The sequence below is a fragment of the Haemaphysalis longicornis genome, unplaced genomic scaffold (genome assembly GCF_048455015.1).
Source record: "Haemaphysalis longicornis isolate Haplotype H1 unplaced genomic scaffold, Haemaphysalis longicornis Haplotype H1 scaffold_1, whole genome shotgun sequence".
Lineage (NCBI taxonomy): Eukaryota > Metazoa > Arthropoda > Arachnida > Ixodida > Ixodidae > Haemaphysalis > Haemaphysalis longicornis.
In genome coordinates, this window is record NW_027526203.1 from 241,753,835 (window position 1) to 241,816,250 (window position 62,416).

The 62,416-nt window shown below is 45.9% G+C and overlaps 1 protein-coding gene across 2 annotated transcripts; it reads right to left on the reverse strand.

The window, feature by feature from the left end:
* Positions 1-9,345: 9,345 nt before the first annotated feature.
* Positions 9,346-52,971, reverse strand: LOC144168918 (ragulator complex protein LAMTOR3-like). 2 transcript variants are annotated; one of them, XM_077697919.1, is made up of 6 exons: positions 52,693-52,960; positions 46,227-46,285; positions 33,883-34,016; positions 30,846-30,909; positions 29,191-29,276; positions 9,346-9,696 (listed from the first exon to the last, which is right to left on the reverse strand). In XM_077697919.1, the coding sequence occupies exons 1-5, from the start codon at positions 52,779-52,781 to the stop codon at positions 29,203-29,205; spliced, it is 420 nt and encodes a 139-aa protein (XP_077554045.1). In that variant the 5' UTR covers positions 52,782-52,960; the 3' UTR covers positions 9,346-9,696; positions 29,191-29,202. The 2 variants fall into 2 exon arrangements, with proteins under 2 accessions (XP_077554045.1, XP_077554043.1); XM_077697917.1 differs by lacking the exon at positions 29,191-29,276 and having other exon boundaries at positions 52,693-52,971.
* Positions 52,972-62,416: the final 9,445 nt, after the last annotated feature.

Consider the following 62,416-nt stretch of genomic DNA (forward strand, 5'->3'; position numbering starts at 1 on the left):
GCGCGTCTCTGCCGTACGGCAGCGCCAGGGCATCCAGGCACCCTTGGAGCAGTGGAACGCGGTAAATTTAAATACTTGAGCAAATTTCTAGCATGTTATCTTGGGAGGAACGAGACGGGAGAGAAACAGCATGAAAGGTAAGCGGGAAAGAGAAGGGAGGCATTTACTTGCCAGGGGCGCCAATATCGCCTTTTGTCGACATTTGCAACGAAAGGAGCAGATACGCGGCCTTTTTTTCTTTTTTTTTTTTTTTTGCTGTGTGAGTCTGCCGCTCCGACCACTGATTGAGCTGAAATGGAACCCTGCTTGACTCAGAATATAAAGTCCGTGTATGCTCTCTTACCTCCCCCCCCCCCCCCCAAGCAGGGTGTAGTAATTGATTGTCATTGATATTGTCTACCATCAGGCTTCCCCCAAAAATTATCTAGTTTCAGGATGTTGCGAATGTGCACATGCTATACGCGTACACGATGACATGCCTAGCAGCGTATACGGCAGTAATACTAGAAGCATCGACGAGTTCAGGCTTGTATGCAACCTTCCTCTGCTCAATTCCTCTAAGATAATCGTGCGGTTCAGCTTCACCGCCATACACTCGAGCGACCAATCCTTGCCGCCAACAAGAAGTTTTCCGCTGAATGACGGTTCCCAGCGCACGATTTGACTCGTGCGCTGTCGCATATTGCAAGCATGATCGACGTTTGGCGTTGCGCGGTACCGCAACTCCGCATATCAGTCTTTGAATCAACTGCCATGCACGCTGCTGCCGTTTGCCGAATTGGCTTTGCTGGTGTCATGAAATGGTCCATCCAGTGCACGTGGTGAAGCTGAACCACGGGTTCGCTGACTGCAATAGCTGAATGAGATTACATCCACATTATGAGCACGCATAGGGATTCAACTGCATCCACCCACAGGTTTGAGTTCTTCTCCCCTTCCACCAAACAATTCGACCTCTACCTTCTAAATTCATTAATTGCACAGAGCGACACGAAAGCAAGAGGCACTAGGTGAGCAGAATGAAAGCATGCTAACTTGCCCACCTAGCCGCTACTTCTGCCCTTACACGCGTCATTGGAGAAAGCAGGCGCAGACAGCTGCGCACATAAACGGTGCAGAGCCGGCATTCCATGCAACGATATGTTGCGGCCTTGACCTAAAACAACCTCGGAAGGCAAAAACCTCCTTCACACTTTATTTACAAAATACAGTGAAACCTCGTTAAACCGTGCCCGACGGGGACGCGAATAAAGTACGCACTAATCGGCACTACGATATCTGAATGCATAATTAGGTTAAAGGGAAACCGAGTCGGGGATTCAGCGCAACTACGTATAAAAAAGAAACTACTGCTTATGCGTGTAAGGTTTAACGAGAATACATTGTAGTTTACCGAACCAAAATATTGTAGCAAATACTAATCCCAGTTCCAAAATTGCAAACGTTCATACACTACATAATTCTAAAAACTCTGAATGCAGCTGCATGTGTTTTTACTTTTTATCCTGACCGGATCACGGGAGATTTCAAAAGCACTAGTGGAAGTAAGGTTTGAACAAATGCATGTTTGACGAAGCCAAAGTTTGGATGTTGAACAAAACTTCATTGACACGAAGTGAAGATACCGTATTTTCACGCGTATAACATGCCCCTGCATATATTCCGCATTCCCACTCTCAGCCCGCCGTAAAAAAAAAAAAAAAAAAAAACCTCGCGTACGTATTGTCCGCACATTTGATACAGGAAAGGCTGCACCAAAGCTACCGCCAGAGTCCTTCTACTTTTCAATAGGGGTGTGCGAATATCAATTTTTTAATTTCGAAGCGAATTCGAATAATAAAAACAAAGTTCGAATCGAATCGAATATTTTTCGAATATTTTTCGAATACGAATACTTATTGTTTTTTGTAAAATTAATGTTTTCACCATCTAGAGACAAAAACTGCAACTTTATTGCACAACAAATCACACAAAGTAAAATTATGAATTACACAATACCATTGCTCTCAACAGGTTAAGGTCTGCACTCACTTAAATGTTAACATGGAGAAAGGTTAACTGCTCGACATGTTCGGGGAGCAGTGACAACCTCCTGCTCGTCACCACTTTACCAGATACCGAAAACAGCCGCTCACTTGAGACACTAGTAGCTGGCATGCCCGCGCCCGTGCACATTGCCGCGCGCTGATACAGTAAAATCTTGATGATACTAATCTCGCGGGGCTGCGAAAATATTCGTATCATCCGAAATTCGTACAAACCAACACATACCAAAAACTTTAGCGCTGAAAAAAGTTTTCGTTTATTTCTTTTCCTACTTTCGCGTAAAGAAATTCGTGATTTTTTCTGCTTTTTTTAACCCCCGTGTCGCAAAGCAGTCCTTTTTGGAGCACGTAAAGCTTCGCGCTCGTCTCCTCACTCGCTGTGCCCAAGCTCGCTACACGCCGCAACAGCCAAGCGTGAACCGCATGGTGCGTTTTTGCACGCGATTCGCTCGCCTCAGCTCTGCGAGCGCTGTATTTTCACGCCCACATCGACGATTTCGCGCCCGCGGTAGCGCCTACCTCGGTCAGAAAATGACGCACGGCGCGCGCGGCAGAATGGAGGAGCCTGACTACTTGCGATGAGATCGAGACAGCCGGCTTGGCTCCGCCGGAGATGGTTAGGCTTAGAACCCCGGCAAATATTTTATGGGCGCTTTCACTAGCGGCGCGGATGATGTTTTATAGTACCGTTTTCGCATGCATTATCAGCTCCTTTACCGCACAAGCAACTTCGTGTCTCCCTTTAGCCGCATTTTAAAGAGCGGTTAGAAGCGGTCGCTCGAGCGCCCGCGCCACTTCGCGGCTGGAGCCGACGCCATGTTGGCGCCGCCGGCCGCGCCGCGCGCAGCGTGGGGGTGGTTTCGCGGCGGTGTGAGCGCGTTGGGCGTGCGCAGAGCGTTTTCGCGAGCAGAAAACAACAGCCCGGCCGTTTCTGGAGAAAGAGTGACAAACAGGGTAGCGAGAGCCGTCACTTGCTCGTTCGGCAGTCGGGTGCCTCGCTGGCTCGTTCGTATCTTCCGCCGGGCCGCGCAGGTCCGTTCGTAGCAGCGAAATTTTTCCCATTGCAAACGATGCAATTTCGCCGGGACTTTTCGGAAATTCATATCATCCCGAAATTCGCACCCCCAGAATCGTATCATCGAGAGTCCACTGTAAATAAACACCGATACAGACGCGTTCTGATTTTTTTTTTTTTTTTAGTTTTGGGTGGTTCGAATATTTCGAACAATAAAAGTGTCGTTCGAATCGAATCGAATACCAAAAAATTCGAATCGAATATTCGAAGTTTCGAATATTCGCACACCCCTACTTTTCAAGCAACACATCACATACTATGTAGACAGAAAAAGCGTACATTTAGCAAGTTGAATAGGCTGACTGCAAGGCAAAAGTCACAATTCCCTAATAAAATTCAGTTGTTAGAGTGCGCTCGTACTTGTTTTTTCTTCCTTGTCCATGTATGTTTAGCACATTTGCTGCCACGGAAGGCTTAGTCAGCATAGAGTTAATACTACTTAGTCAGTGCTACTGCGTAGGAGCTTCACGGCACAACACGCAATGCCGTGAAGCTGCACTAAAGGAAAAACCCAGCGTATTATCCGCACTCCTACTTTGCCACTGAAATTTTCGCACTTTTGGCCGGGTTATACCAACACACCTGGTTATACGCGCGAAAATATGGTAAGCGCACAACTCGAGCACCTTTTGAAGACCCGCAGCTACACCAGGGCTATGAGGCGAGCTGTGGTGGAGGGCTTTCACAAAGAATAGCAAAAATACTTCTCAGATTTGTAGCTTAACACTGTATTGATTACTTTGGTGTTTTTATAATTTGACACCTGTGATAAAGATTTTATGGCAAACATGTTCAGAATGACCTTCAAGAAACAGAATTGTCATCTTGTCTGTTTTCTGCAAGCTTTTCTGTGAAGTATTGTAAATTTTTGTATAGCTAGACGTATGAATGGTTTAACAGTTCTGTTGTATTAAACACTATTTCACTATGCCAAAGTGTAAATTTCCATTTGTGTGGCTATGCTCGTCGCTGAGTCTTGTAATGGGGCTTCGTCAAGCTGCTTACGCAGCTTTTACACAGGAAACCACCCAGTCTTATCTGGAAATAAAAATTGAATTGAATTGGAATTGAATTTTGAACACCTGGGAATATTGAACAAGCGCCGAAATCTCTATACACAGGCGTTTTCTGTTTTCGTCTCCATCAGAAAAGCAGCCACCGCAGCCAAGGTCGAATATTTTGAAGACAATGGTCTTTCTCGGGCTCGGTTAACGCTGAAATTTTGGTCTGTTTGTCACTCAAACCAACCAGAAAGATGCCAGTGGTCCTCCTTAGATCACTGGCAACTGGTGGGTCAAGTGGGTACACCCACTGGTCAGACATAGGCGAGTCGCCCACCAGTAATTACAAGTGACCCACACATGTTGCTAATAGGTCGCGCGACCCACAAGTGGGTCATCAGCCACTTATCCTGTGACCCACCAATTCCTAGTGTCACACGGGTCACCCAATGCCGTTACCCGAGAGGAGCGAGCAGGGAGAAGGGAAGGTAAAGAGCAGGGAAGACTTTACCTGGCAAGTACAGCAGACGCTATTGCCCTTCAATAGTGTAGTGTAATGAAGCAAGCAAACACGTACATTGTAAAATTTCTTTCTGCCCCGAAAAGTAGTCTATTGGCAAAACATAACAGAATATTCCACTAGACTTGTGTTTCTGGAAAGAATGCACCTTTTGATTTCCTTCAGCTGAGGTACAACTTAGGACAGCCAAAGTGTAGGACAGTCAAAATCAGCAGGACACAGCCTTTTTTCCTTTGAAGCGAGTTGGCCAAAATAAGTGCCAGAGTTCGCATTATACACTTGAATGGTACAAAAGTACTAAATATGTTCTGGTACTTGCCTACTTGCAGCTATAGCTCAGAAGGGTAACTCTTTCCAGCAAGACGTGTTGGCTTTGGGCAACGTAGATAGGTTGCTCATACAAGAATGAAAAGAGCGATTTTTTTCAGAGTAAGAAATTCCACCCACTGGCTTTCACTGCTAAAGTGGTTTTCATAACCACTCGGTCATCAACCTTTTTTTTTTTTTTAAATGTGAAAGCGTTAAGCGACTCAATGCGTGAAAAGCCAGTCAGGGTTCGTACAGGCTTTAAAGTGAGAATTCAAGGGTTTTTAAGCATTTTCAAGGACCAGAAAAACAAATTTTCAAGGACCCCATGTGTTGTTTTATCTGGCATTTTTAACTTTTTCAATAAAATGCAAAAATGGTTTATTGTGCAATAGCTAAAAACATTAGTGCACAACATTAAAATAGGTCCTAACGATTTCGTGAAAGCTCCCCAAGCTTGATTTTTTACTTGCTTGGTGTTAAAACTTTTTGCTTGGACTTTGATTTCAAAACACAATGTTGCCTGCCTCTCCTGTTTGTCAGCAAAGTTATCAGCTCAGAATATCAAATCAGCAACTGTTGCTGCAAGATTTGCCTTTGGTCTTTCCATGTGGCCAGTCCCCCTTCTCAACAACGCATCTTTTCAACTGCCTTGCTCCTGCAAGGTGCTCCTTTTCCCAGACTTCGATTTCGGAAAATCGATTTGCTTCAATTCAAGTAATTATCTGCAGACCTATCAAACAGGACAACATAACAGTAGCAACTCTTTATCCTCTGTCGCACGGATGAAAGAAATTAAGAAATAATTGGCCCAAGACCATGGAATGCCACATAAGTGCACTATTACTCCCCACAACAAAAGGCCTTCGCCACTTTGTTATCAGGGAACACTTTATTGAAGAGGTCATTTGCGTGCAATCAAGGACTTTACTAGATGTTACTGCCTTTAATGACCTCAAAATCTCTGAATTGGTCACCAATTCACGCGCCTTGCACAAATGACACTGCTGAGACAGCATGGATGGACCGAGCACTCATGCACAGCACGAGGTACTTTTAAAGAGCTGCTACCACCTGGTGGTGGTGGATCTAGCCTTGCGCGATATGCCAGCAATTGCTCCCCCAATCAACACCTTCTTGCCGCTATGCACGGAAAATCGCCAGGAGTCAGAGGCGTGTGTCACTTAAAAACCTGAGGATCAGGCGCAAAATGTCTCTCCTGGCTATCCAATGTCCTATAGGAAATATTATATCATCCAAAGAGCGGAGCGGCTCTCCTTCGAAGTTCCTTAAACAAAGCTAACCTCTCCGTTGCATGCTCTCGGCAGCCCATAAGAAAATGTCTGATATCACCTGTTACACAACACGTTGCGCACAGAGGTGAGGAGACAAGGTTCAGCTTATGAAGCCACACCGGTGTCCACGCTGAGTTGGTCCGGATGCGGAACAGTAAGGATGCCTCTGTCCTTTTCATTCCTTTGGTAACACAAGGTTGGTGTTGTGGTCGCCAAAGAGACCTGGAGTGTTCTTTAATGATGGTTTTTACAATTCGCCGTTCGTCTAGAGCCACTTTCAGAAAACGAGTACAAGATGTCGCTTCACAGGCCAACTTGTCCGCGGCTTCATTTCCAAGCGCTCCGACATGGGAAGGAACCTACTGGAAGCGAACGCTAATCCTGTTTCTCTTGCAGCTCATCCGGCTGGGGGAGTCCGATGCCGGAAAGACATTGCTCAGGGAGTTTCCGCTTAAGGGTGGAATCTCGCATACACGCGGCACTCAACACTGAGCATTCTCTACTCGCAATGGCGGAAGAATCAACATCACTTGGACCCGTCGTGGTCTTTCGAGAGTTTGGTGTGTCAACTCGCCACCCCGGGCATTCGCTCGAAGAGATTTACGCCAGTGGCTGAAGCAAGGATGTTAGCACTTGAGAACTTGGACCAGTTGTACGGAGATTGTGTTCACGTGTTTACGGACGGATCAGTTAACAGAGAATTAAACGCCAGCGCAGCGGCCTTTGCGATTCCCGGCATAAACGTTTCCTGGGCAGCTCGCATTGACCATTTGACATCATCTACAAGGCCGGAGTGTATAGAGGTTGAGGCGGCCTTGAAAAAGATCAAATCGCTTTGGGTGCAGCGTGCGGTAATTCGTACGGATTCTAAGTCAGCCCTACAACTTTTTCAGCTTGGATTTCCCGCAGATATAACTTGCCAACACTCCCTACGTCTCTTCAGCTGCTACCTCCTGTCTTCATGTTGTCATGGCTTTTTAGCCCCACCTCTCTTACTGACGAAATGTCGAGCATGTTTCATATCAAACTGACGAAATGTCAAACAGCATCTGTCTTGTGCATACTTCTACTTCCTTCGTCCGTTTGCGCTCTAACACCTAAACATCTCAAACATATTCCCTCATGGTCTGCACTTCACCCGATATGAGTTCGTTGGGTATTGCAAAACCCCAACCTGGTACGGCTCTTTGCTCAGCCACGACTGCCAAGAAGTGCACTTCCCAGGCATGCCAAAACTTCAACTATGTCCCCGCCCACCATTTGCATGTAAAAGCAAATAAATGAGAAACATACAAGGTGCAGAAACCATGGTAAGAATGAGCATCCGCAGGAAGATGCAAGACTATAGGCACTATAGCAAGACTGAAAACAGAAACCGGATTCCATTGGATTGTATCAGGACATGGATTGGACTGAGAAGTTCCTGATCTCAAGCCCAATGTTGCCTCATACTAATGAAAATCCGTTAAATTTGTTGTAGTTTTACACACTACACTAAAAATTGATTGTTACTGTTTTTTTTTACATTGGTTAACACTTAAAACCCATGACAAACATTTTAAATTCTTGTGATGAGACAGATCCACCGATCACTGCCATTGAATTCAAGGACCGCTAGAAAATTCCAGGACTTTGAAGGCCTTGAACATGAAACTTCCAAATTCAAGGGTATTCGAAATTTTCAAGGACCTGTGAGAATCCTGGCCAGCTTTGACTTTTTCAACTGTTTTATTCCTGGCCCAATTGCATGGCCGTGCATTCAAAGGAACTCAAAGAACACGAACACCAAGAAAGTGACAGCATGAAAACAAAACAAAAAAAAAGCGCATATGCCACAACTAACAATATGCACCGGGAATTCAAAACTTTTTTTTTTGGTGTGTACGCGTTCTTAGCGTCCATCCGTCTGTAATACATGACACAATGTGCTCTACAAGAATACATAAGCCATATAAGGCATTTCATAGAATCCCCACGGCCTTATTAATAAAAGACCTTAGGACCTCTTAAAGGAGCCATGAAGACAAAACACAACTTTGTGTTATTCGAAAGGTTTCATGCTTTTTTAGTGCCCCCAGTGCTTGTCCGAATGCAAACAATGCTTTATTCAGTGAGAAATTAATTTCAGTTAAAATTTTGATTTTCCCGCTAAATCGTGCGTTTTCGTGGTCTGCAATGACATCACAGGGCCTTGTTTACCGTTAGTGAACCTAGATGGCGCCACCACACCGCGGCAAGCCGTTTTCTGCCTTTGGTTTGTTTGTGAACGTATTTGTACCTGGCTTGTTTTGTTCATGGAGATAATCGTTTCGAGAAACGTGGTGCTCGCTCGACAAATACGGTCTCGTAAGACATCGTCGCTTGCGTCAATCGGCCAGTGTCGTCTGAAACAACCCCGAAGCCCCGCAGTCCTGTGCAGCTAAACAAAGCATAATGCGCGCAGTACCGACAGCAGTACGCACCAGTACTTCTATGTTTACGTGTGCTTTCGTAACTTCCACTGTTTGTCCCACCACTCTTAGGGCTTTAACAAGAATGTGCTCTAAATATAAGCGCAAATAGCTCGTTCGGCAAACTTATAAGCTCTGCCTAATTTGCGTTTGCTTTTGCCGCCCTCCGCCAATCCCAGAGCTGTCTGGTATGACATCATAGGTTCTGTTGTGGGAAATGAGCTAGTGGGTCGCATGGCCATTCCCTTTTTTCCTAATTATGTAGCTTATTTGAGTGAAGTTTACGTTAAAAGTGGTGTCAGTATGATTCTAACAAGGCAATCTTTTGAATGAACAAAACTTGTGTTTTCTCTTCGTGGCTCCTTTAAGCAAGCAGGCATAGAGGTGTGTGTACGAGATGAGCCCCTAGAAAGAATGCTCACACGCTATCTGACAATTACAACTCTGCAGTTTCTACATAGTATGTGTATGCATGTGCGAGAGTGTGCGTGAAAAAGTCTTTCAGGCCTAGAATCCCTTTGAGCAAGTTATCAAAGTTGATACGCTGGCATGGTATTCATTTTAGCCAGGGCTGCTTGTCTAACGTACATTGGGAGCTCCACCCATAAAATGTAGTACCCAGGGCCCAACACATGCCAATGAAAACCAGTCAGCACTGTCACAGTTCAGCAGACTAAACGTACTGCTGAAAACATTTATTACCAACAGGAAAAGAACAAAATTTTCACTGGTTCAGCCAAGAAACAATTGATTGCCCCAGCCTGTATATTCTATCCTGCCTGTGAAATGAAAAAAAAAAAAATAATAATAAAATAATAAATAAAAAAAATAAATAAAAAAAATAAAAATAAACAAATAAAAAAATAATAAAATAACGACGTGCTGGTCACAGGCCAGGAGAAATGCTGAACATGCTTTTCAGCTGCAGTCCCTACAAAGATCACCACCAGGCTTGCATGCAGCTGCAAAGGCATCCCTATACTTTGAAGCAGTTCTCTTTGAACCTGCAAATCAAATTGGGAAAACATAAGACAAATTTCAAATGGGGCCCATAAGTCAATTTTGACATATTGCACGCCTTGTAACTCAGGCTTGCAGCAAAAGTCCGAAGGCCTTTTATGCAACCAGCCATACTACCAGGACAACAGTCAACTTTAGTGATGGCCAACTGTGCAGGTGGTTTCTACACCTTACAAGTGGCAACACTGTACAGGAAGGAGAACTTAAGGCCCAGGCTTGATGGCTGCCCAGTTTGGGGTCCTACCTTGACTACCTGCACATGGCCACTTTCTCAAAAGCCTGTTATGAATGGCATGAACTTCAGTTGCATGCATGACAAAGACTGAAAGGCAATAAGAAAAAAAGGGACTGACACCATTCTGGTGTGTGGTGCGCAGGCAATGTCTAGAGTGTGGCCCCAGCTCCCTCTGAGCAGTTTGCAACGAGCTCTGAAACGTCACAAAAAATTGGAAGGCAAACGGGGGAAGCAACTGCCAGCTTTTGCAATGGTTTATAAGCAAATAAGGCACTATTGATTTTGAGTAAAAACAGTGCTACAAAAGATGAGATCTTGCAGTTAAAACAAGTTATTCACCCATTAGTGCCCCTTTAAACACAGCGAGTCATACTTGCAGAAGCCATACAAAAGGCAAACATGCAAACAAAGAAACAAGAAAGAACTTTGAAATTTTTCTGCATGGTGCAAAAAATGCTAGCTTTTTCAGTCATCTCCAAAAAGAACGGGGAGACGATGTTTTGAACTATCATGTTGGAATTAGAAATAAAGTGGAATGAAATGAATCAATGTTGCAGCAGTCCAAGTACATGGGAAGCCCACATTTTTTCACGTTGGAAGGAAAGGACACGTTAGATGTATTCATTCTTGCCAAGAGCAACCAAAGTAATGCAGCATAACTTGCTCCTGGCTGCGACTTGAGACCTCAGGAAAGTCAGTTCCACCTTGCACACGACATTAAGAATGACCTCTCGGCATGAAGACTTCTCACAATCTCCTGTGTCTACTCAAAGTTCAGCAAATGCTTTTTTTTTTACTCAGAATTGTTGTCTGTAGTGTTATGCCCAGATTTGTTGATAATGTCTTAAGTCTCGATGTCTCTGGGCCCCAGTGCGAGCATACGATAGATCCCCTCTGTTGCCCCTTTTCATGCGCGCTTTTGCCTTGAGAACTACATCACTACAACGCCCAGACCGACAGGGGATAACTGCTTCTCTGCCGCTAACGCTTCTCATCTAGGCAACTTCCCCGTCTCCTTCGAGCTATTTTAAGGATGGCAGGCACACTTTACAGAGAAAGGGAGGGGGGGATGCTACTAGCCTCGCCTGTTTCCACTACCTCATTCAGGATGGACCAATTAGCCTCGTGCTCAGACACCGAGGTTAAGCCCCTTAGGGCTACCTCGCTCGCGGCCACATGTAGCCTAGCGACTATCATACATACATACATACATACATACATAACCATCATCACCAGCCTGTCTACACCCATTGCAGGGCAAAGGCCTCTCCCATAGATCTCCAATTATCCCGGTCCTGTGCTAACTGCGACCAATGTATCCCCACAAACTTTTTGATCTCATCTGCCCACCTAACTTCCTGGCGTCCCCTGCCACACTTGCATTCTCGAGAGATCCACTCCCAAGATTTTCTGATGATGTAGCCTCGCTAAGTAACTCGGGGGACGAATTGCAAAGCATGATTACTGCACTGGACAAACAGTAGAATCATGGGCCTGAAAATTAATATGCAGAAAACTAAAGCAATGCTCAATAGCCTTGGGAGAGCCCAGCGGTTTGAGATAGGCGGTGAGGCAGTGGAAGTGGTAAGCGAATATATCTACTTAGACCAAGTAGTGACCCCGGGTCCCAACCATGAGGCAGAGATAATTAGAAGTATAAGAATGGGGTGGAGTGCATTCGGCAGGCATCCTCAGATAATGAGTGGCAGCCTACCATTGTCCCTGAAGAAAAAAGTGTATAACAGCTGCATTTTACCCGTACGCACCTACGGGGCAGAAACTTGGAGGCTCAGTAAAAGGGTTCAACTTAAATTGAAGACGTCTCAGTGAGCAATGGAACGGAAGATGACAGGTGTAACGTTAAGGGACAAGAAGAGAGCAGAGTGGGTCAGGAAACAAATGCGTGGTAAAGACGTATTAGTAGAAATTAAGAAGAAGAAATGGGTGTGGGCAGGGCATGTAATGCGAAGGCAAGATAACCGTTGGTCATTAAGGGTAACATACATACATACATAAACCTAATGAAGACTGTGGCACGACGATCAGACTAGGGCTGTTTAGATAATAAATTTTCTCTCTCTCGTGATACTACCACAACAGGTCACTTAGACGCACGTTAGTATATTGCAATTGCCTTTCCCTGTTTATGCAGTCACCCTGTGATTACCTGAACAAGACTAATAGAACTAATAGATCCCCTCGTTCATCTCGGCCTTTTGGAGCTTGTCTTCACCTTGTTAGTAAGCAGAACCCATCGCGCCGTCACAAACTTCTGGTGGATTTTGAGGGATGCTGTTGCCTACCACAGCCAGCTTGCTGGGGTTTTGGCGCCCTGTAGCAACTCAATGTCAACACTGGCACCCAATGGGTGTAATGAGTCCCCAGTAACCCTACATGAACAGGCAACAAAGTGGTATGCTTTGCCCAAATGCATCCTGCCAGTTATTGCTTTGTAGAGTGTCAGTGACTAGCCAGTACTGCCATATCACCCAATAACTGGTGTTTGGAACAAAATGGGCGCTGCCAAGTAATGACCCTACATTTCCACACTCAAGAAAGAATATTTCAACATTGAAGAAAACATTCCCCTCTTACACACGGAAAGACTCCAGTGTGTATGAAAACAAAGTGCTTGTGAAAGAAAACAGTGCAACAAACTTTTGTACTGTGCTATGATAAGGATGTTTTTGGGAGTGCAGAGCTTGACAGTGATGTGAAAAGAGAAAGTACGGACTTCACAGAAGCACTTCCTGTGGCAACGAGATCATCCAGGAAAGCTCAGAAAGTCGTGCATTGCAGAGGGGCTTCAGGGCCACCAGGGGTCACTTAACCAGTTTATCCTTTGGTTTTTACGTCCAGCTGCAGAATCGAGCATGTCTAAGGCCTCCCAAGCAAGTTTGAAGGGCACTGATGGGAATTGGTTTTGGAGCCAAGTGAAGTCTTAACTGTTGTTGGGAACACCTTGCAACGTTTGCAGCCAGTCAACTGCAGCAATGGCATCACACTGGTTGGCAAAGCATTTTCATGTTATCTCATCTCTTAAAATTTGTTTTCACAGTTAATATCCACTTTGTTCACGTACACGTAGTACTGGTAAAACATGCAAATTGTCCACTAAATTTAGTCCCGATTACTTGCCAGTGCATTGTCATAGCCGACATTAGCAAATCAGCAGAGAGGATGGTGCTTAATTAAGATGTTTATTTGTTCTCACCATCCCTCATTCGTGTACCCGCATTGCTTCGTCACATTGCCTTCCCTTGCCAGGGGTTTCATGCAATTTCTCCTTCGCTCTTGCCTGCAGGCTGCCATACACACTGATGTCATGTGGTACTCGCACAGAGGAGAAGACATCTTTCCCTCCCCACGCTGCACATCCCCTAGCTGCCTGTCATGCCTTAGCATAGGTTGACGAAGCAAATGGCACTGGCAACGGCACCGCGGCTAGTGTATGGTTTGTCACAGGTGCCCAAAAAATTCCGGCCTCAGTGTGGATTAGAAAGGGCAGAGAGAGTTTAGGCATCCTCTCTTCTGGCTGGTGGGGTGACTGGTGTGAACACCCCTTTGGGGCTGCATCCCCAAACTGCGGATCGAAATTCTAAATATAATTGGCAATAAAAAAAATCTGAGACCCCGTGCTGCCACAGACCGCCAATACTTGCAAAGTAAAAAGGTGGTGTGCACTATGTCTTAGTGCTCAATGCCTGCAATTCTAGGTTAAAAGCAGAACAAGGGCATTAGTTATCTGCTGGAGTTTGTGGGGATTGCGACTTGCACGCGAACCCCTTTCTGGCTGACTTCTCATCGCGGCCGGCGTTGCACAATGGGCCTCGCTCGTGCGATGGGAGCCATACCAGCAACCGGAGGGTTCGTTGTAGCCAGGGTGGAGGCGCTGACCCTTTTCCCCTCTGCCTTACCCGAGAACCAATTCTTCCTCTGCACTAGCGCCACGGTTCGGCGAGGTCTGGTGGGTTGTCGCATGACGAGGACACGCTCGTCTTGGGGATGCAATAGCGCGCAGACGTTTCGGCACGCTGGTCCGGACCTGGGGAACGCGCCACAATGGGACACGTCCAGGCGAGCTAGGAGACTGCAACCGCGCTCGCACGCGCAGCGCCTTGCTGCTCTGGTATTCATCAGTGAGTCGAACCATCTTGATCTCTAGCATTGTTTAATGCCTCGCTCCCAGTGTTACCGTTATGGCCTACGATTACCGAAAAAACCCGCGTATAATACGGACCCGCGTATAACACGAGGTGTAATTCGGGGACATCAAAATCAGAAAAAAAAAAAAATTTCATCCGCATATAATGCGAGGTAAAGAGCACAGAAAAAATTTATTTGCAATGCAGTTACCGTTCAGTCATTGTCAGTTTTCGCTGGCACTGTCTCCCGACGTCCATTCAGTCATCGCCAGGTTCGCTGGCTTTGTCTCCTGAAGTCGCCTTGTCGGAAATGTCTTCCCACAGAAAGTGGTCCTCAGTGCCATCAAGGGCGTTCGAGATGCCGCATTTCTTAAAAGAGCGACTGACGAGCTCCTCTGGGATGCTGTCCCACGCATCCGCGATCCAGCCACAAAGCACCGCTGGAGAAGCCCCCATCAGCCATCCGGTTGCTGTTACGGGTCTCCTGACCTCATCCACTCTTGGTAGCAGGACCTTATACAGTCTTTGAAAGGCTTGTTGATGTAAACGTCTAGCGGTTGCAGCTGGGATGTCATTCCTTCTGGAATGACAATGAGTTCGGTCCGGGGTGCACGCAACAACTTCTTCACGGAATCAGCCAGGTGGCAGCGAAAGGCGTCCAACACGAGCACTGACGGGAACCCCCAACAGTGCTCCAGGGCGCCGACACCCCGCAGATTTTATCCAGTCAAGCACCAGTTGCTTTCTCCACCCGCTAATGTTGCCTTCGGTGACGCCGAACTGCAGTCCTGCGGCGCAATTCCTGATGGTCTCGGGCCTCGGCACATAAAAAGACTTTTCTTTTAATGGCAGCCGAATACTGCCTTCGTGCCCCCGACATCGTGATAGACCTGCAGTGAACGTGCCGCACCTTTGCGTGGTCAAAACAATCAAAATGGAGCCGGCTGAGAGAAACAGCAGCCAGCTAACAGCACCGCAAGATGGCACACCCTCCGCTGAAACCGAAACCAAAGTGCAAATTTTCGGCTGAAAACTTTGGGATCCACATATAATACGAGGCACAAACTTTACGTAGTAAAATTTGGAAAAAAAACCTCGTATTATACGCGGGTTTTTACGGTAGTCTGTATGCAGTATACAGTCGAACCCCGCTACAACGAACGCCACTTCAACGAAATTTCCGCTTCAACGAAATATTTCCAATTCCCCGTCAGCCAGCCATAGAAGTCCATGCAACAAAGTCCTCGCCACAACGAACCATTTGTCAGGCTTGCTTTCGCTTCAACGAAATTTTCAATGATTTGGGCTGGGTTTGAACAATTATTTTACAATAAAATAAGCATAGCGCCAGCTTTATGTAACTTTTTATACATTCAGGACGCTTAGTTTCACCGAAAACATGCGCGGTGCGGCCACACCGCCACAAAAAAAAAAAAAAAACTCATAGGCGGACGCCATTGTTTGATGGTGATAACGATGTGGCTGGCCGTCTTTACATGAGGCGCAGGCCCGGTTCACCAAGCCGGAGCTACAGCCAATCCGTATCCAGTTGAAATCGCACAAATGTGCTCCGCTGCTGGCGCGGCGCCGTCATGTATGCTTTGTGAGCAGCTGTCCTTGCCGTTTTCCGTCTACCATTCTTCATAGCCAAGAGCAAAAATCATGTTTGCGTGTTTGGTCTTGAAGCCAAGTCATCCTATCTTAGTCATGAGCGCGCAGTTGTGTTAAATGCAAGCGCGCGCGTCTAACCTGCCAAGGTCAGTAGCTGCCGCGCCGTGTAAGATGATAAGATAACGGCACTGCTCCTGCTACAAGTGAGAGGGGGGCTTCCAACGGCCTAGCAGCTATCTGCAAGTAATCAGCTCGGTGAACACGCCTTGTTGTACAGCAATACGTTTTGCGCCTGCATTTCTTCACCCCCCTCCGCAACGCGTTCTTCGCGTGCAGTGAAAGAACAGATAACCATTGGTATCTTTGTTATCCGAATAAACATGACGTTATTGCGCGTCACTCCTTTTTCTAAACATTGTATTATGCTGCCAATGATGCGGAAGCATACGGGGCTATTTTCCTGGCCTTTCCGTGGTGTGTTGCGGCAGATTTCGCCTCAACGAATTTTCGCTTCAACGAAATTTTTCGCACGTCCCGTCAATTTCGTTGTAGCGGGATTCGACTGTATTTGATTTGTACTTTGCAATAAATGCTGCCATTGGTGTTTTGCCCTCTCCGCCTCCTGCCTTTGTCTCCGCAAACAACGGACCTGTCCACAGCCGGCGCTCGCAAGGCATGTTTTGCTGAGCGCGGATGGCTGCGGGGTGGGAAATAACTAGTGTGTGAAATGTTGAATCCCACAAGTTTCATGGCCTCTGGCCCACTCAAAAATCACATGTGCAGTAATACGAGGGCCTGCAATTTTTGTGCCAGGGTAACAAGCAGAAGACTAGAGGGAATCACTGCGTGAATAAGTTAGGACTATGCAGTAGCTGCCTTTTTTCACCATAAAGGATTATGGCCTCCTGCCATCGAGTTATGAGCTAACTTGAGACTGCCACACAACACAGACTAGGGCTGTCCAAACAGTGAAGTTTTTCTCTCTCTCACTTCCCTAATTTGTTTCATTGTTTTAAATCGGGTGTTGGCAATTTTCGAAAGGTGCGTTTGAAAGCACTGTGGGCTGCAATATGTGCACTCGTCTGCAGCTGGTACGTGTGAACATCAGCGGTTTGTGTGTACGTGGCTTTACGAGAGTTTAATGAGCAACAAATAGTATGCGAGCCAAATTCCTACAAATGCGGCATTGCACCAATTTTAGGAACAAATCAGCTGCAAAGCCTGTAGTACAACTGGCCAGAAGTGTGGTGTTGCTTGTAAAAGTTTTCAGTTAAACAAAATTTTAATACAGTGAAGTAAATTTCTAATTTTAGCGACTTCATTATATCAAGGTTTAAATATTATGCAGCAAGAAATGCCTGGAAAGGAAGGATGCATTAAGTAAAATCTGGACGTCAATCACGACCAATTAGTTGATAAGGCAGAGGCCTACACCAAAAATTTGTTTCTTGCACTAAATTTAAGGAGGCTGTAAAGACAAAATACTAGTTTGTTTTATTGAAAAATATTTGGTGTTTTATAGTGCCCCCTGCACTTGTTCGGTAACAAACGATGCTTTATTCACTGAGAAATTAAACGTTTGTGAAAATTTTAATTCTCCTGCTGCATCATGTGTTTCGTGCTGTCAGCGATGGGCATCTAGGGAATGTGTTTGAAACAAATAGTATGTTGACTAACCCTGCAGCAAATGGCGAAACATATGATGCCTTGTTTATTATCCATCCTCGAAGATGTCACTACGATACCACTCAGAAGCTCTGTCAGCACTGTTTTTGCCTGAATTAGTACCTGGCTAATTTTTACTACGAAGCAGTATTTGTCTAACCCCCTGGGTTTTCATTACAGTGGGGCCGATTTACTTCGTGCCACTACGGCGCTCCTCCCCACCACCGCTGACCCTTCTTTAAATACTCTTATTCCCCTCGTCACCCCCAATGCCTTTCACAAGTTGCGCGGCAAGCTGATAACGGCGGTAGCGCCATTACCAGCTGTTAGTAGAGCAACTTGGCCACTTGGAACGCTGACGCGAGCCCATATTTCTTTTCCAGCATGATCGGCCCTGCGCGCGTTTTTCCCGCCTAAGCCCGCGCCCATCACTAGTTGCCGGTTTAAGCGTGCACGGGTTATGGCTGGAAGGAAGGGGGTGTGCACACACAGCCAGGCTTCATGCCGCTACCGATGACATGTCCATTGTGCTCATGGGAGATATAAATGTGGAAATCTCTCGCAGCTCAATGCGACCTGTCAGCTGTCCGCCGTTGTCGAGTGGTTTGGGTTTGGGTTGGCGTGTTACACAGACAGTAAGATGCCTACGATGCAGGAGGGAAAGGGAGAGCCACATGTTTGTCCGCTAGAATAAAGCACGAGTCCTTCCAGGTTATAATTTCCTCTTGGGCGGACGTATGTCGGTTGCTTGAAGGAAAAACACTCGGAATTGCAGGAGTGTCTACCGGAACAAAAGCCCGAGTGAGTGCAAAAACAATGGAAAGCCGCTGCGCCGGCATCGCCGCCACAAGTTCCAGCTCATTGAGTAGCCACGAATTCCTCCTGAAAGAACAGCAACTTGACTGCTAGGAGTCTGAAACGCCGACATGAGCCAATATTTCTTGTTCAGCTTGAAGGGCTTCTAGAAGTGAAAGACACTGTCAAAAATGACGCTCTAAGCCCGCACACATACCCACTTGCCGATTTATGCATGCACGGTTGAGAATGGAGGGAAGCGGGGGAGGGGGGGGGGGGGGGGGGGGTCGTGCATGCACAGCTATAGATTTCATGCCCTCAACGATGACGTATGCGTTGGCGGGAGGTTCAAACATGTAGGTTAACCGCCCCAGTGCTAACTGTCCAGTGTCCTCAGTGGTAGAGTGGATTGGGTTGGTGCATTACACAGACAGTAAGATGCCTACGACGCGGGAGGAAAACAGACGGCTCCCTATTTGTCCACTTGAGTAAAACTAGAGTACTTCCAAGTTTCATTGGGCTGATTGGCTAGGAAGTATGCACAATTTTAAATGACAAACAAACGTTTTTGTTTCGTGCACTCCGTGGACTTGGTCCAGCTTTGCACGTCATCCTTTTTCACAAAGTGGAAAGGCACTAATTTTCGTTAGTTGTTAGTACTGTATTTACTCACGTAATGAACGCACTTTTTTTCCAGAAAATTCGCCATGAATTTAGGGGGAGGGTTCATTATGCGGGAAAAAATTGCGACAAATTTTTTAAAAGTTGAAATTTCACACAATAAAGTTGCCAAGAGAAGCGCGTCAGAGCCTTACCATTTTCGTAAAAACACCTGGATGATTACGTAACAAAATTTCTTTCTTTATTCTGAACATGCTAGTGGCCCCCTACTCGCCATGGAGCTGTCCTACTCACTGAAGTCGCTTGCAGCTTCACATTCGCAGTCGGCCCACAGCGCACAGCCTTCCGTGCTGTCAAGGCACACCAAAACTTCTTTTCTCACACCCAGAAACTTCCCTTTTTTTGTGCCCACTAAACACACGACGATCGTTGTTCACTGACCAAAAACCTTGTTTTCACCCGTAGCGTACACGCAGTGGGCCATTCCCGCTCACGTCTCCGGCTACTGTTGAGATTTCTTTTTGTTGGAATGCGTTTTTAGCATTTCTGCGTGCACTGAGGCGTGATATCAAGTTACTGCGATCGTCTGCAGCATAAGCAACCATGCTGAGATAAAAACATATCCCCTTGTGAATTTTTTATTCAAAGTGACAAAAAAGTAAATTCTCAATAAAAAAACTGGGGGGAGGGTTCATTACGCGAGTGAGTTCATTATGCGAGTAAATACGGTAATCATTTTTTTGAAACATTGGGTACACTCGACAAACAGGGTCATGTAATACAATGTCCCTTATGCCACTTGGCCAGTGTCGCGTCAGACAAGCCCAACAGGCCAAATGGCTTTGCAGCTATTACCGGCACAATACATGCAGTACACACTGGTGCATCTATGTTTGCACATTCGTTTGTAATTCATAACTTCCATTGTGTACTTTACCATTCTTGCTGCTATAAAAAGAATGGACGCTCAATTTAAATGCAAACAAGTTCATTCTGCAAGGTTATCTTTAATTTGAATTCGATTTTGTCGGCCTCAGCCAATCGCAACAAACTGCCCATACTAAGTCATTCGTTCAGTGCGGAAAAGTAGCTAGGGTGTCGCAACTGCATTTTCTGTTTTTCCCCTTATACAGCTAGTTTGAGTGAAGCTTGCGTTAAAATTGGTGTGAGTGTTCTAACAAGGCAATATTTCAAATCAACCAAACTTGCATTTTGTTTTCCTGGCCCTTCAAACACTCGTGCACTGAGGTGTTCTAGAGGAGCGCAACAATAACATGACCAGAGATTTCTTAATGTGTGCCAAAATACAACAAAACATACAACATGCATACAACAAGACAGGCTCTAGAAAAGTGAGCATGTAAACAAGGAGTACGTCAGTAAGGTAAGGCATTGGGCTAGTTGGTTTTGCATGTTTAAGGACTGCGCTTGGGGTTACCAGGGACACTTTTTAAAGACAAACGACGATGTGGACAGCGCAAGCGCAAACAACTTATTTATTATAAGTGCAACATTTGCTTGGGCATTAAAGCACGTAGAAAGGGTTACAAGGTACAATTGGGAAGGGAGGAAGTGAAAGACATTTTTTTGATACACACAAGCGCTGGACGTCGTAATCTGGTGAATGGCTCCTTATCTTTGTTTATAGATATGAGCTGCAGCATGATCTGCGCCTGATGCTTTTGGTTACCTAGCCATCTTGCTATGAGCTGCTTTTTGCGAATTCCATTTCACATGGGGCCAGCCCGATTGAGCACGAGCTGACGCATTCCGTTTGCTGAGTTGATATGTAAATGGCTTCCCAGATTTCACGTGTGCTCTTTTGTGATTTTGCCAGAACTGAGGTTTCCTCAAACAATGGGTTGCACTCTTTTTTTGCAGTGGGTCGCCAGATTGCCTGAGAGGGCCATTTGCTTACATGCGTACTGGTGCTCTCCAAGTCTCTCACTAAGGCGTCTCCCTTTCTGGCCAACGCATGCTTTGCCGCAGTCCAGAGGAATGGTGTACACGACCCCTACTTCACATTCAACAAACTTATTTTCACACTGGGTTTTACAGACATTTTTGGTGGCTTCCGGTATAGTGTTTACTTTTTGGCCCATCCCTTTAAGTTGCACGGGCGCGTGCCCATTTTTAATTTATGTGAGGCCTTGTGTATGTACAGGACAACAGCATGTTTCTTGTCATGGCTCCTGGGTTCCGGCCGTTTCTTTTTATGTTCAAAATTTTTTCCGGCAACTGAGACTAGTGCGCTGTCTGGGTAGCTGCTTGCTTGTAGACGTTCCACTTGGAGTTTAAAGCTTTCCTCGCACCTGTGCGCACACGACGATTTAAGTGCTTGCGTCATGCATGCATTAGCAATGGCCCTCTTCACTAACTTGGTATGCGCCGACTCGTAATAAAGAAGCCCCTTTTCCCCTCTGGTTTGGTACATGTAGCAACTGTGGCTTTTCTCTACCTTTATGCTTAGGTCCACGTACTGTATGTTGCTTTTGTTAGGAATTTTGCGAGTGAATTCTAGGCCTTCTAGGTCTTCAATTTCAATTGTACCTTGAAACCCTTTCTACGTGTTTTTATGCCCATGCAAATATTGCACTTTTAATAAATCAGTTGTTAGCCTGCGCTCGTGCTGTTTACGTCATCCGCTTGTCTTCTTTAGAAAGTGTGTCCCTGGTAGCCTCAAGCACAGCCCTTCAATAAACAAGGTACGAGAAACAGTTATGTTTATGTGGCCAACAATAAGCAGTTGCTGCCACATGTGGAAATCGAGCAGAAAGCTTTTCTAGCTATAACAGGGCTTCTAAAAAATGATATAGTGCGAGTGCAAAACCTAACCAGGATTGCAGAAGGCAAGGCTTGAAAGTGAAAGTGACTTGAAACCTGAAACCCGGCTCCCCAACTTCAGTCCTAACTGTTAGAAAATAAGAAGCCTGCTCTTTATTATACGGGTGCAAATATTCAAAACTTCGAATAGCTCGCAAATAGTGTGTGACAAGAAATTTGCAATGCAGTTTTACCGTTCAAAGTATTTGAAGTCCTCAAACGTTCAAAATTTACGAACACGCCAATCAAAGTTGGCTCTGCTGCACAGCATCGAAGCTGCGCAGAAGCCTAACTCGTGCAAGCCATGCACAAACTACTAAGTGTATGCAAACTTGGGAGTATGTTGGCTGAAGTGGAGCGCTACCTGTGTAGAGTTAACAAGCCAAAAAAAAGTTTCCTGCCAATGTAATGGCAGGAGCAAAGAATCAAACCTTAATAGTTGGCAATGCTTGCAGTAAGGTCATACCAGCCACTGGCATGCTTAGCCTCTTTTGAGTGAAAGGAGGGACTGCAGCATGCTGAATCTGCATTTCTTCGTGATGATGTACAACAAGTTGTTTCACTGCTTTGCCATTTAGCCTTCATCTATATTTTTAATTGTTTCCTATTGTTTTCATATCAAGCACCAGATGAACACACACGTGTGTGAAGTCCTGACTAAGTTATTTTTTAGCGATACTATACGCAAACAAACTCCCAAAGCTCGATGTGTCTGAAGTGCAAGGAATTCTAAAGCAAGACGCGCCAGAAAACAAATGTCCCAGTGTGTATCCCCTCATGTTTCAAGCGGCTTACGATTTCAATGGCGACAGCACGGTTATAGAACATATCGGGCTGTTTGTTTTCCTCACAAAAGGAGCTTGGGACTTGGGCTCAAGCTTAGGCTCAGCACGTGCCCCAAGTGCACAAAGAAAGCATTTCGTTCATGCTACTCAAAAAATGAAGTGGTTTAAAGGGGCTATGCAGACAAAACACGTTTGGTTCATCTGAAAGATTGCCTTGTTAGACTAACACTCACAACACTTTTAATGTAAAGTTCACTCAAATAAGCTATATATAATTAGGAAAAAAGGGAATGGCCATGTAACTCACTAGCTCATTTCCCACACTAGAACCCATGACTTAATGTGCACAGCTGTGCAACAGGCTGAGGCTGGCAAAAGCAAACGCAAGTTAGGCAGGTCTTGTAAGCTTGTAAAACGCGCTATTTTTGCTTAAATGTAATGCATGTTCATTTTATAGCAGTAATTCAGAATGGTGGGAGAAACAATGGAAGTTACGAAAGCACACATAAACATAGATGTACCACTGCGTACTGCTGTTGGTACTGCGCGCACTATGCCTGTTTTAGCTGCGCAGCAGTCCGTCGCTTTGAAGTTGTCTCATACGACACTGGCCGATTGGCGCAAGAGACACTGTTTTATGTGACCCTGTTTGTCGAGCATACCCCATATTTCACAAAACGATTACCATTTACCGTAACAAAAACAAGCGAGGTGCAAATATGATCAGAAATGAAGCAAAGGCAGACAGCAGTCCCGCGCAGCATGGTGGCATCATCTAGGAGGACTAATGGCAAACAAGGCGTTCCACAGTCCGCTGGAGACTAAACAGCGCACTAATGTTTGTTTGAAGACCAGTCCTGGTTACACCATCGCAGATGTCACGAAACACGATTTGGTGGAAGAATGAAAATTGTAACTTACATCGATTAATTTTTCAGTGAATAAAGCATTGTTTCCTGCCGGAAAAGCGCTGGGGGCACTATAAAACAACAATTTTTTTAAATAAAACAAACGTATTTTGTCTGCATGGCCCCTTTAGGTGCGGGTTGGACATAAGGCTGGAGTTCCGTGCATTTTACAGTGAAGCTGCCTATGGCGAGGATCCAGTAGATTATTTTCGACAACAGAGTGATGTAGACAAGAATTGCACGCGAGTGTAGTGCCACCTTGTGGTGCCCACTGAAATTTCTGGTATTGTAAAACTGTGCGCCATATCTTCAGCATATGGAAAAATTTAAAACCAAATAAGAGCTTAGGTCCTAGGGCCTTCATGATTCATATAAGGATGTGGGGATCCTCTAGATTCACTTTTTCTCTCCCCTCGAGCGTGGCCTTCAAACGAGCGCTTTCCCGCGCACGTGAGGTCACCTCGCGGGCCGACACGCCGGCGGGCACCAACCGGCCGCTGCCGCTGTCGCTCTTCCTCTCCCAGGAACTTGCCTCCTCTCCCCTACACCTTTATAAGCACAGCGCGCACACTTTGCGCTTTCTTGCTCTTGGAGGGGAGACTGGAGGAGACTGAGAACAGGGGCGCTGCCCGTCCCCTCTCCGCTGCCCCCGCGTCGCTTGGTCGGGGCCTGCTTTTGACCCTGGTTGGACGCGCAAGGTAGGCCGTTTTCTAACTCGCGAGCGGCCCACATGCAACCTTGGCAACAGCTGCCCGTTTGGGCGGGGCCTTGAGGTGCGCGTCGGTACAGTGTAGTTCTTAGCCCTGTCTCAGCGTTGAGTATGCGCTGTACCATTCGGCCAATAAAGCTCCTGCTTCGTCCTGGCCCTTTGGAGCCTGTCGTCGCCTTTGTCGGTAAATCGAACCCGTTGCAGCGTCTCCCTCATGGACGCCGCGAACCTCTCTTGGGCATTTTGGATGGGTCATTTTGCGGGCGTGGTGAAACCCCCTGTATCCCACATTGGCCCTTTTAGGCCAACCAAGCCCACAAGGCCTATATTGCCCCTGGAATAATTTCTTCCCAGCAATGCATTTCTGCTTGAATGGTTTGAAGGGACCCTGCAACACACTTTGAGCAGTGCAAATAATCCTGCATGATGCCTAAATTACACTGCCAAGAATGCCTCATCCAAATTTTATACACATGCGAAGCGGTACGCTCGCAAATCGCCGTTAAAGAAACAGGAAAGCACCATTATACACCACTATTATTATGTCATTACAGCGGTGGCTGTTCTATTTGCTGTTGCTGATCAACTTCATGGTTTATTTCTCGAATTTCCTGTGACAATCCGCTGCCGTTGACGATGTGCACCAAAAACGAGAAAACTCACCGGCCTGTGATATCTCGAAGCCCACCAAAGAATGCCATAAGCCACCCCCTTCGCTGGGAGAGCACACGCAGCTTTCGTCCCTTCTTCCGTGGTCGAGTTGTGAGGGGACGATTACATGCAATTTTTCATCTCACGTAGCTTTGGTGATAGTGAACAGATTTTTATAATTCTTGCAGAAGGAGATTGCTGGGACAATAAACTTTACCCCAAAATACATTCGGAGTAGTCGGTGGTAAGTGCTGCAGGGCCCCTTTAACTATTTCGTTACCACGGGAAATTGATCAATTTTGAGGGGTCTAACAAACATTTTTTCTGTGCTATTCATATTGGTTAGGCATACATTGCAGTGACGTAAAATGCAGATGATTCCACGCGGTTTCCAACAACACAAGTTTTAATGATGTTTTCATAAATAATGATTGCGAAAAAAATTATTGAATTCGAAATTTTTGTCCATGCGTCGAAGAAAATAAAAAATAGGTAGTTGTGTATAATAAACCACCTGTAGTAGGAAAAATTTAGAATACACATTTTGTAGGTAAACATTTGAAAAACCCGTCCTAGAAAAAAAAATTGAGTTGCGCAGTACAATTTGTCAGACATAAAAGAAAATGTTAGCATGCATGGTGCCCGTGCCTTGTGGTGAAGCCCAACCTCTATTTCACATTTTGCTATTTTGTAAGAAATCTGGTGGTTTGACATCATTAAAGGATCAATTAGCCTCCACGTGATGTAAAAACACCTTGCAGGGGTAGAGCGGGCTTGAGCCTTTTCGAGCAGTTCACGGAGCGGGAATAATTCTGTTTTGGAGAAGCTTTGGAGCAGTAAAAGGGTAGTTTTGGAGCAGCATTGGAGCACCAAAACGCAAATTTTGGAGCCATTTAAGTCTGTTTGGAAGCACATTTCTAGAGCCAAACATCATTTATTTGCAGTTTTTCATTCCTGGTAAGAACAAAAAAATTCAAATGGCCTTTACGCAACATTTCATCAATACCGAGCAGACCACTTTTTCGGTAAGTTAGAAAAATATACATTTCCAGAATAAAACCATCACAGCTGACAAAAATTACCAACAAAAAAACTAGAGATGAGTGATGCTTTAAACAGCTGCACCTACCTAGACTTCAGACAAGTGAAAAAACATAATTATAGCCATGAGAAGCAACTAAGAGAAGACCAGAGCCAGAGAAGACCAAAATGGTCTGTCTTGCACCTAAGATAGACAGTTTACTTTCATTCTACACCTAACGAGACTATGGACAAATAAAAAAATGTAAGAGGAAGAAATTAAAAGGAAAAGAAACTACGACGAAACTACAAATAATCTGAACTTGACTAGATTTCAGAGAAAGTAAAAATAATTATACATTCACGTTCACAAAACAAAGGAAAGAAGTATCCTAGGATGTTATTCGCAGTATTGACCGAGTAATATTCGTACATGCATCTAACTCACCCAAAAACACTGTGCAAGTGCGCCGTTTTTATCGAAATAACGAACGTACCAGTGTTTATCAACTTGTTTGTTCGAGCTTAAACAGCGGGCTTCCCAGAGGGAGACACGAGGGAGAGGACGCACCTCCCACCAATCACACCAACCCAACCCCCCCCCCCCCCCCCCCCCCCCCCAACACCCGCAAGAAACAGGTGGCATTGGGCAAGACACCTACGGAGCTGATTACTTGCAGATAGTTGCTGCTAACACAATTTCCCCTCTTGCTTGTGCCAAAGCATCGCCTCTTACTTCGTTCTGGTGGAAAGGGCACAGTGGCATCTAACCTTTGGAATGGCAAGCACACTCTTGATCAGATAAAATGGTGAGGGTCCGACTGAACAATAAAAACTACTGTAATTTTTGCTTTTTACACTAAGTGGAAAGATTGCAATGACAGCTGGTGCCAACGTGTGCATAAAGGTGCAGCGGGCTGTGCAGTGAAGATGCATTTTGGGCCAAAGTTAGCGCATCATTTACACCCCAAGGTCACTCCCAAATCCAGTGAAACAGCACCGCCAGCATTAGTCCTTTAGGGAGTTTCGCTGGAGCGCACCCCATCATGAATGACAGCTGTATAGATAAGACGCTACTGCTCCTTCACTACACCAACCTTTTTCCCTCTCCTCCTTTCCCCGCAGAGTAGCATGCCAGCGAACTTATGTCGGCAAACCTCTCTGCATTTTCCTCTTTAATAAAGAGTTTCTCTCTCTCTCTCTCATGCTCAATGTGATTGGCATTAAACATTACCTCACAGTTGCCTCACATCTTGTGACGGTGCTTTGGAGCAGTTTCAGAGCAATAGTGCCTTTTGGAGCAGGATGGAGCAAGAAAAGCAGATTGGAGCAGCATGGAGCAAATGGAGCTGCACTTCCACCCCTGACCTTGTCAATGATTATCACCAGCACAATATTGAAGGCGAATAAGCGATGCGAAAAAATCCGAATGGAGTTGAAAACCAAACTCTGGGGTGGATGCTTGTTGACGTTCTGATCATCACTTATCAGTCAAAACTTTAATTTGCGGTTTATTATCATGTTCCGACTCGCTATGGTAGCCCTGCTTGCAGGAATAAGGTACAATGCACTAGAATCGTGCGCAGCAAGCTTTCACCAAGCCCCCATCGTTCTATGAAGCGAGTTCAGCACTATGAGCCTACTACACTGCAGCGTCACCTAACAATTTCGAAATGAAACAATTACAAGGCTGTTGGAGACTGTCAGAATAGACAGTTTTACTAAGAAGCGATATTAGACCTCTGGCAATACCCTCGTACAAAAACGAAACTGGCCGGTGAGCAGCTGGCAGTGTTCAAGGCCGATTGGAAGCGTTCTCCTCGTCTGAACTGATATCCAGTGACTTGGTGTTATTTTTAGACTTTCAGTGGAAGCTGTAATTGCAAAAATAAGGCATGGGTAAAGTGGAAGCACGAGCGGAGTGCTTGTTTCGAGGAACAGTAGCGGACGATGGAGGCGCCATGGCAAGTGAGCTTGTAGTTGGGTAACTGCATAGTAGCGCCAAATATGAATTTCGCAACGCAAAAACGAAACCGAAACTGTTGGAAACTGGCTGAAAATGCCAGGCACAGTTGCTAGACATGTGGGGGACCATAAGAAATAAGCTTTGGCAGAATAAAGCTACCCTTTCTCCGAACCAAAGATCACTATTGAATAGCTGGTGTCATTTTCAAGTAATTATCACCTCTCAACGTTGTCGGATTACAAGGCTGACAACATTATTTAGTACTTGACCTGCCAGCAGCCTTTTGATAAAAAAAATTATGGTAATGCAGCCTAACCACCAGCTGCATGCTTTTTTGTCAAGTGCAGCAGCCATGCCCCCTTCCTCAAAAACACACGCACCTCAGCTCGCAAAGAACGCTGTCACAAATCTCATTGTCGCCGGAGCGAGAAAATTTAAATTTGATTCTAAAAGTGCAGTGCCTAGATTAACCACTGGCTGAATTAGGTGTACGAGAAACGACTACAACATGTCAAAATAGGCAATATAAATCATCGACCACTGGTGACCGATTTGAATAGGCGTTTAAGGGGGTAGGGTGTAAGTTTGGTCTTTGTAAGCTGGCTTTACCCCATCCTCTGTTGCGCAGTGAAGCATTGCCATCTACAGAGGGAGTATGACCAGAGGAAACAGCTCGAGCTCTTGCATTATTGAAAGTAACAAATTATATGACAATTAGCCACCAAGACGACTCTACCATTATGCAAAGTGTCATTGACTTTATAATTAGTTGACAGCAAAGTTGTAAACATTACAAAATTACTGTCTGTGGTCATCTACGGAGGAAGTATGGTTTAACTTGTTTTACCAGAACTATATGACAATTAGCCGCTAAGACGACTAGCATTACGCACTACAGCATTGCTGGTCATCCTACACAGGGTGGAATGGCACTAAATGAACGGTTCAGTGTGTGCAAAAATCCCTTGCAGCAAAGCCAAGTTCTTGCAAATGCTCAGCAGGAAACAGCTGTTCCTGGATGTGTCTCCTATAGGGATAACCACCATCAATGCTTCAGAGAAATAAAATTTGCTCATACTTTTCACTAAATTTAGTGTACCACACATATAGCTTGTGCTGCAAAGCTTCGCTGCCCTCGTGAAAATGGGGAATGGAATTGTAGCGGGAAATATAGATTTCCAGCTTGATTTCTAGCCGCACTGACAAATGCTAGCTAGAATTGACAGCTTCTGGGTGGAAAAGATCTAGATCCTGCTAACGCCCAGCTAGCAACATTTGTTTTTCTAGCTGGATAGACAAATGCTAGTTAGAAATGAGAACTCCAAGCCAGGACAATATCTTGAACTAATCGGTTATAAGGTTTAATCCGCTGACCCTACACAGGCGATAAGGCACGCTGTAGTGGCCGGCTCTGAATTAATTTTGACCACCTAGGGATCTTTAACGCGCGTCGGAATCTTGAACACACGGGCGTTCTCGCTTTTCGCCTCCATCAGAAAAGCGGCTGCCGTGGCCGAAAATAATATCTTGAGCTCAATGCTTACCTTCAGTTGCGGCTAAGACGTTTCAACAATGTTCTTGAGTGTCTCCGAAATTTCACTCAGCTCCGCTTCAAGGTTGAGCATCATGCCTAAAGATTGTACCAGAACAATTAAACATGAATATTAGGCTTATTAGCTTGAAACACACAGTTGCACAATCTTGTAACCATTCAACATCAGAGGCAAAATAACTGGGCATGAAAAAAAAAAAAAAAAAAAACAATAAGTCAACGAAATTTGAGACTTGCTATCATTACTGCATTTAGAATAACTACAGACCAGTCATATGAAGCCAACATCTGTCCGATGAAGCCGACATCTATCCGATTGTGCCCTTCCGCCAGAGTTGAAGCAGTTTGGATTTGGAAAGGGGTGTACAGACGTGAAAAATTAGAGAAAATACGCCAACAATGGTTGAATGCTAGGGAAAGCCATGGAATGCCCTCATCACTAAAGCATCAGAGAGCACAATCCCAGTGCAGGAGACAGTCCTGATAAGAAATAATTGATTGATTGTAGGGTTTAACGCGCCGACGCAACGCAGGCGATGAGGCGCGCCGTAGTGGAGGGCTCCGGATTAATTTTGACCACCTGGGGATCTTTATCGTGCGCCGAAATCTCGATCACACGGGCGTTTCTGCTTTTCGCCTCCATCAGAAAAGCGGCCGCCGCGGCTGGGAATCGAACCTGCGACCTCGTGCTCAGCAGCAGAACGCCTTAGCCACTGAGCCACCGCGGCGGGTCAGTCCTGATAACAAATACCCTATGTGTATGGTAAGGTGATGTGATGTGGGTATGCTTGCTTCTGGATTAGTTTGTTTGGCGTTGGACTTGATTTTGGAAAGCTTCACATTCCCCCTTTGTTGTCATTCAAGGGGCAACACCATGAAAGTGCCCGCATGTTGCACTTCATTACTCGTTTAATAAATGTTGAAGCCCTGGAAAGTGTAACTGCTGCAGAAGGGCATTTTTGAGGGAAAAGACTAATGAAGAAAAGGTCATGCACAGTTTTAGAACAACCCATTTTGTCCAGACAAAATTTCTGGTCTTTTTTGTTGCCTTCATCAACCAAACAAGCACAAAATCAAGCCGTGCGTAGAAGCAGCTTGTCAACCGTCATGTGCTACGGATAACTGGGCTAGAGCACTGCACGGGCCCAGGCTGGCCCGAAAGCCCAGGCCTGAAGCGCTTTATCGGTGGGCCCGGGATGGACTGTCTCGAAGCCGTGGGCCTGGGCCAGGCTTGGGCTTGAATTCATGGGCCTGGCCGTAATTATTTCGGATGTGAAGTGTAGAAAATAACATTAAAAGGAATGGCACATGGCTTGGGTTTGAAGCATGATATGACGGTAATGATTGGAAAAAAAAAAAAAAAAAAAACCTGTTGCCACCTCTGGTTTTATTTCGCACAAATACTGGTAGTAAGGATAAAATTCTTGGCTTCAGCTGCTTTCGAGCAGCTTTGCAAAATTTTCACAATTTTTACGCTTTCAGAAAAGCTTGGTGCCAGAAATTGCGACTCAAAATGGTGCAATGGCACCTTTCCCCGCATGCACAAAAAAAACCTAACGGCAACAGGACTGTTCTGGCCATGAATTACCGCACCAAGCTTAACCTGCTGCATCAAAGCTGAAAAATTTCACCAACATATTGCCTCACCTGTGTTTGCAGTACTGCTACCAATAAGGGTGATCAACACGGGAGGCCTGTTGAAGCTGACCAACTGCAAAAAAGAAAAAAAAATTGTTCTGAAAATAATGTAACAACCACTAGAATGATGGAGTACACAACAATATACTGCAAAATCATGAGTAAGCCCCTTTGCTCGTGCAAGCTCTTGATTTTCCTCTAAATTCAAACCACCGTCAATACTGAGCCGGTGGCCTTGTCATCGTGCCTAACCCTGTAAAGTATCCACTCCGATTTTTGCAAAACGAATGTTATACCCAGAAAATCTGTGGAACTGAATGGTGTATTCATGCATAATCTAAAAGTGTGACAACTCGAGGGCTAGAGGCCTGTTGCTCCCATTACAAAAACCAAATCCACTTTCGTAACTTATTCCCCCCTCCTTTGTGGTTTCCTTTCAAAGATGTTGGGTGTAGTCAGCATCACTGTCACCGCGGCATTCCTACGCAGAGGTGAAAAAATAATTGCCGCCCAACAGGTCATCGAGGCGCTGGCTAGGCAGAAACCTAGCTAGCCAGCAACAGCGAGCGAGGATCCTCGCAGAGCACCCGCCAAGACGACAACGTAGGCCACATCCGAAGCAAGCGTGCGCGCTTTACTGCGAACTTCATAAACATTTTCCCAATCCAACCTAATGAGGTTATTCTATAGCACTGACAGGTTCTGTAGAACTTAAAGATCCACTTGCCCGCCCCTCACCCTTTTCTATCCATTCCTCCATGCCTGAAGGGGGAGGAGGATTGTCAAGAATTTTACTATAGGCATTACCAGCATTTTGTAAATCGATTCTTGTTCTGAATAGTAATTCACTCATCAATCAAGAGCCTTAACAGTTAACCCAATATGCACATACGAGGCAGGAGAGTGAGATTAACCTTCAAACTTGCAAGTAACCTTTAAGTTGAGCCTTGCCCGGCAACATCATACTCATTTTACTGCTAGTTAAAGCTAACGACCATCTCAAAAAGAGACGTCAAGCCTAAAATCAGGCCGTCACATGCCCGCATTGCCACTGATAAGCCTTAGGACTAGGTCGTTATATAGTGGTAAATGCGGAAGGCTTCACATACGTGGTGTCCCGAAAAAGGCATCACGGAACAAGATTTACAAAACTGGCCTTACAAATTCCCAGTGAAATCAGCAGAGACCAGGTATATAATTTCACACTGAAACAACCATCAAACTTGTCACATTGTGCCTCCACAGTAGCCTTGGAAGTCTCTTGGCCAAGGTGCCGCAAACAAGCCGCTGTTCAGCTGGTGGCCCAAGGTGATCACATCAAAGTGTGACATCAAATGCTTCCCTGTTCCCCAGCCAGACTATAAATGTATGCTTTCTGGAGCACTGTTTGACGGGGCAGAAAATTTGCTGCTAATCCCACCCACTGCTCGAACCATTGCCTCTCGTAGTGGTGCTCACTATAGCAGCAACCACAAAGGTTCATTTTATTGGTGGAGCCGTACTGAGTCTGCATTTTGTCAAGAAGCATCTGTTTTGAGAATGCCACAATATGTGCAGCCCAGCAGCCCTGTGACTTCCACTTCCCATTTCATCGAAGCTATACAGGAGACTCTTACACTCAGAACAGACATCTAAAAAAAGACAACCAAGAGTTTCACCCTGGGAACCTTTTGATTTGATTGATTGTAGGGTTTAATGCACTGACGCTACACAGGTGATGAGGCGCACCATAGTGGAGGGCTCCGGATTAATTTTGATCCCCTGGGGATCTTTAAAGGAGCACTGACACAAAATTTGTGTTAAGCTTTTTTCACTGCTATGGGTGCCTACGAGCCCACTAATCATAGAATGGCACATTAGGCGGTTGATAGCAGCATAAATATTTATTTACAGCCTCGTTTATTTGTGTCAGTTTCAGTTCCGACTAAACGAACACTGCGGCAGCCGCCATGACAGTAGGGCACTCATAACGTCGCCGTTTTCGTCGCACCACTGTCAGTGTAGCCGCGCTCACTCACGTGCCCAGACTGGCCATGGTCTCTATCTTTCACGTGCCGGGCAGCCTGACGTCAGTCCTGAATTTGCGACGTGTACACACGGCAAAACAGCGCGCTGGCCACGTCACGGGGGCCTTGACATCGGCAGTTTGGGGCCAGAAGGAGTAGATGGCATCATGCTGATGCCGATTGTGAAAGGGTATCCGTTCTGAGCTTTCTCATGTGCTCAAAGATTTTAAAAAAATTAAAATACGTTACACTGAACAATTACTGCTGAAACTTGCTGGGAGATATCTCCATATACAAAGGAAGCCTTTTACACAGTTATTCAAGCTTTCAAATGTTGTGTCCGTACTCCTTTAACGCGCGCCAAATTCTCAACCACACGGGCGTTTCCGCTCTTCATCTCCATCAGAAAAGCGGCCCTGGAAACCTAGGCTCTTTGTCGAAAGATTTACAGTGTGCATCTGTGTCTGCCAGAAGTTCTTCCACACCTCTCAGCTGTACCTACTGGAGGCAACCCAGTGTTACCCAGAAACCTGCCGAGGCCTGTCAACACTTGTTTAAGCCTCCATCACCCACGTGATCAAAAAAGTCCACGAGACAGCCACTTGGGCAGTCACCATGTGCAAGATTTTAGGCCCCTGAAACACATTTAAGCCACCTCTACCAACACTAATTGTCCTTCTATGCCTCCATACATAGCTTATCATTTGCCCTGTACAACAAGAACGGCCTGCTAATGGCGCTGCTGACCGAAGCATTTTTTCCACATGAATGTGGCACATTACCGAGTGCCTAGTACTAAGAACACATTTGATGTATGTAGTCAGCTTGAAACCTTGCAATTGCTTTGGTTATTACTCGCGTCTTTTTTTGATGCAACTAATAATGAAGTAGACCCCACAGCACCCTCTCCTTATAAGACACTTTCCAGCCCTGCCCACACTTAGTACCACCAAGCAAGCAGTGAAAGCAGAGAATAGTGCTGACCTCTCGCTTGGTCGGCTGCCAAAAAGGGCCCCCGTGAGCAAAACACGTGCACACACCTGAAAGTTGCTGTAGCATGTGGTCATCTTGTTGCACTTGCCCAGGCCCATCTTGTGACCTCGGGATATGGCAATGCTCACCATGGCCAGGAAGCTGGGCCTCAAGGCGTGCCGTGGAGCTCCATCCGCAGCAACTGCATTCAACCCCCCCAGCCAGCACTGACAGTTGCACAAGGCCCGAAAACAGCCAGTAAAAAAACATTAAAGGACGCTCAAGCATGGAAACAAGTTGACATATTGGCAGATTGCGGGGTAAGGAATATGCAAATGTATCGCTTGCAGCAGCTGTTTAAAATGCAGCTGATGAAGGAAGTGTGCACTGGGTACTGCCAAGCCATGCAATTTTTCGCACCGTGGCCTCTGCTAACAAAAATAACGACTGGTGAAATGAGACTGATGTAGCTTGTGTTAGCATATTTCTGTATAAATGTATCTGGTTTGCTTTTGCTGATCTGTTCTGTAATATACAAAAACTTCAGCAACTTGGGCAACTGGCTGTTTCTGTTTCGAACAAACGTTTTCCCTTAGTGTACAAACACTCAAAAGTAGAGGTATGCACAGGCTTGGACTAGAGGCTCGGGCTAACCACAATCCATAAGCCAGGCTTTATCAGCTGGATCGATTTTCAGCCAGGCCTGTGCTAAGCCCAAGCCAACCCGACTACAGTCAAACTTGCTTTTAACAATACTGGTCACAATACACCAGATATAACAATGAACACTCGCTATATGTTATAAAGTGGAATCTCGTTAAACCATACTCGCATAAGCCGTAGTTTCTTTTTATATGTAGTTAAGCAGAACCCCTGACTGTTTCCCTTCGGATAAACCGTAGTGCCGGTTAGTATGTACTTTCTTCGTGTGCCCGTCAGGTACGGTTTAACGAGGTTTAACTGTATAGTAAAATAAACTGCTTATTTAAATATTACAATACTCACCCTTTCACTCATCTGTTATAACAATTAACTGAGCCTGGCAGTATCAGCCAACCAAAAATCCAGTTTTTCGAGTCTTGTGAGAGACCCCAGGCCCATGTTTTTACCATGAAAGAAGTTAAAACAGCAGTGGCTCATTATTTGCACCTCATCTATCCTTGCGGCCCTTAAAACAAATTAATGATGACTGCCTTCTGCACAACCATGCTAGGCATTAAGGGAAAAACCTCAGGACTTCCCCTCTTATCTCCTGCTGCCAGCTAGCCCAGAGGATAGAGCAGCAGGCAGAGTTTCTGATGCCTTCCAGATAAAAAAAAAAAAAAAAAAAAAAAAAAACCACAGCACTGAGTCATCGTCAGATGAACTACATCCTCCATACTGTAACTCACTAAGGCTTAAAAAAAAATGTCACTTCGGTAATATAAAGCCTGCCCATTACCCGTTATTGACCAAAAAAAAAAAAGGAAACAAAGTCAAGGATGTGATGCGGGCATTCCTTTTATCTGGGAGGCACTGGCAGGGGTGAGACAGCTGAATCAGATTAGGGAGCAGTTTTTGGAGCAGCGAAATCTCGATTTTGGAGCAGCAGAACGACATTTATTATGTCACCTTAGGAGCTTAAAAAATCAAATTTTTGGCAACTTACGGGGGAAAAGTGCACTTTTTAATCGGTTTTGAACGTACATAACACTGAAACAGCCTTTCAATAAAGCTTTTTTTACCAGAGTATCACAAGGTGTGAACTGCACTAACTTTTTACAAACCATTTTGAAATTCTTAGGCTCTATGCATAGATAGCATGGAGCGCCGTTGAAAATATTGAATTGAAAAACTACACAATCATAAGGCATTTTTATTATCATGTGAATGCTGAAATTGTTACTAAGTGAAGAGCACTTAAGGCGCTCGCCTTGTCGTTCTGGCTCGTTCGCTCGACACAAGTATTTAGAGCACCATGGCGGCGTCCCGGGGTAACGCTGTTGTTCGCGGCGCACTCCAGAGGCTTTGAAAGCCAAGCGGTTTATATAGTCATAAGCGTTCGAAAACTCTTGAAACGGTGGTGCTTGTCATACACCTTCCTGTTGTTTAGCGCAAAGAAAACTATAGGTACCCCACCAGCCCTCCCATTTCAATTCCCAAGGTGCACATTCACTACGATTGTAATTTGAGTAACGTTGGTATGTTTGGCCACCTCCCTCTTGGCATTAAATTTCACTTCAGATAAATGAATCATTATTACTAGCGCGAAATAATAGTCTGCTTGAACATTTTGCGGAGATGTACCCTGCGCCACTGCTTCTGCAGCGTCTATCGTCCCATTACCGCCGCTCGCAAGCTCGCTGTCAAAGGCAGCAATAACTCAGCGTTCTATAACACTGCAATGAGTCCGAAATTTCACTTCAAGCACGCACCACCCTCTGATGAACTCCCGTCTTTCGAGTCCCGCAACAGATCAAACAACTAAATGTAAACCCAGCCACCCCCATAACTAAAACCAAGGTAGAAATCGGCGAACAGCACTCTGCCTGAACCACAAGCAACTGCTTCGCCTGGCGGCCACATTTTCACGTTTTCACATCTTCACCATACCGAGATGGCAGCGCCGAGTAATGTCGTTCCAGTACAGTCAATGTTCCGGAGATACGGTGCTCCAGACATTGGCGTTTTTTCAGGAACTTGCACAAGTAGTTTGATGCCTCAGTACACATAAGTATTTTTTCTACAGGACTTTACAATGGTTTTCGATGCGAAAACTGTGAAAACGCACAAAATATACCATGTGCAACCCAACACGGTGACTTTCGAAAAAACTATCTCGGGACAATTTTATGCAGGTTTTTTATTGAATGATCAATCAATTGAATGTTTACAAACAGCATCGCCTTGGGGGTGCTGGAACATAATGCTGTCAGTAAGCATTCTTCCCCACTGAAACTGACGGAAGCATTAAAATCATTTGCGCTCAGGCTGTTTTGGAGCAGTTTGGTGCAATTTTTGCAATTTTCAAGCTTTTGGGGCAGCCTGGCGCAGGAAAACAAATTTGTATCAAATCTGCGCAATATGCGCAGCTGTCTCACCCCTGCATTGGTTTAGCCTGCAGGTTAGGTTGGAGATGGGCGCAATACAGACTAAGCTGCCATACAGCCATGTATGTGCTAAGTGCAAAGTAAAACTACAAAATGCTTAGAAAATTACCTTCCTGTCCAATGCGGTTATTACAATAATCAGTTATGACTATCTTCTGTAGCACCTTAATAAGTGGGGGTTAGGCTGTGTCTGGGCTGGGCAGATTCCACACTTTGGCCTGAAATCCTTACACTGCAGTTGCACATGCTGCTTACAGCTTAAACACAATGTATCGAAACTTGAGCGGTACTATGGGGCACCAAACAAGAAACGGGACGCTCAACTTGCTACATATTTCCTTGTTAATGGCCCAATAGGATGCTGCTGTTTTACTGTCTCTTAATACTTTGAGCTGCACCAGTGCATGGTTGTGAAATGGAAATGGCAGAATAAACATGAAATCAATTAAAAACTGACACGGACCATGAATGTTCACAAAAACCAAAAAAAGATGTTTCGGCTTCCGAGTGGGAGCCGAAATGTCTTTTGGTTTTTATGAACGTTTATGGCCCATGCCAGTTTTCAATTGCTGCAAAATAGGCATGTGGGTCACATCTGGTCGTTTCCATCGGGCATAAGATGCCATAAATGTACAGCAATTCCAGCAAGGCACTGTAAGCCATATTTATCGAGGGAGTAGCCAGTCACCTTTGTCTACTGTGCACACTTTGTAACAGTAATTTTGCATTGAGTGGATGCACTTCTCCTTGCACAGGGTATGCAGTCGCTTTAATTCCAATGTCATTGGGCAGCACAGAAGTTGCGAGAGTCAGACTTGAAGTGGGTCACTTTAAACTACTCCAAAAATCTGGATTTGGCGAGGCTGTAGCTGTCTTATACCAACCTGTCACGCCATGCCCTCCTGCCGCCAGCACGGGCAGTTCCCCCTGGCCAAAACACTGGATGGCAAGCCACCCTCCCTGCTTACAGCCAGCACACAGGTATGTGACACCAAGCAGCAGAAATGGGAGGTTGCTAGCGCAAGAGAGGAGGTGAGGAAGATGGGAATGTTTTGCTGTTCATGCTTCATGAACTTTTCTCAAGTGGCACCAGCTCAAAGCTTGCTGGAAGCTTGGTCAGCACTCTGCAATCTTTGTTTGGGACATGCTCTTTAAAGTTCCGAAAAAATTGGAAAGAGATAGGCGAGAGCAATGTCCGCCTTAATTTATTACTAGAGAAACAAAGCATCATTTGCCATCTAACCAAAGCCAAAAATGCTACGAAAGGCAAGGTCTTTCAGTTAAAGGAAAAAGTACTGAGTGTCGAGAGAACTCAGTGTGAATGCAAGCATGTTTAGCCCAGTTCTGCATATATGACGCATGCTCATTTGCACAAATACAGTAAAACCTTGTTAACAGCCACTTGTTCAAGCCACAGTATGGTTAGGAAGTAGTGATGCCAAACCTCAAAGTCAGCCTTCTCAATTCTGTGGCAGCCGGTTAAACCCACTACCACTTTTCTACATAGCATTTTTTCCCCTTCACTAATTACGGTTTAATGAGATTCCACTGTACCCGAGGACACATGCCACTTAAGCAGCCATCAGATTAATGTTGTTGCAGTAACATTTCAGACCGATGTGCAAGTGTGTTCATAAGCTGGAATGCCGGCAATGGCCAGGGATCCACACAGGGGACGCATCTCCCATGAGGGTGGGGAGCAGTGAGTCAAGGAGGGAGGCCTAAGTCAGGGGTATTTGCAAGGAATCAATGACAGGCAGCCATTGAGTTTGAGGACACAGACCAGGTACTCAGAGGGAGATAGGATGGGGACTGGGTTGTAGCGTGCAAATGTTCTACTCCTCAATGATGGTGGGTCTGATGCAGCCTAGCTGAAGAGCTAGCATGTGGTGAGGTCAGGTAGGAAACAATCAACCACTTTACTGTCACACATGGTAGGGAACATGATGGTGCAGAGGAGACACAAGATGAGCGAGGACACGTAAAAAGCAGTTATAAAAGCAAGTGCAGTGAGCCTTGCAACATGCTCGTGCTGGGAGGCTCTGAAGATGTCGTATGATGTAGCAGCAGGAAGAAGTGCTTGTATGGGAGCAAGTGATGTGGGATAACCCAGTCTGTAGAACATGGATGTTATGGTGGCATAAGAACGGGCACCGGTTTCCAGTTTACAATTGGTAATTGCATCTGGTACTTAATTGATAAAGGTTAGGGTAATGAATAAATACCAAATACCTGAGCCCCTTGAGATTTGCAGATAATACAGTTTCATTGCCAGTCACGTCAGAACATAAGGAACATGCTTCAAGGACTAGTACTTCATGTTAATAAGCTTGTGTACAGGATAAAAAAAACACAAATTGGAAGCTCACAACAAGCACAAACATAAAAAAAACCATTAAAGGTAAGTAATGAAATGCTGGAAATAAATTACTGTAACTCTCTTTGGCAGGTTGTTAGTGCTAATCCAAATCATGAGAACAAAACTAAATGCAGATATGGTATGGGCGGGGATGCACTAGGTTAGTATTCCAAAATCATGAGCAGCAAGCTACCTCTGCCACTAAGACTAGTATAACACAAATGTTTAATGAAGACATATGATGGGTAAGCTTGAGGGATTACTAAGTACTAAGAAAACTTGGATAGGCCCAACAAGGAGTGGAAAGAATGCTAGGGTTAACACTTATGCAAACGAAAACACTGTTACGGATAAGAGAACACACTTAGGTCAAACGACTGTCACGGATAAGAGTACACAGTTAGGTCAAACACATTCTAGCTCAAAAAATAAGTGTAGGAAATGGGTCTGGAGAGGTGTGAATGATGGACTGCAGGTGAACTATACATTTAACCAAATGGCTACCAAATAAAATATAGGAAGAGAAAGGCCCAATAGAGGAGTGAAATGTGAACATTTGGGGGGGGGGGGGGGGGGGGGGGAAGGCGGGGATGGACTTAGAAAACTCGCGGTGGGAGTGGTTGGAAGCCTCTAGGCATGAATGAGCTGTTGGCAAAATAAAAACCTTTTGCCTTTCTTCTTTTTTTCCCACAAAGACACGACAAACTCAAAGCACGCATTGACGAAGACTGTAGCGACAATCTTTCCGCATGTAGCTTCATCTTAGTTATGCAAGATCACTGTTTCCAGTGGTTTTATAAGTGACCTTATCTGCAGTATGTTCGGCTCAGAAGTCTCTTTGCTGTCGACTTGCCACCATTAATTTCGCAGACCTCTCATTCTTGCCTAACTTCAATTTAGTTTCTTGTTAGGGACACCAGCCTTCACTGTCGCATTCCCAAGCATTTACCGTTATTGCCCATAGCCTCACAACCCTTAAATGTGGTCATCCCAAACATAATCCCCTCTTGTCTACTAGTCCTCAAGTCTAAATTTTTAAATCTCACCTGACCTCACTCAAAAACATCTTCTGGGTGCAGTATGCACCAAGAAGCTTCTCCGACCTGCCATGAGACAGCATTCATCACCATGTTAAAAGGCAAGCATCAACACTGCACCTTGATGTCGCTTGTGTCATTTCAAAGGTTTTTATTTTGTCACAAACACCTGCCAGTGCAGTCCTGCACATTTCTCAACACAGTCGCACATTCCCACTGCATTATTTCCTTGAAGACTCCTTCAAACGCTTTTCCATGGCAGTCCATGATAGACTGTAGAATGTAATTTACACTAAGACAAAGCGTTGAGCATGCCCCAATATATCTACACACTCATACAAGAAAGTACTCATATATTACATGAATGTGCCCGCTGTTGAGAAAAGTAATGTCTACCTGTGCCTTGCAGAGTAACTTCTACCAGAAGTGTGGCATGGGCCTGGGTCAGTGCAAATGTTCAGCAATCTTCAGTTCAGCTGGCTTGGACAAACATGCATATTTTGTCACGAGGACCAACTGGCACTGCAGCTAGAATAAAGGCCCAAAATGCTTGTGGCACAATTGCAGGCATTGCTCACAGTGCTGGCGATAGTGTAACGCATAGGTTCTCAAATGGAGGTCCGCAGACCCCTGGGGCATTTCAGAGGTCAGCGAGGGCATTTCAGGGGTCAGTTGGTCGATTGATTGATTGTAGGGTTTAACGCGCCGACGCAACGCGGGCGATGAGGCACGCCGTAGTAGAGGTCTCCGAAATAATTTTGACCACCTGGGGATCTTTATTGTGCGCCGAAATCTGGTACACTAGGGTGTTTTTGCTTTTCGTCTCCATCAGAAAAGCAGCCGCTGTGGCTGGGAATCGAAGCCGTGACCTCGTGCTCCGCAGCACGCCTTAGCCACTGAGCCACCGTGGCGGGTTTTTCAGGGGTCCGTGAAACCCTCCCCGAAACTTTTCAACCTCCCCATTCATTTTTCCTTTTTCCTAAACCTTGCTGGAAACCCAAAAAGGTGGCTTTGCTACACGACGTTAATTTTTGGCATAGCTAGTGTAGCGTAGCCCATGGTTTAACATTGGCTTTTTGCACCGCATGTCAGCTCTGCGGAAAAGCCAGACACTCAAAGGCAGCTTGTATATGTTTGGTGACTATGTATTAGCGGCAAGAGTAAATTGCTTGACAAAATCATTGCTTCATCAGTAAATTGCTTGACAGCATCAACAGAAAAGTCCGACACTAAAGGTGGGCATTGATAAGTATGTTGGAGACTTTAGCTACAAGTGCAAATTCTTAGAAATTATGCCACAGAACAACATAGTTCATCGCGGGGTCCCCCATCACTCTTAGAAGCCTGAAAGGGGACCCCGACACACTTATGGTTGAGAAATGCTGGTGTAATGTAATAAAACCCGGAGCTTCATCGCAATGCACCAAGCAAAAAGCGAGGCAGTCAGCCGGTAGCACATGACACCAGGGGAAGCCAGAAGGAGAGGGAGGGGGGAGAGAACATGCTGCTTATTATTGTAACTTTCCCGTTTACATCTTGTCAAGCTGTCATAAGAACGCAGCCGCTCAAGCAAAGTGCTGCAACCCATTCAGTTACCTTCGTCGCATGTGCATCTAGAACTAGAGCAATTTTGCACGGAGTAGAGACATTTTCTTGTTGAACAGTGTGCAATGTCTAGTGTTTATGATAACGACAAGCAACACCCAAGAGTTGAGAGCCGGTCCAGACTTGAAGCAAGCCATTATAGGCTAGTGCAAATAATTAGACGTGCAATGTACAATGTGGGAAAGTTTGATGTCGTAGCAGACAGTGCAATATGCACAAGCACCCCTTGCGACAGCATGACGTGCAATGCCCCAGCCCACACTGCATTAGCGCAACATGTGCGATCCTCAAGCATGCAAATGCTTCCTCACTCATAGTTAACCAGACTGATACGTACCACCTGCAGACACCCCTAAGGCAGGTCCAGGCTGGGCAGCAGGCTTGCCCCATCAGACCAGGCCTGAGTAACATGTCATAACCCAACATCGGGCCCAGCTGATGGTGTATCCTAATGCACCATAAGTATCCATACGCCATGGTGTATACTCATACACCACTGTTTGAGTAGAAACTTTAGAGGGTTATACCAAAAAATTTACAGACACCGCTTCGTCTCCCAGTTACAACTTGCGTCTACAAGATGAAACGTGATCTACCGCTACCATCAAAGTGGGTAGCAGATGGCAACAGTTTATTTTGTGCAAGAACCTTACACAATTCAAATAATGTAACTGAACAAGTTGTTAGTGATTTCAATATGTTTCGCAAATCAGTCCACCAGGAATGTGTAACATCTTAAAGGGACCCTGCAACACTCTTTGAGCAATGCAATTAAACCTGTGCGACGTCTAGATTACTGCCAGGAATACCCGAGCCAAATATTACACGTGCACGTGAAGCAGTGAGCGCGCAAATTGCTGTGAAAGAGGCGGAAAACCAACCGCGCTCCTTTCAATTTTCCTCATTATGCTCCCCTGGCATGGCCTAAACGAAGTCATTGAGGCCATGGCTGCCTAGTGGCTGTCGCTGGTGAGATTTGCGGCTTATTTCTCGCATTTCCTGTGACGATCTGCCATTGTCGGCGTTGTGTACCAACCTCTTCTATGCCTGAGCCTGTACGCACAGATTTGACGTTTCTTTTGCGTTTTGAGTGTATGTGGAGTTTGAGTGACAAACTTAATACTCCCCTTTCAGCCAGATCACATGACAACAAATGTTTATTGCTTCAAAAATGCCCTACCAGCCTGAGCGCGCGCTTGCGAGAAGGCAGCCGTGCCTGCTTTTCTGTGGCACCAAACCGGAAATAGACTCCTCCACGTTTCGGAGAAAAGGGGAAAACTCCGCGGCCTGTCATATATCGAAGGCCACCGAAGAAGACGCTGCGAGCCGCCCCCCTCTCCGGGAGAGAGCGCGCAGCTTTCGTCGTGTTGTCCGCGGTCGAGTTGAGAGGGAACAACTATGTGCGATTTCTCATCGCGCGTAGTTTCGGTGATAGTGGATGGATTTTCATAATTCTTGTGGGCGGAGATTGCTGGAACAATAGACTACCTTAAAATACATTCCGAGCAGTCGATGGTAAGTGTTGCAGGGTCCCTTTAAAGAGGCACCGAGGCTGAATAACTGACTAAAAGGTGACGTGTCTCGTAGCTTTTCCAGCTATTGTTCTACGGTCAATGGTGCCTTGCTTGCCAAGAAATCAATAATTAAAGCTGGCATTCCCTTCTGCCATTTCCCTTACAATTTTCACAACATCAAAAAGCACATCGCAAAGCACCTGAAGCAAGCTGGGGCCCTATTCTCAACTTTACCCAATTGTCACCATCTTTCTAAATGACTAATCATCACTGACTTTATTGAGATACCAAAATACAAATAGATATTCATAGCAGAGCGGTGGTTGGGGTCCTCATTTCAAGAATCCATTGGGTCTTGCCACCTCTTGAGCCTGGTTATTCTCTTTCCCCTGAATCTCCAGGTCTTAGTTAGCAAGAGCTGCATCCCACTGCTCTTGTTTCTCCTGTGGTGTACTGCCTGGCCATGTATCCACGCATTCCCTACTAACAAAGTATAATGTCGGTTCACCACCGCAACTTGGGGCAAGCGTCTTGATATTGGGGATACATTAAGCTGTACACATGCAGATTTGGATAGGTGTTCGTTTGAATTCGTCACCATTATATGGCTTCTTCCGTGCTAGCTTCATGATGAGGCAGCACGTACTGGCATCTACCAGCCCTAAACTCCTTGATTCTTGTGCCGTATTGATGAGGGAGGGGGGTAAAGCAGAGCATGTTGGTCTTCACCCTCATTGGTTTCCACTTTTGTCATGAAGATTGGAGGCCAATCAGAAAGTATCTTTACACCATCCTGGTGTGATGGCACCTAAGAAAATTCTCTCACTGAACCCCACACCGCTATGCTGCACCTGGTAAAGCTTTTCAGGGAGGTACTGCCACCTGGAAGCAGGTGTAAAACATTCACTTGCAATTGACCAACGAAGTTTTCAGCCATCTCATTTCAAGCCAACTGCCCAAATAACTCCCAATTTTGCCACTGGCTGTCTCGCACTAGTGGTAAGTAGGTATGATAGGCGCTCGTGTTCACCCGCATGCAAGCATCTGACCGCACTTGTACACAAAAAACATTTCAACGAAATCGGAACTGAAACAAAACCTTCTGCAGGAGCTTAGGCATACTATTACAGTGAAGCTGACCAGAAAGATCGTTAAAACGCAAAGTTGCTTTGACCATGTCGGAATGGCCCAATCGGATAGACATTGGGTTCATAACGAAAGAGGCCCAGAATCGATTCCGACGTGAGAAAAAGTTTCTCTCTCTCTCTCTCTTTTTGAGGTGCTTCATGTGCCTTCACTTATCGTTTTGTGAAACCCATTCTGTGAAGTTGGCTTTCCTGCAGTGCTATCAGCGAGGCATAGAAAGCTTTAATAGCTACCATCCACCGGTAGTCTATGTATATCTGTGTGTCCTGTCGACACGAGAAAATTTTAGTCCCCAGTTTTTTTGCGAATGATCTGTAGCTCTCAATCTAACGTAGGTATCTGAAGAAAAAAAAAAGATACCGAAATTGGCCGCTAAAACAACTATCATTTACACCGAGATTCATTCACATGTCAATTACTTCAGAGCGAAGTAGTAAAACATTACAGAATCCCTGCGGTGCCAATACATGGCAGTCTACGGGAGGGAATACGTTACAGAAACTGCTGCAACTCGTTTTAATTTACCCCATCCTGAAACATGAAAATGAGCCACTAAAAAGACCAACATTACACTGAGTTTCATTTACTTTTCATAATAATGTAGTTCACGATGAAGCTGTAAATATTTTGTTTGCTAGCTGAGGTTTGCCTTAAAAAGCACATGACCAGCAAAAAGTGCCAACAAGTTTATCTTGCATCTATACGTAACTACGTAACTGCTTCAAAGTTTGCTTTAAGAAAAATGCTTAAATAAGCCATGAAAACAAAATACAACCTTGTTCAGTTTGAAAGAACTAGCCTTTGGTAACATAGCTCTATTCCAAATATGAGATTCTAAATTCCAAATGTGTTAAAACATTTATCTCGTACCTTACACAGCTTCTAGTAAGTCATACAGAGCGTAATCAGCAATGACTTTTCATTGCATGCTTAAGCTAGAGCGCAATAAAAAAACACACAAGGACAAGAAAGGGAGATACGTAGCGCTGCGCATGGCCTCTACTTGTCCTTGTGTGTGTTTTTATTGCGCTGTAGCTTAAGCATGTTGAAACTAGCCCAGACGTCAACCTCACTAAGTTATATTTTTCATTGCACTTTTGCTGGGAAAAAAAGTTTGCGCAGCCACAAAGCAATTTCCCGCAATGCCAATACTGAATTGCACACCACACCCCCATATTAGTATGCACACTCACATAGATGTTACTTCAAGATGTTCCTCAGTGCAAAATGGTGTATGGTGCAGCCCTCGCAGGGGCCTAGCATGCCTTCTACAAAAGCTTAAATAACCAGTTTCCTTCAAGTGTCTCCTGCTCTGCTCTCTGCTCTGTCTCCTGCTCTGCTCTCCTTCTCTGAATACTGCTCTGCAACTTTCTCAATTGGGATTTCTTGCCTAGCTTCGTTGGTTTGAAAGTTGGCTAATTAAATTGACTAATTACCTAATTAAGCAACACACACAAAATAGCGTGAGAAACTACATAGAAAAGGTAGCAACATGCATTTGGTTGCGTGGTCTTAGAGTGCATCAAAATATTTTCAAACTCTGGCTAAGGTTAGGTGAAACACCCTGTATATCAATAAGAGGCTGGCCACATAGTTACCGATGAAGTAGACTATCAAGGGCCAGTGAGATGTCTGGCACTTGAACTGTTAGACACCATTTACCTTTAATAAGAGGAACGCCATCCCCATCTGTGAACGCAATGGCCAGAAGACCATGGACTCTGAAAATAAAGAGAAAACATTGCATTCAGATGCAGACATTCCAAAGGTTTGCATACCAAACTATAGGCAAACACATGTATTACAAAACAAGTGGTTACTCTAAGCCATCATTTCATACAGAAAGGCTATTTTCTGGTGCTCTCGGTCCACTGGTTGCTGCACAGCTGTACACATCTGCTGTACACATCTGCACAGCCCGAACTGCCACTGGCATTTGACCCAGCGACTGTGCTCTCACTCATATGGATGTGAAACCAGAACTGTTCTGTTCAGTTTTAATGTTTTTTTGCTTTGTGTAGAATTTGGCACTTTTATTTGCTGTGCTGCTGCCATCATTTTATTTTATTCTAAATAGAAGGAAAGGAACAATGGTTGAGATACACCGGTTGATTTTTTTTTCATGCGAAAGAATTACGTGCCCCATGAAATAAAAAACTGGCATTGCGAGCAGCAAAAAGCCCAACATTTCCGGCGCCTTCAATAGTGTACCACATTGTGATAGTTGGTGCTCAGAGCCCGAAGGTTGAAAAGTGCGCATTTTCTGACAAGGACGAAGCAGAAGTATTCCTCTGCTTTGTCCTAGTCAAAAAATGTGTGCTGTTCAATCTTTAGGTTCTGCTCCTTCAACACGGAAAAAAAAAAAAAAAAGTTGCAGGAACAGGAACCAAACTTAGGAGTGAGTGGTAACGGCAAGTGACTGAACCACTATTCTACACCTATGCACAAGGAACACTGTATTCAAGGTACACTTAAGTCTGCAAAAGCATTAAGGGGGCCATGAAGACAAAATGCAAGTTTGGTTCATTTGAAAGATACCCGCCGCGGTGGCTCAGTGGCTAAGGCATTGCGCTACTGAGCACGAGGTCGCGGGTTCGATTCCCGGCCGCGGCGACCGCTTTTCTGATGGAAGCGAAAAGCAAAAATGCCCGTGTGTAAGAGATTTCGGTGCACGTTAAAGATCCCCAGGTGGTCAAAATTAATCCGGAGCCCTCCACTACGGCGCGCCTCATCCATCGCCTGCGTTGCGTCGGCGCATTAAACCCTACGATCGATTGGTTCATTTGAAAGATGCCTTGGTCCATCTCCCATTTGTAGGTATTTGTATGATGCTTCATGTTGAAATCAAAGAGCTGATTTATTTAATCAATTCATTTACATTATTAAGACAAAAGCCTTACATGCCCCTTGAGGAAAAACCCTGGCATGAGCAGCGGATGACTCCAAAATTCCACATGCAGGTTTAGAACACTGCTTTAAAACTGAGGTGCACCATGAAGAGCAAAACAACAGCCCCTCAGGGCTCCACGAGCACACGCGACTAATCTCTCCATAGCACCACAGAGAAAGCCCTTTGGTGTGCATTTGTTGGAGCTGCAGGGGACTGACCTGCACTTTATCTCGCAGTGGAAAGTGCTTCAATCTCAGGTGTTCTGGCAGCTTCTGCATCGGCTAAGAACAGTTGACCATGCAAGCACGCCAACAAGGCCAAAATGGAGGAGGAATACAACAAAATACAAGTTTGTTTTATTTGAAAGATTTGGTGTTTTATAGTGCCCAAGCACGTTTCTGGCAGCAACAAAGCATTATTCACTGAAAAATTAAACAATTTAAGCCATAAATGTAATTTTCCCTCTTCACCACATGTTTCGAGACTCCAGTGATGACATATCCAGGGCAAGTATTTGAAATGAATGTTCATATGTTCATTATGGCTGCAGCGAAGAGCGAAACACTTTTTTCTCATAGATGGCACGGCAATACTACTCAAGAACCACTGTCTGTACTCACTTTGTTTTGACCAGATTTGTACCTCGCTTATCTAGTTATGGTTTATAGTAATCGTTAACACATTGGGTACGCTCGACAAACAGGGTCATGCAAGACAATGTCGCTTAAAAGCCAGTTGTCCAGTGTTGTGTCAGACAAGCCCAATGTGCCAGACGGCTGTGCTGGTATAGCAGGTATAGTGAGCGCAGTACACACTGGTGCTTCCATGTTTACATGTTTGTTCGTAAATTCCATTATTTATGCCACCACTTGTATTTCTGTAAAAAGAATGCACTAAACTTAGGCGCAAATAGCTTCTTTTGGAAGCTTATAATCCCTGTTTATTTGCCTTAGATTTTGTTGGCCTCAGTCAACCGTGCCCCTAGTACATCATAAATTCAGTGACAAAGTAGCTAGGGTGTCGCATGCCTATTCTATTTTTCTCTTTATAAAACTTATTTGAGTGAAGTTTACTTTGTTAAAAGTGGTGTCAGTGTTAGTCTAACAAGGAAATCTTTAGAATGAACCAAACTTGCATTTTGTCTCCATTTACCCCTTTAGATGATCCAAAGAATTTTTGATCTGATAGCAACTGTATCCAGCCTTAGGCAATCCCCTTGGTGAATATGCCACTCTGTTGGTATGTCGGAATTGAAGAGTGTCGAAACTGAGAGGAGCCAATGTCAGATTCAGCAATGCCAGCATGTGCTCTCCATATTGACATGGACACAATGTTGCTTTTCAAGCGACAGCTGTGACTGTTGGCACAGTGTTGCGTTCCAGAAACCCTGAGCCCATACTCGATAACGCATGCCATTTTTCTTTATTAGGAAATGCTGCCTTTTTTTTTGTCGCTACATATCACAAACTTGGCTGCCTGCAAAAGCGGCACTATCACTCACTACACTTTGCATGCCCCTCCCCCACAGTGGAAAAAAAAAAAAATGACACGGGTCCTGCGGCAGAATTTCAACTGAATGGTGTACACGAGAAACAAGCTAAAAAAAAATCTCGTGGAAAGTGAGAGGGCCCAAAGCCATAATCCTGAAGGGGGCTGGGTAGCCTGGCATGAATTTTTGGCAACGACCACAAAAGCAGAGCGTTCGTCGATCCAACACCAGGCCCCAAATTTCAAAGCACGTAGGAGGGAAAATGTCCAGGAAACCCCCTCTCCTGCACTGAGCCATGGTCTGACTAGCTTACGAAGAACTACAATGCAAAACAGGACTTGTTCCTGTAGAAAAATAATGACATGAGCTGTAAAAGTGTTTAAAACAGCTTTCATTTCACTTTGTCCAATAGTGCGTGGCCACTAATAAAAACTCATTACAACACCTGGTGTGAAGAAAAAGCCCAGACTGTATGAACCCACGACGTCAAACATTACATGGTATCAGCTGCAATAAAATGATTGGTGAACTAGGAGAGACCTTGCACACCTGGCACACGAAGCAGGACGCAACACAACAAAAACATTGCGAACGAGTGACCACCAAAAAGTTTAGTCATTCGAATGAGTGTCTTGTGTTGTAAAAGGTGGACGGCTAAAGGAGCATCATGCCACATGCAAAGCACCGACTGACATATAGCTGCTGGCACGACTGGTAGCCCCGACGTGTGGTTTCAAGAGCGGTGACAAAGAACCCTTACCACTAACGGATCACGATGCAGTAAGGGCTTGAAAACGATCCGCTGGAGTGGCAACACTGTTAGACAAGCAGCCGACAATCTTAAAGGAGCACTGACACCAATTTTCGGCGTTAATATTATTGCACAGTTCGCTTCCTTCACTCAACAGAATACCCTGGCTGAAATACGCGCGGCCTGTGACGCGAAGAACATAGTTCAATTGGATCTCATTTATTGCGCCGACGGAGCAGTGCGCGGAGTGGCACTCAGCAAATGGACATCAGCGTGACATCACTCCAGGAGAGGAAAAAGAAGTGACGCGACGGCGCTCGTCCAAAACTCGTGATGTCACTTCACGCGCGCGGCCCCACGAGCGGGCGCAACACCTTCTCAACCGGGTGCCGGTGACGTCCGCACAAAGCGGTGAGGTCAGGCAGGGAGTCTGTCATATGCCGGGATGAAAGCGCGTGAATTTGAAACAAACGATTTTCAGGCCGTTCAATGTAATTAACTATCGCGCGCTGAAGTATTTGAAGTGCTGTTTCAGGTTCACCAGACCATTAAGCATCGATAAAAGCAATAAAAGTGTAACATAAAATTTTCGTGTCAGTGCTCCTTTAAAGTTTGCCCAGTCTGAAAGCTGGACCACTCATAGGTGGAGGAACACTTTAGGTGCCAATGAGTTATGCTAAGCAACATTACTGTGAGGCACAGTCTGCCATGATGCAACATGCCGACGCAACACAGGCTATGAGGCGCGCCGTAGTGGAGGGCTTTGGATTAATTTTGACCACCTGGGGATCTTTAACGTGTGCCGAAATCTCGAATACACGGCTGTTTTTGCTTTTCGCCTCCATGAGAAAAGCGGCTGCCGCAACTGGGAATCGAACCCGCGTCCTCAAGCTCATTTGAAAAATTTCTGGTTCCGAAGGCTGCCTATGATGTGGTGCCACCAGACAGACAGAGCACCAAACCACTAGCTGGTGGGGCAACGGAGCATGACCTTGGGTGAAGATGCAAGATGGGGCACAGGAACCGGTGGGCACGACAACACACTGCCACACAAGTACCTCAGTTGATTTGACCCTCGATAGTGGATACGCGTGCAGTTAAGGTTGCATAAATGGCATTAACATGGCAACCAGGATGGACATAAGTTTTCAAACAGGGCCCGAAAGTGGTCTGAGAATACCTCAGGAAGGCCAACAGGGTCGAGGCCTGTGGCAGTGCCCAGCAGTGTTGGAGTGGCTGGGTGTCGTTGAGGCTAAGGTACCGGCCTAAGGCCACTCCTTTTGAACATAAATAGCTTGGTTGAATTGGTCTTAATGCAGCTGTACTGCTAGAAACAAAAAAATGCAATTGTTTGGGTCGTTGCAGCAATGAAAGGGGATTCTCAAGAATTGTCCGACAATCAGAGTTCAAAAGCTGGCCAGGCTTTTTTTTTTTTTGTGGTCGGGGAAGCAGGGGGAAGGGGCATTCATCGCTGCTAAATTAAAGCAATACAACGCCACATTGTACATAAACTCAAATGTGTTTTTCATAACAAGAACTAATACAAAGAAAGCAGTAAACTTTGTTGCTACGGTTGCCATCCACAAAAGTTGGGATCGTGACCGTGTTTGCTTGAGCTATTGGAATCGCGTGGACTTCACTCATTCCAACCTTGTTTTCCTCAAACGATACTTGATCTACAATCCATTTAGTTTACTCTAGTGAGCACAAACCAAGCATACTATCACGCTCGATTTGACTCTTAACACGCAAGCAGCGGCCGTAGCTGCTCCTCGGGCAGCGGTGGCACTGTTCAGCGAGGCACTTGAGAACAAACGAGAGAGGGAGTTCAGCTCTTCTGATAATCATCAGCACTCCCCATTTGTGACTAGTGCCTTTGATCTAGTGAACACGAAACACTTGAATGTACCCGATACATTTCTGCACAGACTTGTGCAGTAGCTCAAAAATTGCGACGCATGGGTGTTTCAGTGCTATAATCATAGAGCTGTAGCACGGCTATTATACATTTTCAGTGCTTGAACCAAGACCACCTGAACCGAACAGTGTGACATCAGTGACGCAATAGAGCGAGAAATGATTGACGACTGACTGCGGGAAGCATGGCACAAAATTCAACCCGCCAGAAGAAGCAGCTTCAAGGACTGGAAATGTATTATCTGCAGCTCTTCAGTGGTAATAGGAAGGAACACCGCACTTCTTGAGCTGCTGCGCAAAGCTGGGCGGGCGTAACTGCACTGCTTCGGGGGCATCAAGCATTGTGCATCCGCTAGGTCAAAGGAGTAGTTTCCCGCGGGGGGGTGCTGATGATTATCATGAGCTGAACCTCCTCTTGTTAGTTCTCAAATACCTCGCTGCGCGCTGCCACCGGCGCCAGAGGAGCAGCTACGGGCTGCGTGTTGCGAGTCAAACTGAGCACGATAGTACATCTTTCAAACAATTTCAGGACATTTGCTTTTCAAAGGCCAAGACAGCAGTCCGACAGGCGGTACTCGCTATGCGTTCTTCCAAGTTGCTGATTGCCACGAAATTTACGATTAGTTTCATGTGCTTGCAGTTAGCCCTTACTAATAAAATATTCCATTAGTTCCACGGGATTCGGCGCACGCCAAGCATAAGGACACATGATGAGCAAGTAAAACAACGTTAGAGTGAAACTTCCGAATGAGCTCGTTGCGTTTTCTAATGTTATCAAGCGCATGTGAACTTAGTTGAAAAAAAAAAAAAAAAGCGGGAAGAAGCTGGAAAACGCCCCCTTTAATGTTGCAACGTGTACAAGCCGCAACTTAGGGCAGACACAAAATATTACGGCTTAGAAATAGTGTCTGCGGACATGGTATGCATGGCGAAATGGGCTAAACAAATGATAGTGCGGTAAATGGCATCAAATCTTAACTATCACCGATGTTTGCCAACACCGGCGCAGCTAGTTTTCTGCAATCCACAGTAACGGTGATACGCGTCAAGAATGCTGCCACTGAAATGAAAATAATCTTACCTGGAAATAACTTCAATTAAGTGTTTCTTCAGTGCCAGCAGGGACGCGGGAATGGGGTAGGGGTCCGGGTAAAAATACATTTGTGACATTTTCTGGGCACGGCAGCGATAGGATGCACGAAAACTGAGGCTTGCCGAGCTATTGCTCTACACCGAACTAAATAGCGGCAGCTTTCCAAACGCAAGTTGTGGAGAGCATTCAATTTTAGGCGCTAGTCACGAGACTACACACAAAAACAAATAAAACATGCGGCGGATGAATTTTACGGCTACGTATGCAGACGTATGACCAGTGTAACTGCTAGCAGCCTTGGTGTTAACCCGATGCCCAGCGCCCTCACACACACACACTTTACCAAGAATTTTTTAAATGTTTTTTAACTTCCCCTCTGACATTCTAAACAAATCAAAGTAACTATTATTGCTGAAATTCCTTAGGTGGTGACGAGTTAGCATTGCGGAAAAACAATTTTGAAAACGCCACTCTTGGTCATGAGGCCACAGATTATTCAAAATATGGAGTGGTGATGGTAGTGACCCTGTTTGTCTTCCTTTTCCAGTACGCTACAGAGTTACTAAATTTTGAGTAACTTTGGGTACACTTCCTGGCTTGGGGCAAACCGGGCCAACCGGATTAGCCTACGAATAAACTTTTATAGTAATCATCTGTTTCGAGCTTCTTCCGCGCTAGCCACGAGGATATGGCGAGAAAACAAATTCTTTTTTTAATTAAACGAATTAGCACACATGGAGAATGGTATGTGGCGATGGGAATAGCATGGATGATTTTACTATAGCAAGGAGGCCAAATAGCCCTGTTGTGGGTGGGGGAAGGTGCATAGGCGCCGACTACGGGGCCCTCCGAGATTTCCCGAGGGGGCAGAGCCCCCCGCCGATGGTGACCCCCGCCCCCCTACTCCCCGAAGTTCCATTGTCAGCGCCATTACCAGTTTAGGTTTTTTTTGTAGCCCCTACCTTTTCACTTAAAATTCTGTCGTGGCTAAAAGGTTACTGCATCATTGTTGGCGCAGACGGGTAAGGTTTATTCCATACTTTCCATTTATTCCTTCGAATTACCATAGGAGAACACGCGCCCTAGAAGCACCAGCGCGCGGCAGTTGCGTCATCCGTATTTTGCTTTCATTTTCTAACTTTTGACATTGAACGCCATGTACACTCAAATGCATTTAAATATACACACAGGAATAAATTATATTTTCCAAAGGTAAAAACGAAGACTATTAAACTATTGCCTAATGTTAGGGGTAGCCCATGCTCGGGGAATGAATATTTTGCTGTTTGTTCACCTCGCTTTAAATTGATTTGCGTGCTTTCTTGAGCATCAAACAAGGCTGTAGTCTTCAGTGACCCCTTTGGCGGAGGTTTTTATCAGCGGCTTGTCAAAATGCACATGACTGTTCTGTGTCTCAGTATCGCTCATCTTTCCAGTAGGCAATTCTGACGACTCGTGGAAAAAGAAGCTCTTCTAATCATTTACAAATCTCATGGACGAAGACATCGCCACTTGCATACAGAGGTCATAAATATAAATAATTCATTCAGTACTGAAAATGAGGCTGAGCCGCATTCACTCAGAATAAGAATCAGATTCTAATCCCAGGCTTGAGGCACGCCGTAGCTGAGGGCTCCGGATTAATTTTGACCACGTGTGGAGCGTTAACGTTCGCCGAAATCTAGACATATAAATATATATACATGAGGATGTTATATTTCATTTTTATGCTCCCCCGTTCGGGCTCCTCCACGTCCATTTCCGGCTCCCCCTTTCGCAGAAGAAGGTATTCATGATGCGTAAATTATTCCGTTCGGAAAATTCGACTATAAGTCCCCTTTGTTATTTGTACAACCCAGACCATAGTTCCCAACTGCCTTGTCTCCAGCCTGCTTCTTGCCTACTTTAGGATTGAAATCTCCCATTAATATACGATATACTGTTTTCACTCTAGCCATTGCTGATTCGACATATTCATAGAAGCGTTCAAATAGCTGGTCGTCGTGGCTGGATGTGCGCGCGTAGCCCTGTACCACCTTGAATTTGTACCTCTTATTAAGCCTAATTACAAGACCGGATACCCTTTCGTAACTGCTATAGTATTCGTCTATGTTGCCAGCTATGCTTTTATTGACTAGAAATCCCACTCCCAGTTCTCTTCTGTCCACTAGACCACGGTAACATCGGACGTGTCCATCTTTCAGCACTGTAACATCTGCCCTCCTAACCTCGCTAAGCTCTATTACATCTCATTTAACGCCCTTAATTCCTCGAACAACCCCTCTAGACTCGCCTCGCTAGATAAAGCTCTCATGTTAAACATTGCAGGTTCAGATTCCACTGGCGGTCTGCCCAGATCCAGAGTTTCTTAGCACCCTCGGCTGCGTCACAGGTCTGACCGCCGCCGTGGTCAGTTGCTTCGCAGCCACTGGAGACTGAGGGCCGAGGGTTAATTTCCGTATTCATGGGAGGTTGTGGCCATTACTACACCAAGGTGGCCAATCCTGCTCTGGTCAATAACCTCGGGAGAGCACAGCAGTTTGAGATAGCTGTCGAGGCAGTGGAAGTGGTAAGCGACTATATCTACTTAGGCCAAGCAGTGACCTCGGATACCAACCACGAGGCAGAGATAATTAGAAGGAAAAGAATGGGGTGGAGTGCACTCGGCAGGCATCCTCAGATAATGAGTAGCAGCCTATTAATTTCCCTGAAGAGTAATGTCCTGCATCTTACCGGTACGCACCTACGGGGCAGAAACTTGGAGGCTCACTAAAAGGGTTTAACTTAAATTGAGGACGTCTCAGCGAGCAATGGAACGGAAGATGGCAGGTGAAGCGGAGAATTTCTTAATTTCTCTGCGAAGCCGAGAAATCAAGAAAAACAACGTCCTCCTAAATCCTCCTCCGTACCTGTCCAAATAAGGAATACATCGTCCAAAAAGCGTTTGTAAAAAAATGACCTGATTTCACGGGTTGATAGAAATTTTGTTTCTAGATCGTTCATGAATATATTAGCGTAGTTGGATGCCATTCGAGTGCCCATTGCAGTGCCGTTTATTTGTAGGTAATATTGGTTGTGGAATTCAAAGCTATTTAACTCCAGCACTAGCTTGGTCAAAGTTTAATAACATGTGGGCTTGGAGAATTGTGATCCCGATGTATGCTATACGACTCAACCAGGTCTTCAGTGCCATCTCGGTGAGGTATATTTGTGTACAGAGAAGTTACATCTAGAGTTACCAGGAAGGCGCCATCAGGGATTTTTATGTTGTCGATTTCCCGTAGGAAGTGGTTAGTATCACGAAGGTACGCCGAATGGGTAGCAGGTATTTAATCAGGGAGTCTATGTAGCTTGATATTGGTTCGGTGAGAGTGCCTCTTTCCGAAATTATTGGTCTACCAGGGTTTCCTTCTATATGAACTCTAGGCAGCATGTAAAACCTTCCTGGCATTGCGTGTGCTGCTGTAAGTGCTTTACAGAGGCGTGGCTCTATTTTCCCAATTTTGACAAGATTATTTAGTGTGGTTGTTATTATTTCCTGATGTTCAACAGTTGTTTCTGCGTCAAGTTTTTGGTAGAAAAATTCGTTATTTAACTGACGGTGGCCTTCTTTAATGTAGTCTGGTTTACTAAGTATTAAAATCACTCCCCCTTTATTGGCCGGTTTTACGACAATGTCGGTTCGATCACCCAGTGCCTTAAGTGCTTCGCGCTCTTCTTTAGAAAGGTTCTGGGCCCCTGGTTTGCGGGCGTTATAAGCCCGCAGGGCGTCTTTTTGAACGGCCTCAATGTACGAGTCCAAGTGCTTTTACCACTCAGGTTTCGGTGTCCACCACTGCCCTACATTGAGAGAAGTTGGGGCAGTGCGCTCTTTCTCCGGCTTATCGAAAAATGATTCTTCTAGGCGCAAATCCCGTGAAAAATTGTCCAGATCTTTCAGCAAGCTAAACTCATTGTATCGGCATGTACTTGGGCAAAATGTCAGCCCGCGAGAGATTACCGGCCGCTCATGAATAGTAAGCTGTACTCTGGAGAGGTTAATTATGTTTTCATCTATGTTCTTTTGAGTCTTTGGTGTGTCTTTCGACTTGCAGGACCGAATTGGGGGTGTAATTTTAGGTTGATTCTCAATGTCCGCGTGATGTAGAGCTGAATTGTTTTGAGAAAACTCGTTGGAGTATGGAACTTCATCCCTTGACAATTTTTTTATTTTCATTCTCATTATTTCATCTGTCTTTTTTTTTTTCTCGAAAAGTTCTAGTTCGCTGGCCTCCAGCGCAGAAAGGACAATATTATTCCTAGCATTAAAGGGACCCTGCAACACTCTTTGAACAGTGCAAGTAAACCTGCGCAACGTTTAGATTACACTGCCAGGAATACCTGAGCCAAATATTACACGTGCACGTGAAGCGGTGAGCGCGCAAATCGATGTGAAAGACGCGGAAAAACAAACCGCTCTCTCTTCAGTTGTCCTCATTATGCATGGCCCGAGGGACGTCACATAGGCCATGGCTGCCCGATCGGCTGTCACTGGTCAACTTCGCGGCTAGATTCTCCCATTTCCGTCGTCGTCATCGCTGTGTACGAACCTCTTCTATGCCTGAACCTGTAGGCACAGTTTTGCCGTTTCTTTTGTGTTTTGAGTGCGCGCGGAGTTTGAGTGATGAGCTCAATAATTCCCTTTCAACGGGACCACTCGACTACAAACGTTTATTGCTTCAAAAACGCCCTACCAGCCCGAGCGCGCACTTGCGAGCAGGCACCCATGCCTGCTTTTTTGTGGCACCAGACCGGAAATAGGCCCCTCCGCGTTGCGGAGAAAAGGAGAAAACTACCCGGCATGGGATATATCGAAGGCCGCCGAAGAGAACGCCGCGAGCCACCCCCCTCTCCGGGAGAGAGTGCGCAGCTTTCGTCGCGTTGCCCGCGGTCGAGTTGAGAGGGAACGATTATGCGCGATTTCTCATCGCGCGTAGTTTCGTTAATTGTGAACGGATTTTCATAATTCTTGCGGGAGGAGATTTCTGGGACAATAGACTTTATCCCAAAATACATTACTAGTAGTCGATGGCAAGTGTTGCAGGGTCCCTTTAAACTCCTCTGCCGGTCGCGGGTTCGATTCCCGGCCGCGGCGGCCGCTTTTCTGATGGAGGCGAAAAGCAAAAACGCCCGTGTGTACGAGATTTCGGCGCACGTTAAAGATCCCCAGGTGGTCAAAATTAATCCGGAGCCCTCCACTACGGCGCGCCTCATCGCCTGTGTTGCGTCGGCGCGTTAAACCATACAATCAGGGCCGGATTAAGGTGGGGGCTACGGGGGCTACAGCCCCGGGCCCCCAGCTGTCAGGGGCCCCGCTCGATCATATGAAAAAAAAAATATCTTGACTGCCCGCATTGAAAGTTGAAGGTAGGAGCTCCAACCTCCCCTTCACACCAAAGCTCACTAACTCGTGACACGTGGGGAGGAGTGGGGGGCCCCTCACAAGCGTTGCGGAAGCTACATGTCCGCGCGACTCCATTCGTAGCGTAATTCTCTAGGCGCCACTCCGTGTGGACGCAGAGGCCGCCGGGCCAGCCCGACCCTAGCGGCTCCCTTAGAGCTGGGGAATCAGCAGGCCTGGGCGGTGTGAAGAGCTCAGGCGTGGACGCCAAACAAAGCAACAACAACGTCTATTTCCTTTCGGGATGACGAAAGCTGTGTCCACTTAAAAAAAATTCCCCCGCATTTCCCCGAGGGGGAGAATGTGAAAGTGCGAATGCACGGTTGTCGGCCCGCTTGCGGCGCTTGCGCTCGGCCCCCGCAGCCCACCGCCTCGCCGCCTTCTCTTCCATCTCTTCCATCGGGTTTGTAGTATCACGTGTACACCACGCAGTTATCAAGCCGCTATAACGCCGCTGAGTCGCCAACGCACGCCGCTGACGACGTAGTTTGAGTGCGTTAAAGATATAAGGCGCGTTCTGACACCGATATCAGCGTCGCGTCCGTAGCTTATTCGGTAGAGCGTCGGGCTGCGGCCCGCAAAGTCCTCGGATCGAAACCTGGCGCCGGATGCTGTTTCTTTCTTAAATATAGAGGAGCACTGCGGACGCCGCCGACGCCGCCGCCGCCGCCGCCGCCGCCGGCGGTGGATGGTTTGGGGTCGCTTATAAAGAGCATTCGCTCTTAAAACGCATCCTGCGTGCGGCCCCTTCGATGCCGCCTTGAAAACGGAACTCCACCGCGACTCGGCGACGGTAAGCTGTTTGTCCCCGTGGGCGCTTTTCGCTTTGGGCTGAGCCGGCGGACGGAGCGGACCAAAGGACGGCCCGCAGGTCTGGTCCCGCTTGGGCGAGGCAACACAAGGAGAGGAACCCCCAAGGAGCGCGGGAAAACAGTGGACGCGGCAGACGTGTCGATGACTCGAAAACGAGATCGAGGTCCACCCATGCTCGCCTCCGTCGTAGATCCCGAATCTATACGAGAAGCTTTAGAGTGTTTCCACTGCCAGTTACGACCGAACAACGAGCCGACCGACGACAACGAACTACTGACTGCTGGAACTGTTGCGCGGCACCGACGGGAGCAGCAGCGCGGGGGTGAGCAGAGACATTCTATCCCCATTAAACTGTTGTCTGATACCATCTCTCGTTCTCACCTGTCGTTCTCGAACCCAAAGGGTTCGACGGCCATGCGCAAACCCACGCACGAAGCGGACCCCTCCCCAGCCCCAAAAATGACATTTTTCTGCTTATCGTCTTTGGGCTAATCGTGCTGCCATAGGAAGATTGCGTTGCGCGACATGTCCAAGCCCCGCCCTCCCAACCTCCTTCAAAGGCGGCGCGTGTTCTAACCGCCGCGTGCTTTCTCGTCTGCGCGGGTAACCTACAAGATTTTGGCCCGTAAGCCATGGCGGCGAACTGTTGGGCAGATGTCTGTGAGTGACAGCTGCCTGCGCGGACTTTGAGCCCTCCCATATATGCAGGTGGAGAACTTTACAATAAAACTAAAATCTTACAGGCTTAATAAAATATGCTTCTTGTAAGAAAATACTCTTCTGTACCATGTCGTGTGCAGGCCGACACGGCGCTTCGATTAATTGTGAATGTGTGATGGACCGGCAGGACCGGCAATCAAACCATATTATTTTTACGCCTGATAAAATCACTTGTATAATACTAGACATCAAGCCAAGAAATTATTTTCTGGAAAGCGTAAAATTATGTATAATAATATCACTGGTCAGAGAGCATAACATGGGCTTGGAAAATTTTCGCATATTAAAGCGGAATCATTATTGTCATCATCACGGTCATCATCATCATTAGGGCCCCAAGCACGCAGTAGCCCTGGGCCCCAAAGTTTCCTAATCCGGCACTGCATACAATCAATCAATCAATAAACTCCTCTGCCCTCAGAGACGCGAGTGTATTATCACAATGGTCCACTACGATTTTAGTTAGCTGAAGTGATGCGGATTTAAGAATTTCGTTCCAATTTTGTGTTTAACGTTTGCTAAAGGTATGCATCGATGGCGTTAATGATAGATGAAGGCCCCTGGGGGCGATCCCAGCCTTTAGATATATTTTGGTTGTACGCACATGTAGGTCAGGGCGCACCTGCTTATGAATTGTTTTCCTTAGCTTAAAAAAATTAGGCGTCAGCAGCTGATCACGCGTGTCATCTGAGGGAGAGGAGGTCGGAACATTTGCGCGGCCAGGATGTCAATTCATGTAAATGCGACGTGCAGAGCCACAGTGTTTTCGGAGATCGTACCTTTTGCCGGCGGGGGTGGCAGGGCTTTTCTCATTTTCTGGACTGGATTCCAGCATCTCGCAGTCTCCCGCGCTTGGCTGGGGGTCAGATGATTGTGGGCTCGTTGAAGTCCGTGAGTTGAGTTCGGATTTCCGGGGCTTGGGCTCGATCACCTGCAGGCTTTCCGACGGGGGTGTGCTTGTGGCTGAGAACCCTAGCTGGGTCCGGGCCTTGGGGATGTTCAGGTGTGCTGCTTTATCCGGCGATTGGTTTGAATGGTTGCGGTGCTTTACAAGGCGTTTGAGCTTTTTCGTTGGTACCCCCGGAAGGAACGCTGTAAGGTGTTTCCCTGGGTTTCTGCGTGGAGTCCGCAGACCCTGCTTCGCCACTTTGGGGGGGCCACACTTCTCCGCCAACCCACGTAAGCGTTCGGTGGGCGTTCGGACGAGCAACCGGGCTGAGCGTCGGTTCTCTACTGCTAGCGGAGGGACTGTTCGAGCTGACCACCTGGGCGAAGGACGGCGTCACTGGCTGCAGCTGGCCAGTTGCACTGGGACATGTGCGGTAGGTTGTATCACCCATGTGTTGGCTGTTAGTGCAAGGGACGTTCGGGCTCGCCGGCGGCAGCTGGCTGGTGGCACGGGGGAGCGCGTGGTCTCTCCAATCCCGATTTGGGGTTTCCGGGTTCGCAGCAGTAGGTTGTACACGTTCCAGGAGAGCAATGATACTCCCGTGAAGTTCGGGTGCAAGCCCATCGGCCGCCAACACCATCCGCGGGGGGAAGTGCTGCATGGCGTGATCGAGGTAGAATAAGCCTGGTATTTGGTTGCACAAGTCCACGAGCCGGCAGTTGAATGTGTGAGCCTCCTGGTTGATGATATCCCTGTTCTTCTCGAGTTGGGCTTGCGTAGTCGCTCGTTAGGGCCCCGGGGCAGCACCAAAGACACAAAAGTGGTGCCAATGTCCGGTCTTTCGGCCTTGATGGGGTCAAGAAGGGTAAAGACATCGACAAATAAACAGTTTTGTTAGAAGCTATACACATTTTTTACTATATATATATATATATATATATATATATATATATATATATATATATATATATATATATATATATATATATATATATATATATAAAGTAAGAAACCTCGGTAACAGCAACAGCGGAGGGTTTATTTCGACGTTTCGACTTCGAGACAAGTCTTCTACAGGAATGATGGCTTCGGTCGTTTCGGAAGAGAGCATATATGTCGAAAGTGGAAAGCGGGTTTACGAATGGCCAACGATACCACACACAAACATACGTGAACAACACAAACACGAAGCGGGAATCTTCCTTATTGGAAGAATGAACAAAAAATGAACAACGAAGAGAGAGACGCCAAGATAGTTGGAGAGAAAAAAAAAAAAAAGGAAGAAAGGGAGATGAAAGAGCACTGAACAGGAATTCGAGTGGTGGCGGAAACGCGAAAAGCTCAACAGCGTCCGAAAGTGGGGTTGTAGAACAAAGGAGAGAAGGCAATATATCTTCCGCCGCTAGCCGTCACTATGCTAACGCCCAGACGCTCCGAGGGATCGCGTTTCCGTTGATTGAAAGCGAGTGTCCCGCCATATGTTCGGAAAGTGCAAACAAGGCATTTTACAGCCCGTTTATGGGCCCGTTCCCGGAGCTGAGACAATTAAAGGACGTTTTGTGTTCGTGCAGAAGGAAACGGTCCGCCACCATTCCACCGTTCCCTCGCCGGACGGACGCCTTCCGAGAACGGGGCGCTAGGCCGAGTTTTCAGGTCTTTGTTAAGAGCTGCCACTTTGCAGTTCAGCGACAACCCGTGCGTCGTCGGTGTCTCCCAGGGAGGAAAGAATACTCAGGAGAGGCCCCTAGCACCCCAATGCCACGGCCCCTCGATTTTGCTTCAAAATCGAGGGGCCGTGCCAATGCATTGCAAAAAGTGTGGAGGAAGTCACGTGATTTTTCTTGAGCCCA

Coding starts and splice junctions, on each gene's coding strand:
- LOC144168918 (XM_077697917.1), bottom strand. CDS start 52,781: ATGTCACAAATGTATTTTTACCCGGACCCCTACCCCATTCCCGCGTCC. Junction 46,286..52,692: donor TTAATTGAAGTTATTTCCAG/GTAAGATTATTT, acceptor CTTTATTTTCAG/AGTCCATGGTCTTCTGGCCA. Junction 9,697..30,845: donor TAGCAGTACTGCAAACACAG/GTGAGGCAATAT, acceptor TTTGATTTGCAG/GTTCAAAGAGAACTGCTTCA.